The sequence below is a fragment of the Quercus robur genome, chromosome 8 (genome assembly GCF_932294415.1).
Source record: "Quercus robur chromosome 8, dhQueRobu3.1, whole genome shotgun sequence".
Taxonomy (NCBI): domain Eukaryota; kingdom Viridiplantae; phylum Streptophyta; class Magnoliopsida; order Fagales; family Fagaceae; genus Quercus; species Quercus robur.
The window spans coordinates 3,900,001-3,970,714 of NC_065541.1; the positions used below are offsets into that span (position 1 = coordinate 3,900,001).

Below are 70,714 nucleotides of genomic sequence, written 5' to 3' on the forward strand. Positions count from 1 at the left end.
CAGCAAAATACCTCCAAATACAGTGAGTTCTTTTGAAGAATTGAGCAAGTTGTTTGTTAATAATTTCATCAGAGGACAAAGACACAAACGTTCCTTGTCTAGCCTGTTAACCATAGAGCAATGAAAAAATGAAAGCCTGTAGTCCTTCATCACTCGTTTCAACAGGGAAGCCTTGACAGTGGACGAGGTGGATGACAAGCTACTGTTGGCGGCCTTCTATAATGGGGATAATTCTAACTTATTCATCCACAAGCTTTATGAGAAAGAGCCTCAGTCTATGGCTGAACAATGGATGAGGTAGATGACAAGCTACTGTTGGTGGCCTTCTATAATGGGGTTAATTCTGACTTATTCATCCACAAGCTTTATGAGAAAGAGCCTCAGTCTATGGTTGAACTTGTCTATTCTGCCCAAAAATTTATGAATGCAGCAGACGTAATCATAGCTAAGAAGAGGAAGAGAGCTGAGAGAATGGACGTAAACCCCACGCGCCATTCTGAGTAAGGTTCTCGTCAAAAGAAGGGAAGAACAGAAGAGAAGAGAGACTAAGACAATAAGAAGCCAGGCTCTTCAGCATGGAATCAATAATACACCCCCTTGAACATGCCACTTGCGCAGGTTCTTATGCAAATCAAGGACGATCCTTCCTTGAAGTGGCTGGAGAAAATGAAGAGAGATCTTAACAAGCACAATAGGAAAAGTATTGTCGATTCCACAGAGACCATGGGCACGACACGGACCAATTTTTTGATTTAAAACAGCAGATTGAGAATCTTATCAAAGAAGGAAAGTTGAGAAATTTCCTTGGATGAGAGCACAAGGATGAAAAGTTGAAAGGGAAAGTAGAAGAGTCGTCGCGACCCCCACTCGGAGAGATAAAGGTTATTATAGGAGGAAGTTCAACAGGTCAGTCGTCCAAGTCAAGAAAGACGTACCTGAAAGTAGTGCAAAATGTTTAGCTCTTTGGACAATCACCAAGGGCGAGGACCACAAACGAGCAAGCAATTACATTCACGGACGACGATGCTGAAAGAGTTCACCACCCTTATGACAATGCCATCATTATTACTCTGCTTATTGTCGACTATACAACCAGAAGGGTGTTGGTGGACAACGGAAGTTCAGTAGACATTTTATATTATCCTACCTTTTAGCAAATGAGGCTTGGACGAGACCAACTTTATCTAGTAAACCCACCCTTGGTAGGCTTCAGAGGAATGAAGGTGCAGCCTATGGGCACTGTCACATTACCTGTAGTAGGGGGAGTATATCCACAATAGGTAGCCAGGGACATGAATTTCCTAGTAGTAGATTGTTCGTCCTCCTATAATACTATAATTGGAAGGCCAACTTTAAATAATTGGAAAGTAATCACGTCTACTTACCACCTGTCAATCAAATTTCCAACGAACCATAGGGTAGGACAAATGCAGGGAGATCAGCTGGCAGCAAGGGAGTGCTACCTGGCCATGTTGGCCATGGATGAGCAAGTTCAGATAATGAATATTGAAGAAAGGAGAGTTGTGGCAGAGCCCACTGAAGCCTTGGAAGACATTTCCTTGGACGAAAACAACCTTGAAAGGTGTACCAGGGTTGGAGCGGATTTGGAAGAGAAGACTAAGAAGTATCTCGTCCGTTTCTTGAAAAAGAGCATTAATGTGTTTGCTTGGAGTCATAAGGATATGCCGGGAATAGACCCTAGCGTCATTACCCATTGTCTGAACGTATATCCTTCCTCCAAGCCTATACGGCAGAAGAAAAGGGTATTTGCCCCTGAGAGAGACAGTGCTATCAAAGAAGAGGTCCAGAAGTTGACCACAACGAAGTTTATCTGGGAAGTTTATTATCCAGATTGGTTAGCTAATGTAGTAATGGTCAAGTAGGCAAACGACAAGCAGAGAATGTGTGTGGACTTCACTGATCTAAACAAGGTCTACCCTAAGGATAGCTACCCGTTGCCACGCATTGACCAATTGGTAGATTCTACTGTAGGTCACAGTTTACTTAGTTTTATGGATGCTTTCTCCGAATACAATTAGATAAGGATGGATGAGGGAAATCAAGATAAGACATCCTTTGTCACCAGTCAAGGCTTATTCTATTATAAGGTGATGCCCTTCGGTTTAAAGAACGCTGGGGCAACATATCAGAGGTTGGTTAACCATATGTTTTGTCCGCAGATTGGGTAGCTTCCAATTTGTTCATTGCCTTCTTGAGCGAATGGTCCATCATGACATTGATGACATGAGCTTGAAAGTAATGCCTTAACTTCCTGGAAGCTGTTATTAATATGAAAGCCAACTTCTCTATCAGCGGATATCATCCTTCTGCTCCCCTCAGTGCTCTACTTATCTAGTATATAGGCCTTTTCACCTTGTCTTCTTCCCCTCACCAATGCGGAACTTACGGCATGCGGGGTGACTGCCAACCAAGGCATATTATAAAGGCTCAAGCCCTGGCTGATTTTATTGCAGAGTTTACACTGAATTATGATGACTTAGATGGAATAGAAGATAATAAGAAGTGGGTCGTCCACGTGGATGGTTCATCTACACAATATGTAGAAGGAATAGGGGTAGTTTCACAATCCCCAGAAGGAGATAAACTGAAGCACAAAATCCGTTTGCAATATCAAACCACCAACAATGAAGCTAAATATGAAGCCCTTCTTAAAGGACAGGAGTTGGCTAGATCTATGGAAGCAAGAACAATACTTGTCCTAGGAGATTCTCAATTGGTCATGGGCCAAATAAATGGGACATATGAGGCTAAGAAGGAACGAATGAGAAAGTACCTTAATAGGGCGATAAGGCTTGTGAAGAGATTTAAAGAAGCTGATTTTGTTCAAATCCCAAGGGAAGAGAACGTAGAGGCAAACACCTTAATTAGCGAAAGAAGCCTCAGCAAATGAAGCTATGGATGAGTTTGATGAAATTCAATATATACCAAGCATAGATCTCCCAGAGGTGCAACAAGTAAAGAGCAAAGGGAATTGGATGACCCCATTAGTGTCATACCTGAAAGATGGAAGGCTTCCAGAAGGGAAAGATGAGGCTAAAAAGCTCAGGGTCAGATCAGCCAAATACGTCCTTATGGATGAAGTTTTATATAAAAGAGGTTTTTCTTAGCCTTATCTTAGGTGTTTAGCTCTAGACGAGGCGAACTATGTACTAAGGGAGGTTCATGAAGAAGCATGTGGCAATCACTCAGGAGCCAGGTCACTCGTCCATAAGGTCGTATGTGCAGGATACTACTAGCTGACTATCCAAGTTGATGCTAAGGTATATGTCAAGATTTGCGATTAATGCCAACGATTTAATAACCTCCCTAAACAGCCATCAAAGTATCTCACCCCAATGATGGCCCCATAGCCCTTTGCACAATGGGAACTGGACATTTTGGTTCTCTTTCCACTAGGTACAAGGCAGATGAAGTTTTTAGTGGTTGGCATTGATTATTTCACCAAGTTGGTGGAAGCAGAACCCTTAGCAAATATCACACAACAAAATGTCAAGAACTTTGTCTAGAAAAACATTATGTGCAGATTTGGAGTGCCTAAAGTATTGATATCCGACAACGGATAACAATTTGATAATGCACTTTTCAAAGACTTCTGCGAACACTTTAGAATTCAAAATCATTATACTCCTCACCCACCCACCCGCAAGCAAATGGTCAGGCCCAAGTTGAAAACCAATCCTTGTTGAAGATTATCAAGACTCGGCTTGGGGGGCAAAAGGAGTATGGCCAAATGAGCTACCAAGTGTTCCGTGGGCATACAAGACGACGGTGAGAACCCCTACGGGGGAAACCCCTTTCAAGCTAGCCTATGGAAGTGAAGCAATCATACCTACAGAAGTGCAATCATAGGATGATGATGTATCAAGATAAGGATAATGAGAAGCAACTCCATTTAAGCCTTGATCTAATAGACGAGGTAAGGACGGATGTAGGGCAAAGGACAGCGAGGTACAAAAACCTCATGGCTAGGCAACATGATGCAATGGTAAAACCAAGGCGTTTCAACATTGGAGATCTTGTATTGAAAAGGGTTTCTTTGGCAACCAAGAACCCAGCTCATGGGAAATTGGGACCTAATTAGGAAAGACCCTACAAAGTTATCAACTGTAAAAGGCAAGGATCCTACTACTTGGAGACCTTGGACGGAAGGAAATTGGAGCATCCTTGGAATGTTGAACACCTGAGACGATATTATCAGTAAAATGCAAGCTTGGATGAGTATTATCCCAGACAAACTAAAAGTTTGTTTTACTTATTTACATATTTTTAAGCATTATTATGTTGTGGGCTATTGATGAAGTTATGGATTTTTTTGTATTTGTTAAATTCCATAAAAGGCATTAGCTTCTAAGCATATATGCCCCATCTATGAACAATATCTATGTTATGTACATAATGTTGTGTGGATTGCTAATTTCCATATTGTTTTTGTTCAAATCAACCCACAAGAAGGCTAAGGCCAAATACGAATAAATTCTTTGGACGCAGGGATGTAAAGTCTGTAAGCTCTCCTTAATGAGGATAGAGCAAAGAAAAATTAACCTAAGGTATATTCGTCTAAACAATGGACGAGCTAAAACCTGACTCGTGCAACAAATGGATGAGAAAAAATATGGCAACTTACCCAGAAACGAGAAGGAAATCTTCAAGTCCATAGACTAGAGGGAGTGCCACATCAAGTCTAAGGCTAATAAAAGAAAGGCCATTCATGGACGAGTTATACTTGGAAAGGTGAAAAATGGTGAACATAATTAAACCCTCGTCATGGACGAGCCCAAGTTGAAGACTTATATAAAAAGACATTCATCCATACAATATGTTTGATAGCAAATGAAAATGGCGAGGCTAAACATTCATCCATTAACTAAAGGGTGGACGACTTATGCCCAAAAACCCTTGCAAAGTAAAGTCTAACAAATTGTCTGAAAGCTCGTCCTAAAACTATGGACGAAGTAAATGTACTTGAGTTACATTAAAAGGTCCAAAACAACGAACCAAATAAAAAAGAAAAAGAAAAATGCAAATATTAAAGTCTCGTCAAGCAGGAGGGGCGTCAGCATTAAGGTCGTACTGAGGTGGCTGGATACTAGCATCATCCTCTACATTGATGTCTTCTGAACTCGTCTAGAGGAGGGAGCTTGTAGCAGCACCACTAAGGTTGAGTTTGATAGAACTGAAGTCAATCTTGGGGAAGTTCTTCATGGCATCCATCTTGAAATCATCAAATCCATCTACATTGTTGCGGTCCAACATGTCAGTAAATTGCTTGGACGCATTAAACTCTACAACTGCGTCTCCCTTTGCTTTTTCAAGAAGGGTACTCAACTCGTCATTCCTCTTTTGGAGGTGATCAAGACGAGTATCCTTCTCTATGGCATCAATCTTCAAATCCTTAACGTGGTTTTGCAACTCCTTAGCCTCTTCCTTGGCCGCCACCTCGGCCCAACTCTTGCACTCATCCCTCACCTCCTGGACCCTCGTCTACAGTAAGATCCTCATTTTGTCCAACTCTATGGCCTACCTGGATGCCATAATGAATTTTGACATTTCCTACAGAAAAGCAAATGACAAAAATGATGGTTAGATGAGAAAAGTATACAGTAACAAAGACGAAGCAAAAATGAAATTATATACCTTAAAAAGATCATGAACATTAGAGTGTTCGAAGTCCTTTAAGGACATGTCATAACATATAGCTATGTCCTCGTCAGACATAACCTTCTCAAAACGTTCCCAGGCTAAGTCTTCATTTTCAATGAGATTCATGGGGAATCCTTTAAGAAGGCTGGGACAAGGCAGGCACAGTAGTCTTGGACGAAGGAGTCTTGGACGGAGTGACCTCAACTGGGATAGAGGAGTCCACATCAAAAACTTGGAGGGGCGGCTGAGGTGTGGGAGGATCAGGCTAGACGACTCCTGCCTTGGATGACCCATGCTAAGCCTTTTTCCCTTGACGACTGGGAAGATTTCCCAAGTCTAGGTTCTTTGACAAAGACTTCCTTTTGTCCCCGGCAGAAGGACGAGCTTGGGACTGGGTCTCAGGACGGCTCCCCTCGTCCACAGCTTCCTTCCCCTTGTTTTCTTTCATAGTTGCCATCCCTGAAAAGTGATTAAATAAAAATTAAAAGGGAACCTGAAAAGTATAACTTATATAGTATTTAAGTGTAAACTTACATCTACAAACTATAACCGCATGTGTAATAGCCTCGTCGGACGGTTCAGGACCAAGTCCCTACTTGACAAGATGTCTAAGGGTAACCAAGGAATGGAAATTCCTATCAACGTGCAGATGAGCCCTATGGACACGGTCACAGTGGAACTTTCTCAAAGAAGGATGTTCGGCAGCTGTAAAACAATAAACAGATAAAGGTTAGACGTATATAAATAAAAATAAAAATAAAATAATGATGATAATTGAAGGGGCAAAAATTAGCTCAATGGACTTTCACGACATTGGGCCTGACGGATCTGAGCCCATGGGCCGGCAGTGGTAGAGCCCAGTAGCCTAGAACAGTTCCATACTCTTGGCGCGCACGTATGGTCTCCAAGGGAACTAGAAACCTAGTGCAAGGAACATTCCGGAAAATACGTGCGCTGATCCCCTCTACAAGGAAATGTCTTGTCCATCACGTTTGGGATTACTCAAGGGGATTCCCATAAGGAAAAGACTTCTAGTCCAAGGAAGAGAAGCCGACTTTCTTCTACTATAAAAGCTACAATACTCTCGCGAATCAAGGTACGCATAATTTACCCTCTCTAGCACTCTAGAGTTGAGAACAGTTCTAATTTGACCGTCGGAGGGTATTTGGTCGACACCACATCGGTGCCCACAACGAGATCACTTTTTCTTCTTGCAGGTTGTTAGCGGGAGCGAGCGTGGATTGTGTTGCTCACTGGTGATATCACGGCATCATCAGTTGGCGCCGTCTGTGGGAAACACGAAAAGTTTAAGCCAGATCATCGCCTCCCGGACATAAGAGTCGCATGGTACTCACTCGCTCGATGGCTACCACCAACAACGCTCAAGAAGATGAACCACCAAGATCTACTGCATTAGAAAGGCAGGTCCAGACACTCATGACAGCAGTAGAACGACTCACAAAGCAGAACCACGATCTGGAGGAGCAGCTACGACAAAGGGATGTAGGACCCAACCTTCAGGAGCAAAACCAGGAAGGTAACAGTGCCGAGCGAATGGAGCAGGAGAAGCCTGAAGGTAGCAATGCCCCAAGCCGACCAGAGCGGCAAAACGTGAGCCTTCCGTCTCTCATGGATTTTGCCCCCCCGCCTATCGTTGCCGAGATGCAAGCGATGAAGGAGCAGATGGAGGTCATGATGAACGCCCTCAAGGGGCGAGTATCTTCTGATCTCGACGATTTGGTGAACAGGACCGACTCACCATTCACCGCGTCTGTCAACTCATTCCCCCTACCACAAAAGTTCCGGATGCCGCAGATCGAAAGTTACGATGGGGTCAAGGATCCACTTGATCATCTAGAGACCTTCAAGACCCTGATGCACCTTCAAGGCGTACCAGACGAGATCATGTGCAGGGCGTTCCCGACCACGCTGAAGGGGCCTGAGAGGGTTTGGTTCAGTAGGTTGACACCAAACTCCATCAATACTTTCAAGGAGTTGAGCGCCCTGTTCACCTCACACTTTATAGGCGGACATCGATACAAAAAATCCACCGCTTGCTTAATGAACATCAAGCAGCGAGAAGACGAGACGCTGCGGGCCTATATAACTCGTTTCAACAAAGAAGCCCTTTCGATTGATGAAGCTGACGATAAAATACTCGTAGCCGCGTTCACTAGCGGGCTACGGAAGGGTAAGTTCTTGTTTTCCCTATACAAGAATGACCCAAAAACCATGACGGACGTCCTCTATAGGGCTACAAAGTACATGAATGCAGAAGATGCGCTGCTGGCCCGCGAGGAAAGGCCTAAGAAGAGGGAAAGGCAAGAAGTCACGAGACAAGACAGGGGGCGAAAGGTCGCTAAAACCGGAGATCAACGTGATGAAAAGCGCTCCAGACCACCCACAGGAAGGTTCACCAATTTCACCCCGTTAACCGCCCCAATCGACCAAGTATTGATGCAAATCAAAGATGAAGGAGCATTGACTTTCCCTGGAAAGTTGAAGGGAGACCCCAACAAAAGACCAAGAGACAAGTATTGCCGCTTTCACCAGGACCACGGTCACGACACAGCTAACTGCTACGACCTGAAGCAGCAGATTGAGGCCCTAATCAGGCAGGGAAAACTACAGAGGTTCGTCAGCAGGGAAAGAACTGATACGCCGGAAGAACAGGCTCCACGAAGGGAGAACGACTGCCTTAGACCACCCATAGAAGACATACGAATGATCGTAGGGGGCATAACTACAGCTGGATCTTCCAAGAAAGCCCGCAAGACCTACCTCAGGATGGTCCATAGCGTCCAACTCACAGGATCAGTACCAAAGATGCCGCGAATAGATAACCCCATCATAAAATTTTCAGAGGATGACGCTCGAAGACTTCACCATCCTCATGACGACGTGCTAGTAGTCAGCTTGCAGATTGGGGATTATAATATGCACCGGGTCCTCGTCGACAACGGCAGCTCAGCAGACATCCTGTACTATCCACCATTCCAACAGATGAGGATTGACAAGGAACGATTGTCCCCAACGAACGCCCCTCTCGTAGGATTTGGGGGTACGAAGGTCTTCCCTTTAGGCGTAATAACGCTAGCTGTGACGGCAGGTGACTATCCTTAGCAGATCACTAAGGAGATAACGTTCCTCGTAGTCGACTGCTCGTCCGCTTACAATGCCATCCTCAGGCGACCCACTCTCAACTCCTGGAAGGCGATAACCTCTACATACCACCTAATGATCAAATTCCCGACAGAGTATAGGGTAGGAGAACTGCGGGGGAATCAAGTAACAGCATGAGAATGCTACATCGCCATGTTAGAGATGGAGGATCAGCAGCAAACAATGTGCATCAGAAAACAGCGAGCATTAGCAGAGCCGGTTGAAAAGCTAGAAGAAGTAAGACTTGACGACACACGGCCTGAACGAACAACTAAGATTGGCACACTAGCCAGTTGGCCCGTACGCCAGACGATCACAACTTTCCTAAGAAATAACCAAGACGTATTCACCTGGAATCATGAAGACATGCCGGGAATTGACCCATCGGTCATGGTCCACAAGTTGAATGTGTCGCCCTCCTTCCCTCCGGTCCGGCAGAAGAAACGAGTCTTCGCCCGGGAACGGGATAGGGTCATAGCCGAGGAAGTTCGGAAGTTACTGGAGGCAGGTTTCATCCGAGAAGTATATTATCCCGACTGGCTAGCGAATGTCGTTATGTTAAGAAAGCCAACAGAAGCTAGAGGATGTGCGTAGATTTCATAGACCTCAACAAGGCTTGTCCCAAAGACAGCTACCCGCTCCCACGGATAGATACCCTTGTGGATTCGACTGCAAGACACTAGCTCCTCAGTTTCATGGACGCTTTCTCTGGCTATAACCAGATCAGGATGGACGAATCTGATCAGGAGAAGACCTCTTTCGTCACAAGCCAGGGATTATTCTGCTACAAGGTGATGCCCTTTGGACTCAAAAATGCTGGAGCAACATACCAAAGGCTAATGAACAAGATGTTTGCACATCAGATTGGCAGGAAAGTTCAGGTTTATGTTGACGACATGTTGGTTAAAAGCGTGCACGAAGAAGATCACCTAGACGACCTCAAAGAAACATTCGATACGCTTCGATCGTTCAATATGAAGCTGAATCCGAACAAGTGTGCGTTCGGAGTAACTGCAGGAAAATTCTTGGGTTACATGGTATCCCAAAGAGGAATAGAGGTCAACCCGGAGAAAGTACGGGCGATAATGGAATTGGAACCACCAAGGACGGTCAAGGAGGTCCAAAGTTTAAATGGGAAGATCGCGGCACTAAACAGGTTCGTCTCAAGGGCGACAGATAGGTGTTTGCCATTCTACCGAACTCTGAGAAAGTCATTTGAGTGGACGGATGAATGCCAAACGGCTTTCAACGACTTGAAGACGTATCTATCGTCTCCACCGCTGCTCAGTCCGTCCATACACGGAGAGGAACTCTACCTTTATTTGGCAGTCTCGAGTGCCGCTGTAAGCGCAACCTTGGTAAGGGAAGAGGACGGTATACAGAAACCCGTCTACTTTACCAGCCATGCGCTCCGAGGAGCAGAAGAGAGGTACCCTCAGTTGGAGAAGTTGGCTTTCACGTTAGTAATTGCTGCGCGGAGACTTAAGCCATACTTCCAGGTGCATACAATCATTGTCTTAACGGACAAGCCGCTGAGAAAAGCCATGCATAGCCCAGAAGTAGCAGGAAGGATGGCCTTGTGGGCGATGGAGCTAAGCGAATTCGACATCCAGTACCACCCGCGGACGGCCATAAAAGGACAGGCAGTAGCTGACTTCATCGCCGAGTTCACACTCGAGGAGGACCAGTTGGTAAAAGAGAAGGAACAGTGGAGTATCCACACAGACAAATCCTCAAATTGACGAGCCGGAGGAGCCGGAGTAGTGATAAAAACTCCGCAGGGGGACACGATACAGTGCATGATCAGACTGGATTTCCCAACAACAAACAACGAGGCAGAGTATGAAGCCCTGGTCGCGGGGCTAGACCCTGCGAAGGCCGCGGGTGCAAAAAGCATAATTGTCCACTGCGATTCACAAGTGGTCACAAGTCAGATCAATGGCAACTACGAGTGCAAGAACGATAGAATGAAGAGATATCTGGAAGAAGTGAGGTACCGAATCAACAGCCTCGAAGTCGAATTCATTCAGGTCCCAAGAGAAGAGAACGAATGGGCTGACCAACTAGCAAAAGTTGCATCAGCCGAATTCATGCTGGTTCCCGAACAGGTATTATCATTCGTCCAAATATCTTCATTTATCGATGACGGGACAAATATGCAGGTGGTGAACTCTGAACATAACTAGACCACGCCATTGATCTCCTACCTAAGGGACGGGGTGTTACTAGAGGAAAAGGGCGCTGCAAGGAAGCTGAAGGTCCAGGCGTCACGATTCGTGCTGATGAAGGATGTCCTATACAAAAGGGGTTTCTCTCGACCGTACCTAAGGTGATTGTGCCAAGAAGAAGCAGACTATGTGATGAAAGAAGTACACGAGGGTATCTACGGAAACCACTCAGGCGCACGATCACTGGTACACAAGCTGATTCAAGCAGGATACTACTGGCCTACAATGATGAAGGATGCGCAAGCTTATGTCCAATCTTGCGACAAATGCCAGAGGTTCAGTAATTTCATAAGGCAGCCGTCCGAAGAGCTGACACCTATGACGGCTCCGTGGCCATTCGCGCAATGGGGACTTGATATTATGGGTCCGTTTCCGACAGCTATCCGGCAACTGAAATTCTTGGTCGTTGGGATAGACTACTTCACTAAATGGGTCGAGGCAGAAGTTTTAGCCACCATCACGGAGAAAAACATCCGAAGCTTTGTCTGGAGAAATATCATATGCAGGTACGGGATACCCAGGGTACTGGTCTCTGACAACGGAAAGCAGTTCGACAACAGCATGTTCAGAGACTTCTGCGCGGAGCTAGGGATTAAGAATCACTACTCATCACCCGCACACCCACAGGCAAACGGGCAAGTTGAGGTCACGAACAGGTCCCTGCTCAAGATAATCAAGACCCGTCTCGAGGGGGTAAAGGGTACCTGGCCAGACAAACTACCAAGCATCCTATGGGCATACCAGACCACAGCAAGAACACCTACTGGAGAAACCCCATTTCGACTCGCATATGGAACCGAAGCTGTCATTCCCGCAGAAGTGGGGCTCGCGAGTTACCGGGTGGAGAGCTACGACGAGGATACGAACAAAGTGGGTATGCGCCTCCAGCTTGATCTACTGGACGAAGTTAGGGCAAGAGCAGAACAAAGGTTGGCACGCTATCAGGATCTCATGGCAAAACACTACAACAACAAAGTGAGGCACAGGGACTTCCAGGTCGGGGACCTCGTACTACGGAAAGTAATGGGTACCGCCAGAGATCCTTCGCAAGGAAAACTCGGCCCCAACTGGGAAGGACCCTACAGGATCGCGTCATGGCAAAGGAAGGGAACCTACCACCTCGAAACGATGGATGGACGAAAGCTACAGCACCCTTGGAACACGGAGCATCTTCGGAAATACTACCAGTAGAGGAAAATATGGGGATTCGACGATTTCCAAAATTTATTTTATTCTATTCTTTTAGCTACAATTTACTAGTTTTTCCTTTTTACTTTTGCTACAATCTTTTTGTGCCTTTTTAAGCCTAAGGGGGCAGGTACTTTTTCTACAAACGCATTTTCTTTAAAGAAGAATATTCAAACACGACTTTGATTTTTCACATGGATGTTTATTACGAATGTATATCATACAGGCAACAAAATCCACAAAGTGGACGGATCACCAAAACGGTGAAATTACGAGTCCACAAAATGGACGGATCACTAAAGTGATGGTTAAACTATCCATAAAGTGGACGGATCACCAAAGTAGTGAACATAATTACAAGTCCACAAAGTGGACGGATCACTAAGGTGATGAAAAACTGTCCTCAAAGTGGACGAATCACCAAAACGGTGAACATAATTACAAGTCCACAAAATGGACGGATCACTAAGGTGATGAAAAACTGTCCTCAAAGTGGACGAATTACTAATGTGATGAAAAAACTGTCCACAAAGTGGACGGATCACCAAAGCGGTGAACAAAATTACAAGTCCATATAGTGGACGGATCTCTAAGGTGATGAAAAACAGTCCAAAAGTGGACGGATCACTAAGTTCATTAAAAAACTGTCCAGAAAGTGGACGGATCACCAAAACGGTGAACAAAATTACAAGTCCAAAAGTGGACGGACTACCAAGATTTTGAGAAGTTGACAGATCATACCTGTCTTCAAGGTAGACGGATCAATCAACACTAAAAATAATAGAACTCCACACTGTGGACGGAGTGAACGTTCGCCAGAAGTACACTCGGATAGACGAGTATTTTCTTAAAATCTCTCTTTCATGAGGAGGACGGATTTTTAAACAAGTTCCGAGCAAAAATAGAAAGCATAAAAATAAAGTATAACATGAATAAGCGAATAAAAAGCCCAGGAGGCAAGTGTTTAATACAAAAAAAGAGGACGGATTGTTCTCAAAATAAATTACAAAAAGATAAGTAATATCAGTCTACTTTTTTGGGTCGGCAACTTGGGCATCCTTTGACGGGACCGATTCTCCGTCACCCTAAACCGCATCCTCGCCAAAAAGGTCGTCCGTATTCTCTGAAGCGGCGGGCAGAGTAGACGTCTGATCTTGATCATTGACGGTTATCATTGACACATCCAGGTCAGGGTAGGCTTTTTTAAGCTGACGGAGTGCATCGTCGAAGCCTTGAAGGAAAGATCCCCCCAACTCTTTCAACAAAGCCTCGGAGTCTCGGTACTCACTGACAGCATCCTCCTTGGCTTGACGAAGCGTTTCCTTCAAGTCCTTTATCTCCTCGTCTTTACCCTTCAAGGCCTTCCCAGCTTCCTCCGTCCTCTGCTCAAGCTCTTTCCTAGTCTTCTCTGATAGGTCGAACTTCTTCTCCATTGTCAACTTCCACTTATGAAGTTGACCGAGTTCGTCCTCCGTCTGCTCTGCTTTTGCCCGTACACGTTCCAGAGCCGCCTCATGGTTTAGGCACTGATCCATTAAGCCCTTCATCATAACCAAGGACTGGAATAAACAAGTTAAAAGGGTGTTAAATAGAAGGCTAAGAAAAGTGGACGGACACAAATTGACGGATAAAAGTTACCTGTGCAACAGCAAACAGACCCGTCTCCCCCATTGCCTCCGTCGAATGATTACCTAGGTCCTCGTAATCCTCCGTGGAAATTATCGACGAAAGTTTCTCCAGCGCAAATTCCGAGTCATCATGGAGAAGAGAAGGAGGCTTCTCCTGGCTGGTGGACAGGGCCTGCATTAATCCCTTGCCGGACCTATGTTTTGCTGGGGTGACGGTCTTCGCTCCCTCAGCCATCAAGCCCACAACGGGTTCCAGAGGAACCTTCTGCTGCTTATGTGGACGATCAGACTTGGACGGTTGCTTCCTCTTCGCCGACGACCCCAACCCCTTGGGAACCACAACCTCGCCCGTCTCCTTTTGCTTGACGGCCAGTGATTTTATCAGTGCCCTCCTCTTTGCGTCGTCCATTTCTGTAATACAGGACGGATGAAGCTATCTACATAAATTGAAAACTACTTTTGAAAAGTAAAAGTTGACGGACTTACGTCTGTGGACTCTTTCATCGTATATAATGGCTTCACGGGTAGGTTCGGGACCGTCACAATACCAATGTATTGTTTTCGAATTCACCAACTTTGCCCAAGTCCGCTCTTCTGGCTTCGTCTTCTGGAAAATTCTTTCTAGAAAGCCAAACTCTTCCACGCTGACTTGAGGGCGCCGTCTACCTGCAGATCAAGTAGACGGTTAGAGAAAACAGACAAAGCCGACGAATATAATATATTAAGTAAAATGTGACGGGTTCATACGAGATGAATGTAATACACCCCATGTTGTGTTGACGGGAATAAATTCCGTCTCCCCAGGATAGCTCATCCATCCGTCACCCTCTATGAAGAAATAGCGACTCTTCCAGTCTCTATTTGAGTCTGGTGTTTCAAAAATAACCTTCAGCAACGGGCTCCTACTGGCAAAACTGTAAATTCCCCTTGACTTATCAATCTCATCTGGACGGTAGCAATGAAGGAATTCACGCACCTTCAGCCTCCGTTCACCGTCAGTCATTGCACCATAGAGTATCTCCATGGCAATGAAGACCCTCCAGGCATTTGGGGATATCTGGTTGACGGAAAGACCCAGATACTTTAAAAGCTCTCTATGCAGTTTACTTAGAGGAAATCTAAGCCCCGCCTTCAGCATCTGTTCATACACTCCTACACCTTCCACCCCGTCGTAATAGCATTTCTCTGATACGTAGGGCAGACGGATTGGAATGTAGTCAGGAATCTGAAAGTTGACCCTAAATGTGTTGAAGTGTTTCTCCTTAATGACGGATGTAAATTTGTGCACTGTCCACTCTAGTAGCATGATGAACTTCCTAAGTCCATCAGCACAAACGACGGGTTCCGACGGTAGATCCTCGCTGTCGTCAGACGATTCTTCTACTTCGACCGTCTCCATGTCCTCATTTATTGAGGAGGAAGAGGCGAACGGACTTCTATCTTCGCCAGGACTCTCTTGGTCTTTATGACCGGACGGGTATACTTCCTCGTATTCCGTCCTGTCACGAACCATTGACTGGTTACTTGACACGCTAGACATTTCCTACAAATGACGGCAAAACCTAAGACTGACGGATCTAAGAGTATTGACAGTTGTATTGGTTTTTCTATATATAACTGCCAAATTCAAAAAACTCGCATATAATAATAGCAATACTCACCGTTCTTTGAAGTAACTGGGAGTTGACGGTTGTATGATCAACTGTTTTGTATGGGCGACAGAATGTTCTGACAAAGATGACGGTTGCACTCTGACTATGTGTTTTGTCTGTGAAATGAAGAAATGAGGATTGGGAGGTGTAATATATATACCTGAAATGCATGGAAGACGAAGCGATGCTTTGATCTGATAGAAAACCCAATCGAAATGCGACACATGGCACGCTCATAAATGCTTGGCTATCTGCCTTAAAAATAGTCGCAATCTGTCTCCTCCTAAGAAAACCGTCAACTTAAAAATCACATGGATCTGTCCTAAATTTTCTCTGTCCGTGAAATCCAAACGATATCTAACCGTCACCCTAAGGGTTCGTCTATATAAGGGTTGACGAACCCATAGGGTGAAGGGGGCAGCTGAAGGGTAAAAATTAGCTCAATGGACTTTCACGGCATTGGGCCTGACGGATCCGAGCCCATGGGCCGACAGTGGTAGAGCCCAGTAGCCTAGAACAGTTCCATACTCTTGGCGCGCACGTATGGTCTCCAAGGGAACTAGAAACCTAGAGCAAGGAACATTCCGGAAAATACGCGCGCTGATCCCCTCTACAAGGAAATGTCTTGTCCATCACGTTTGGGATTACTTAAGGGGATTCCCATAAGGAAAAGACTTCTACTATAAAAGCTACAATACTCTCGCGAATCAAGGTACGCATAATTTACCCTCTCTAGTACTCTAGAGTTGAGAACAGTTCTAATTTGACTGTCGGAGGGTATTTAGTCGACACCACACCAGTGCCCACGACGAGATCACTTTTCCTTCTTGCAGATTGTTAGCGGGAGCGAGCGTGGATTGTGTTGCTCACTGGTGATATTACGGCATCATCAATAATAGTAATAAAATAAAGGAAGAGAAAAAGGGGAGGGGCATACCTTCAGGACGAAGGTTCCCTAAGTCCCCAACATAGGGGGCAAAAGTATCCCTACCAACGTCCACAGAGTTCCCAGCCTAGAAAATGGAGACAAGAAAAACTTCATCCTCCAGTTTTTGTAAGACGAGGCTAAAGACCTTATTAGCCTACAGTTTATACCCCTGGTTGTAAATTGATAAAAACCTAGGGATTGGCTGATTTCTGAGGGTTTATAGCAAAAGAGGAACTCGTCCACAGTAAGAGGATAGTCCCCTCCAAATACTTTCCTCCACAATATTTGCATAGAGATAACTAATCTCCACACATTAGGATTAAATTGATACACTGCTAAACCTAATTTAGTAAGTAACTCCCTAGCAAAAGTGTTTAAAGGTAATCTTAACCCACCTAAAAAATAAGCTTCATAGACGCCTATCCCAAAACGGGGGTTACAGCACCATTCTCCATGGATGGCTAACCTGGGGTTAAGCTCTTCTGGAATTTGGTACCACTTCCTAAGATTGTTGAGTCTTTGTTCGTCGATTTTGGAGTTAACACCTACTACACAACTGTAAACAGTTTCCTCCTTGTCCAAAGGACTAGACTGAGGAGCACTCGTCGAGGTGCCAGCCTAAGACCCAAAGGCTGCCCTCTTCTTAAGTTGTTCTTGTAAAACATATATAGGAACTCCAAGGATGCCAGAAGTATACCCCTCGTCTATGGTATTCCCCCCACTACTACTACTAGTGGTACTACTAGAACCACTATAACTAGTGGTGTCATGATACTTGTCTATAGCCTTATCTATACTATTGCTAGACGAGGAAATGACATTTTCAGACATTCTGAGGAAAACTTAAAGGAAAACCTAAAGACAAGAAGGAAAGGAATACCTGGCTCTAGACGGAAGAGGACTATGGATGCAGAAAGACCTCTAGATGAAGCTCCAGACGAGAAGTGTCAAGAAGGAAAATTTCAGAAATGTAAAGGGTAACAGAGAAATTCTACTATTTATAGGCAGCAGACTTTGGCATCTAAAACGACACAACCAACCAAAAGCTGCCACACGGCATGCGTCTCAAAAAAATTAATCGACGTGACCAGCCACCAATAAGAATGTGACACATGGCACATCCAATCGTAAACATAAGCACATCCATCCAAGGAATGACATAGGACTCCTCGTTTCCTTGGATGACTCATGGACAAGGGGGCAACTAATGGTGTATTGTAATGCACCAACTCCAAAATCGTCCATTAAGGTCGTCCAAGGGAAGAAGGACAAACGGAACAAATGGACTACATTATAGTATACTCGTCCACGACGAGGTCGTCCATGAAAAGAAACACCTGGACGACCTTCCTAAGTTCTAGACATCTCTCCCCATATTTGCTTAAGACGAGCTTCTCATTTAGCACGGAGCACTAAGGTCAAGGTTCATTACCATAGCCAGTTTCCAATGGCGGTTATGGAAAACAAGCCTAAATAATGTAACTACCACGACAGTTATGGAAGTTACCTCCAAGTCTTCTGAGTTCCTCAATGATAGGGGCAATTACTAAACAAGTAACTGTCCGAAAGTGTGTTCTATATAAGCATTCATCCGTGAGAAGGTAGTTCATTCAAACACTTCCACAAAAAAATTGGAATCCCAGAAATACTAACTTTACCATTTCCCTGGTCACCTCTGATTTTGTGTTTGCTTTTTCAGGACTTTCAAGTGCTCTCTGATCATTGACGCCCGAAACATTCAGCCTAATGATCTCCTTGTTATCATTATAAGTGATTACCTTTTCTTTTTATTTATTTATTTTTTTAAGTGAATATATAAGTGATTTTTAGCTAACTTTCAATTTTTATTAACAATAAAAAAAAGCATTTAAATATTATTCTGTCTTTTATTTTGGTATGTAAAGATGCTGTCCCATTATGATAATTGTCGTGCACTCAAATTCTCTAATCATGTAGATCTCAAATTTTTTTACTAAAACTTCAAATACAAAATCGCTTTTAATTGAGTAAAATTAATTGGCCAAAGACATCGTCACCCGCTCTCATATTCAAATTTCCCAGGTTTTGTAGTAGTAAACTTGTCATTTGCAAAGGCTATGGTGATAGAGACCAGACTTGCAATGCGATTGGGCACCTCAAAAACACATGCTCCATTGCTTCTTTCTTCAAATTACTTGGGAAACTCTGTGGACGATAGTGGAAACCTTTTGATTTAAACTTCATAGATCGCTAGTATTTGCCATGCTAATTCCTATATCAATATCTCTAATGCTGCACACATTTACCTCAGGCTATAATCTTGTATTTAACATTACATAAGATAATGGATCGGAGTTGATGGAATGTGTGCGTTTCAAACGCTTGATATTTAAAGTGAATTCTAAATTTTTACTATTAGAAATTTGGTAGTAAAAATTGTAAAATAATAATAATAATAATAATAATAAGTGAGAAGTAAAATCAACAACTCTCATGCCACTAAGTGACTCTTTCTTGGAGTGACAAATGGCATCATTGTCTTTAACACCTAATTGAGGTGGGTGTGGCTCTTGGCCCACATTCGGCCAAGTGGCCAAATCTTGGCCAACCCTTTTATATGATTGACGACCAAGATGCTTCCAAGTGGTGCGATGCTTTTGGTTGAGTTTATTTGTGAATTTGCAAAGAGGAAAAATTGATGGTAGAAAGGAAGAGAGTATGGAGATAGAGAGTGAAGAGTGAGAATAGAGAAAGGCTATTATAAAAGGTTGTTCTAAAATACATGTGAAAGTGTGTCCAAAAAATAGAGGTAGATAGTCACTATAATATAATTTTAAGCGGTTATTCGACCTGAAAACCACTTCACACCTAACTTTGCTTTGGTTGACACGAATACACCTTTAAAGAAAATGCAGTGGTGTGATTTTATAACTCTACAAGATTATTCTTAAACTCATTTTAATTTTCAGTTATTATAGGGTCCGTTTGGACACTGTTTATTTTGCTAAAAACTTAAAATACGATAGCAAAATAATTTTTAAATGTGTAAATAGTACTATGAGACCAAACGAAAGTTTTGTTGAAAAAAAAAGTTTGTGGGTCCCGTGAACAGTACACGGGACCTACTGACAAACATATTCCAGTGAAAATTGATAGATACATTCCCATGTGAAATGCGCTTCTCAATTATATAAAAAAAAAAAAAAAAAAAAAAAAAAAAAAAAAGAAGGAAAACGCAAACACAGCACGACCAAAAACACAATCCAAATAGACAAACACATACATAGTGTCTATTTGGATTAAACTTATTATATTGGCAAAAATAAGAATTCATGCATACATCAAAATTATTTCCTAAAAGCAATTGGTCCACGGAAGTGGGGATTCGGCGGAACCTTCAAAAGAAAGTAATAAAAGGATAAAAGAGCGAAGGGGACAAAATAAAATTAATAAATTTTAATCACATTTTAGTTTGAAAATATCATATCATATACTATATAATAAAAGTTGGGCTTAGAAGCCGTGGTTGCGCCAAGTGGCTTCACAAAATTGCAAAAAAAAATTTTAGTTTTTTAGATTTTTCAATAAATTCATTCACTTAAGTTTTTAGATAAAAACTAAAATTTTTTAATCTTTATCAACTTCTTTAAATAAAGTAACTATATGTGTTCTTCTTCTTCTTCTTTTTTTAAATTTTATAAAGTAACAATTTTACTAGCTTACATTAGTTTTTTTTTTTTTTTTTTTGGGATAAACAGTTATCCTACATCATCTATTTCCTAATAATAAAGTAACAATTTTAAAAGTATTATTTTTTCTTCTCAAAATTTTTTTCTTTTGGAATAAATAACAAAAAAAAAAGCTAATATTTATTAACTTTAACATAAACTTAAAAAAATTCTAATAACAATCTAATAACATTTACTATTTTTTTGGGATAAAGTAAAAAAACAATAAAAAAAAAAAAAAAAAAAACTAATATGTAATTAACATAAACTTCTTAATTATGTAAACTCTTTTTTCTTTCTGTTCATATCAAGTTATCAACTTCTTCACAACTTAAATTATCTAATATAAAAGTGGGGGTATATATACGGTTTGGTATATTTTTCCCTTTTCCTACCATATAGATTCTTAATGTATCTTTACCTTACCTATGAAACTTGCATGCATGTATTTGCCTTCTTCTTTTAGTTTTTTTTCATCAAATTGAATATGTTTTGTGTGCGGGTTGCCTTTTGTTTAAGTTATTGTTGTTAACTTTGATCTAATTTATATGTTTATTATGGTCTTCAAAATCAATTATATATCTTCCATGAAAACTAACAGATTAATTTTAACAAAATCCTTATTCACTTTTTGAAAGATCTATTTTCCAATATGTGTAGATCCCACAGGTAGCCATGAAACCATGATTTGAGCATTCAAGACCATGATAATGAACATTACTCCACAAAGAATGGAGACAGAAAATTGATTAAATATAAAAAGGGTTATGTAAAAACAATGGATACTTAAGGTGATGTGAAATCTCCATGACTTCGCTGCCTCCCCCTTACTGTCAAAGTTAATTCAATTTTCATGTGAGTATCTTTACTTTAACTCTAATTCCAGATTTTTTTTTAATGTTTAGAAATTAATATTGTTCGTAATTATTGAATTCACAGTTTCTTTGTGTCTATATATTTATGTATGTGTTATTGTGAATTTTTCTTTCAATTTTTTTTTTTTATTTTATTTTATAAATTTGGGTAGTTTTAATTTGTAAATTTAGGATGACTGCTTGGGGCTAAAGTAAAAATATTAGGACAATTTAATTCATAATTCATGCAATAGTAGGGTGTTAGATGTTGATATTAATTTTATGCTTATTTACATTAATTAACATAAACATCTTAGCATGTGTTAGTATTGATATTTGTAGGGATAAGGGCTTGAAATTATATATTGGGCCTTGGGCCTAATCTGAAGATATGGCTGTGTCCGAGGAAGAGCAAATAATTGTGAGGGGTTCCAACTAAAATTTCACAAGTAAGGAACGAACAGAGGGTATTCCGAGGAGGAAAATCTTCCTCGGATATGATTAATACACCTCGAATCTATATTCCAATAATATGGATGATCTCCCAGGAGCCTCCAACGATAAGAACATTCATCATACACATATAAGATTGATGGGAACTCCGAAATATCTAATGAAAAACTGCTACCACTGCATTAAATGCACAATAGCTACTTTCCTAGCCGCATTTATGTGGAGAAGACCCCCTGAACAGTGTGGTCTTGCCTACCACAACTCACAGAGAGCCAAAAGAAATGCCTGATGGGACAGGCACTCAAGTAAGGGCTCAGATGACCAACAAGTGTAAGATCAAGATGGTCCGGAGGGAGCTATATAATGTAACAGACCCTTTATGAGAAGGGGATCAGAAAAATATAGAAAGAACACTGTAGCAACCAGAATGGCACTTGTAATCAGTTCCATTGGTCTATAAGAAAATTTGCTTCCTCGGATAATACATTCACATAACCTTACGTGTTTTGCTCTTGCATGATGGTCTTTCAAACCTATCCTAGCCGTTGTTAGATTCACTAGGGCCTAGTTCTTTGACCCACTCTCTAAAAATTTATTGTACTGGGCTCATTAACCCACAATCCCATACATATTGGGCTTGGGCTGTAAATCGTGCCCCTACAATATTAATTTGACACTTTGAGATGCAAGCGCTTCATTATAATTAAGTATAAATGTTATTATGCCGGTATGTTATAATTATTATTTGTTGTTCCTTACCCTACTTCACCTTATTTGTTATTTGAATAAGTAAAAGTTATGTCTTATTCTGACCAAGTATAACATTTCCCTTAAATTATTAATTAGTGTTTCTCAATAAAATTATTCATGTTATAAGTTTATGACCAAAACCATGCAAAGCCCAGCCCATTTACTACTAAAAACTTTTAGAATTTTAAAACTTTCCATAATCTTTAAAATATTTTTACTATTTTATTTGTTATTAAATTTAATTATATTATCAAATATATATATATATATATTTTTTTTTTTTTAATTTATATATAATTTTTTATTAAGCCGTGCATCTGTAGTTGCACCAAGTGGCTTTACCAAATTGAAGAAATTTTTTTAGATTTTTAGATTTTAAAAAGAAAACATTTAAAACCAATTAATATTAGATTAACATTAGATTTTTTTTTCATGTCAACTTCTAATTACAAAGACCAACAAAAACTAATTAGATAAATCTAATCTGAATCAAATATCACTCCCAAAACTAATTAGATAAAACAAGAATACAAAAACTTCTAATTAAAATGAATTACAAGGACCAAAAAAAATAATTATATGAATAAAACATATAAAAATAAAAATAAAAAAATAGAAAGGAGAACATGAATTTGATCACAATTGAAATCTTATCCACATCAAATGCCACTTCCAAATATTAATATTTTATTATTATATATTGACTCCTTTAATTTTCAAACTAAGGGTGCGTTTGTTTTGGGGGAAAATGATTTCAAGAAATCATTTTCCCCCAAACCCGCGTGTTTGGCAGCAACGGAAAATGAAATTTTCCAGAAAATCATTTCTTGTTGACCAACATTTACTCCTTTGACCCGAAAATGATTTTACACCCTCATTTTCACTTCAAATCATTTCCGGAAAAAGAGAAAGAGAGAGAGAGAAGAGAGAGCCCAGATCGAAGAGCACCGATCGTCGATCGCGCCGCTCGTCGGACAATTGCACCGCGCCGATCGTCCGACGAGCGCCCTCGTCGATCGACGAGCAGTGTGATTGTCTGACTAGCGTGCTCATTGATCGCGCCGCTCGTCGAACGATCGCACCGATCTCGTCTCCGATCTCTCCTCCGCTCGATCTCGCCTTCACCGCGCGATCTCATCTTCTCCTCTGCCGCACGATCTCAATTTGACCGGATTTGATGAATTTTTTTGCTGGGTTTTGTTTCTTTTGTGAATGAGTGTGGAATTGATTCATTATCCGCATGTTTACAGTTGAGGAAGTGTATGGAAAATTGGGTATGTAAAGCATTTTCTGTAAAAATGTTTGAATGAACGAAACACCGGAATTGATTTTCCGTAAAACGAATTTTATGGCAGCCAAACGCATGAAAACATTTTCCTTTCCAGGAAATAGCATTTCCAGAAAATGGAATATTTTTCGGAAATGCTTTTACACAAACCAAACACACCCTAAGTCTCTCTCTCTGTTAAAAAAAAAAAAAAAAAAAAAAAAAAAAAAAAAAAAATCTTTCACTCCCTCTCCTATAAGCCGTTTGGCATGGAAGACATCACTAGCACCACTGGCAAGTATTTTTTTACACTTTACACTTTACATGTACTTGATTTGTCTTTCAAAACGAAAATCCATTATGAGTTTACGACTATCAAGATCTGTAGATTCAGTCAACAAAAAGCAAAGAACCACTTTTCTTGTAAATAGATCATATAAGCAATGAACAATTGAAGGTAACCAATACAGTCATACATTTATTTTACATAGTAAATTTGTATTGAATTACAAATTTATCTGCTTCAATTGCGTACATTTATTTTCTGATAAATTTGTTTCAATAAACTAATCTTGAATTATGAATACTCCAATAAACCGAGATGCTAATGTTGTTGCAAATTTGCAAAGATGTGATATATATAATATGTACTAGCAAAAGAAAAACTCCATTCAAGAAATTGATCTCTAGGCAAGTCTTTTTCTTTTTTCTCTAAAAACTATTGTTATTATCATCTTTTTTCTTTTTTCTCTAAAAACCATTGTTATTAACAGTACATTGGCTTCAGTAGTTGCCATGCATAAATTTCTTCCTTATGGGTTAAATGGTTGAACAATGTTTAAATAAATAAAAAAAGAGGAGAAGCAAGGTTAAGACGAAGATCCATTATGAATGAACAACAAGAAGGACCTACAAATTCAGCCACCAAGAGGCAAAAAAACGCAATTTAAGATCAAATATTCGTGCAAAAAATCATATTTTTTTTGAGAAGAAAAAGAACCACTTTATTCATGTATGGAAAAATTATGAAGTTACATCAACATAAACTAGATAGGTAATGTCAGCTGGAACAGATTCCATCCAAACAGATAAAGGAAACGACATTCTAGCTCTCCTAGCTAAAGCATGTGCAACACCGTTGCCCTGCCGCCTAACATGAGAGAAAGAACAAGTTTGGAACACACCCCTTAAGGCTTTACAATCTTTAATAATATGACCGATACTAGACTGGTATGGGCAAAGGCCTACTAGTGCTTTAACCACAATCTCGGAGTCTCCCTCAAATATTGCATTTCTCAAACCCAACTCCTCCATGAATATCATCGCTCTCCTTGCTGCCATTGCCTCCAAGACTTCCACAGTCGGCGGCATCTCAATTTTCTCTGCTAGAGATCCCATGACTTGACCCCGATCATTCCGCACCACAACACCAATGCCTGCTTTCTCTTCATCCACAAAACAAGTCCCGTCATAATTCACCTTATACATTCCTTCATCTGGTGGTACCCAACGTTGTGATTGGGTCAGTTTTCTGTCGGACCTGCCAGCAGAATTTCCATGAAACTCAACTAGCAATGCCGCTGCCGCTTCAGTGATCTTCTCAGGGGGTTGGTGCTGCTCGTTGAAGTGCTTCTTGTTACGCCTAGACCATATCATCCAAGCAGTCACCATAAACAACTCCATGTTTACGTCCTGCTGCCTAGCCGAGAACACCAGGTTTGCAAACGAGCCCATACTCTGTTCTGGGTTTCTAAGTTTCTTGAACCCGTACCCCCAGCAGCCCAGCACCTAATCACAGTCCCAAAGAGCATGTTGGACCGTTTCCTTTGCTCTGTTACAGTTGCTGCATAACGGTGACGGCACCACCTTCTGCCAATGCAAATTTGCCAACGTTGGGAGTGATTCGGTGCATGCTCGCCAGCCAAAGTGTTTTATCTTGTTTGGGATTTTCAAACTCCACATCCACTTCCAAAATTTCCTTGAATCATCAGTGTTTGACCCCGACGCAGCATCCCTGTTTTCCAGCTCGTCTATTAGTTGATACCCCGTCTTTACCGAGTAGTTTCCATCCCGGCTTCGTGGCCAAACGGTGCAGTCTTCCTGTGGTGTTCTGCATAGTGGGATAGCCTTAATTCTTTGTGCCAAATATGGAGAAATTTTCTGGTCAATCAATTGGCCATTCCATTACATAGTTGTTTGGTCTATTAGTGAGCTAACCGTGGAATCATCCTTACATTCTAGCATGCGTGGTACTGCTTTGGTTGGAAGGTAGCCCGGAATCCATCTATCTTCAAACACCCTAATCTGTGATCCATCACCAACTCTCCATAACATCCCCTTCTCAATGACATGCCTTGCTTTAAGGATACTTTGCCAAGCATAGGAGCCTTTCTTGCTTTTTGCCTCCATTACCGACCCCATGGGAAAGTATTTTGTGCTGAAAACCTTAAATAGAAGTGAATTTCTATCCGTTTGTAGTCTCCAAATTTGTTTAGCAAGCATAGCCTCATTGAATCTCACCAAATCTTTGAACCCCATACCCCCCTCCTCATTCGGTTTGCATAACACCTCCCAACTCTTCCAATGAATTTTTCTTTGACTACCACGTTCACCCCACCAAAATTTTCTGATTTGCATTTCAATCTCCCTGCACAAACCCACCGGCAACTTGAAACAACTCATTGCAAATGTGGGGATAGCTTGCACCACCGCCTTGAGCAAAATCTCTCTCCCCGCTTGAGATAGAAGCTTTTCCTTCCAAACTTGAAGCTTTGCCCACACCCTCTCTTTGATATAAGTGAGACTTGCCCTTTTATTTCTACCAACCACAGCGGGCAATCCAAGGTATTTTTCATATTCCTTGATTTCTGGAACTCCTAGGAAGCTTATGATGTCTCTCTTCATTTCTTCAGGCATTGCTTTGCTAAAGAAAAGGGTTGTCTTCTCCCGATTTATTTGTTGACCTGATGCCCCTTCATAAAGAGATAGGATGTGTTGAATGGCTTGCAACTCCTCCATCCTTGCTCGGCAAAACAACAAAGTGTCATCTGCAAAAAATAGGTTAGTAATTTTTGGGCCATTTTTACATAAGGAGAAACCCCGAATAACATTATCCCTTGCAGCATGTTGGATCAATCTATTCAACCCCTCCGAGCACAGCAAAAAAAGGTATGGTGATAATGGGTTCCCTTGACGAATTCCCCTAGATGGAGAGATTTCGCCTTTGGGTTCCCCCATTAACTAAGATTGAATAAGACACCGTGCTGATACATTCATAGATGAGGTTCACCCAAGCATCACAAAAACCCATTTTTTTCATAATTTCAATAAAAAATCCCCACTCCACTCTATCATATGCCTTACTCATGTCTAACTTTAAGGTCATGAAATCTGCTTTCTTCGACTTCTGTGTTTTCATATGGTGTAACAACTCAAAGGCCACCAAAATATTATTTGAAATAGCCTTATTTGATTGGAATGCACTTTGTGACTCAGAGATCAGATGTGGCAGGACTTTTTTAAGTCTATTTGCAATAACGTTTGAAGCTAACTTATATATGAAATTGCAAAGGGATATGGGACAAAATTCAGAAACAACAGTAGGGCCTTTTACTTTGGGGATTAAAGTAATGAAAGTGTGATTAATAGATGGAGGAATAAAACCTGAGTTTAGGCAATTTAGGATAGCTGCTTAGACATCATCTCCAATAGAATTCCAGAACTTTTGATAAAACAAAGGGGGTAAGCCATCGGGTCCTGGTGCCTTTCGTGGTTCCATCTGTCGAAGTGCCTCATCAATTTCAGCCCTAACATATTCAGTAGCTAGCATGGAATTTTGTTCCTCTATGATGATAGAAGGAACTACCCTTAGAACTTCCTCCATGTGTGGTGTTGAGGCCGTCGTAAATAATTGGTGGTAGTAGTCAACCAAAATATCTGAAATCTCCTCTTCATTTGTGCATACCACCCCTGCTTCATTTTTCAACTCCTCAATCCTATTCCTCTTATATCTATGAGAAGCCCGATTGTGAAAAAAATTTGTGTTCTGGTCCCCCTCCTTAAGCCACAAAGCTCTTGATCTCCCTCCTTAAGCCACAAAGCTCTTGATCTTTGCTTCCACATCTTCTCCTCCTTGATTAATAACCCATTTATGTCCCACTTCAACTGATTAACTGCATCCATTGTCCCCCCTCTAATGGCCCTTTGTTCCGCTTGCCTCAATTGTTGTTTTTTTTCCTTCAAGGACCGAGTAATACTCCCAAAGGACACACGGCTCCACTGCTTCAGTTTTTCTTGACACTCCTTTATTTTTCCCTCTACTTGAACCACCGGGTTACCTGAAAAATGTCTTCTCCAGGCCAAATCCACAACTTCACTACAGCTTGTATCCTCAAGCCACATTTGCTCAAACCTCCATGGTCTTCGTTGTTTTATCTGAATTCCTTTTAGCCTAATAACCAAGGGCTTATGATCAGAGGACCCACATTCCAAATGTACCACCTTCGTTGCCGGAAACATATCTAGCCAATCCATTGTAGCAACTGCCCGATCAAGTCTTTCCCAAATAGTGTTACCCCTTCCTGACCCTCTATACCAAATGTACTTCCCTCCCACAAAACCCAAATCTTTAAATTCACATTCATCAAGCACATCCCTAAAAGCTTCCATTTGGCTTCTTGGTCTGAACCTGCCTCCCAACTTTTCATCTATTCTCATGATTTCATTAAAATCTCCCGCACACAACCAAGGGAGAGTGTACTTACTTCTTAATCTTCTCAACTTTGCCCAGGATTCATGACGGTTTTTTGTGTCTGGCTCTCCATAAAAGCCGGTAAACCTCCATTCATCTTCCTTCCCCTCATTCACCATTCCATCCATATGGTTAGGGGAGTAGGTATCAATAGAGAAATCACACTCCTTCCATAAGATAGCCACTCCACCTCCTCTGCCTACTCTCGAAACTTCAATCAAACCATCAAATTTGAGCCGTACCTTTATTTCCTCCAGCCTAGCTTTGTCAAGCCATGTTTCGGCTAGGAACACGACTAAGGGATCTTGTGCCCGGATCACATCTCCAAGCTCTTGCTCTGTCTGTGGGTTCCCAAGCCCACAACAGTTCCAACATAGGATATTCATGGCTCTTGGCGGGACTGATTTTCAGCCCTCGCCACTTCAATTGTTGGTTCTTGATCATCCCGAGAAACCTGTATTTTCTTCCTAGGTAACTTGGATTCAAGGAATTCATCACCTACCCGCTTCAAAGATTTCAAAGGACTAGCTACATGGGTAATACTTGCTTCTTTTCTCTCTATTCTTTTCCACGTGTGGCTGCTGCTTGCCAATGGCATTTGTGTTTTACCTAGCACGTGAGTCACTTGCACTCTAGGGTTTCCTACACCCTTGTGCACGTGGTTATCAAATTCATTAAATTGTTCACACGCCTCCACTCCACTTCTGGAAAGATTTTGCTCAGCTCCAATATTTTCGGTTTCATTCTCCAAGTCAACAACAAATTCCGCATTTACTGCACCTCCACTGCCTGAGTCCTTCTTCAATTCAAATTTCATTAACTCCAAATCAATTTCCTTTATTTTCTTCTCAAAATACTCCCCTTGATTCTCGGCACTCTTTACCATCTGTACCGGTTCCAGATTTTCATCCGTTGTACCCCTTTGTTTTGTAACGTCCATAACGTCTTCCTCTCTACTTATTGGATCATTAATTGCACCAGACCTGACTTCCACTGGACCGCCTCCCTCTGCCACCTTCTCCACTGCCGTGTTGTTGCTCTTCCTCCGGTTTCCTCTGTTCTCAATGTCCTTTTTTCTCGCTTCATAGTAACCCGGCACCACTACCAGCGAGTTGTTGAATACCAGTAATGAAGATGCTCGTATCCAGGACCCATACTCTTGATCCTGTTTGGTTAAAGTGCCACTACTCTGTATCCACCGATCACAATCTCTGTCAAAATGATCCAATCGTCCACACCAATAGCATACATTCGGGAGGCGCTCATATTTAAAAGATGCCCATCCCTTCGACCCATCTTCAAGTGTAAAGACTCGTCCCCTGCAGAGAGGGAGGGTTGTGTTAACTGTAACTCTAATCCGCATTACGTTGCCTCGGTCTACCTCCGCTAAAGTTGGCTCTATGCTGACTTTCCCTGCTGCTTCACAGAGCTTCTCAGCTACTTCGCGACTTAAATACTTGGTTGGAATGTCATGCACTTGCACCCACATTGTTACATGTTCAAAAACTAAATCCTGAACTGGAATGCTATAATCATACCGCTTGATCATCACCAAATGCTTATCAAAGCTCCACGGTTCCCCCTCCAAAATTTTCTCTACCTCTTCCTCATTATCAAAGATGAATAACATGGTATGGTTTCCCACGTTACGCACCTTAAACCCATTCTTTGATCGCCAAATTGGGTTAAAAGTCCGTATAACCGCTTCTGTGTTCAAAGATCGTTTGGTCAAAAATTTTGCAGCTATGGTGATGTTCTTCGATCTCTCAGTCACGGTCAATTTCACTTCACCACCTTCTCTATCATCTAATGACATGTTACCCCATTTCTTGACTAGTGTTTCCATTTTCCCTTACCACTCAGTGTTTCCCAATTCCCTGAAGAAAAACCCACAAGCCTCCAAGTAACAGTGTTACTGAAGGGACACACTTTCCTCTCTCAAAGGATACGACAATTCTACAGTATCAAGAGTTTAGAGGCAAGTCTACACTCGTGATAAACAATAAACATATGGTCATATATTTATTTTGTAATAATTTTTACTTTCAACTGCAAACTCATCTATTTCGATTGTGCACATTTATTTTCATAATAAATTTGTTGTGAAATACAAATGAAGGTAATAAACTTAGGATCTGTTTGGATACTGCTTATTTTGCTAAAAACTAAAAACACTGTAGTAAAATAATTTTTAAATATGTGAATAGTTCCATGGGACCTATTTTTAATGAAAAAATTGATAAATAAAGAGGTTTGTGGGTCTTGTAAATAGTCCATGAGACCCACTGAAAACAGCCATAGAAATGCGCTTTTCACAAAAAAAAAAAAAAAAAAAATGAAACGCAGATGTCTGCCGTAGTTGTGTATCCAAACACATACTTAGTCATGTGCATTTTTCATATCATTTTTCTTTGCAAGTACTTTTTAACCTCTCTTTTTTTCTTTTTTTTTTTCTTTTTTTTACTTTTCATAATTGTATCTTTATTTATTTACTCTATGACAATTCCTATAATCCTACTAGCATATGTAAATTTTAAAAGATAAAATTTTGTAAACTAAATCATTATCTTTTGAAAAAAGAATGATTTTAATCGTTTGCACTATTTCATTATGTTTGCTTTGCAAAAATCTATCAGTTATGCCTATCTTTATCTAAAAATAAGGTAATCAACCATTTTTTTTTTGTTCATATTTATCTTCAAGTATATTTACAACTTGATATTTGGTGCCTCCTCCCTCACTTTCAAAGAAAAAAAAATCAATTCTCATGTAAGTCTCTCTACTTTTATTTTTTAATGTTTAGTAATTTTGATTTCTTAATGTTTAATAATTTAGGTTTTTCTTAATTCTTAACTATTAAATATGTGGTGGTGATTACTTGAGCTTTAAAGCTTAATATATTATTCTATAGACTTCCTTTCTATTTTTTTTAGCCATATCTTTTTATATTAGTTACATAGTTAATTTTTTACTTATATATGATTTTTTTTTTTTTTAAAAAAAAAAACTTAATCTTACACATGCATTCATTATATAACTTAAAATAAAAGATTATTTCTCTTTACTTTATTTTAATTATCTATTTCATTATTTAATTTTAATTAATTTTTAAAAAAAAATCTTATTTTGTTTAGTTTACACATGATTCTTGATTAAGCCGTATATCGCACCGGCATAATACTAGTATATGATAACATTTTCTGTCCACTCAACAAACCAAATCTAATAGACCAATTTGGTTATTTCTCTAACTTGAGAGATTAAAAAATTTCAGATAAGAAAATGTATCAATTTAATAGGATAAATTACATCAAATTACACCTAATGCTTTCTCTTTCGCAGCCAAGGATCTTATTATGGATTTTTTTTTTTTTTTTTTTTTTTTTTTTTTTTATATAACTGAAAATCTAGCGAAAACAAGACTGTTTTTATTTGAGATTTAGGCGTCTGGAGGACCAAAGCCATTTTTCATTACTCAAATTAATTAACGACGCAGTAGCACTTTATAAAGGAGTAACATTCATAGTAACCATACAAACAGTGCATGAGATTTTCGATGAGCTAGCCTATTTATTGGGTAAAATCTTTCTATTAACCTTCTATTAGTGGAACATGCACCGGTTGCAATCAAGTAATGTGGAGGAACTATTAATTGGACTTGGAAAAATAGAGGTTCAAAGAGTAAACTTTACCAGAAAAGTATGGACTATTCCTCTTTTTTTTTTTTCTTTTTCTTTTTTTAATAAACAAAATTTCCACACTTACAACGATGCATTCTAAGTTTGAACCATTCATGCATGTGAATCCATGCGTTTTGGAATGAATATTTGAAATTCATGCTACTAAAGAAAACACGGATGTGCTTCCACTTTCACGGGGAGATTTAAAATTCTGGGCAGGAAATCAGTTCTTAATTCAAAAAGTCAGCCGTATGCTGGCACCTGGGCAAATGTGATGAAAATTTACATGTGCCTCCTACGAGCACATTGGTTCTCAGTCAGAAACCCTCCCAACCTGCTGTTGATGACCAATCCACCAGGTTCAAAGCACACGTAGAAAGGCCAAATCATAAGCTATGATACATTAAAGAAACCCTAAATGAGTTCTTTTTTATTAACATTGACTACATGACACAACACAAAGCTGGCTGGTAAGGACAATGAATTGGATATGCGCCATTATACATCAAGATAGTATTTAAAGAGGGTGGGAGAGAGGGGGAGGGGGGGGGGGGGGGGGGGGGGTGGTGGTGTTGGGGGGGTGTTAAGGGCAGTAAAAGTTCATGTAGTTTGGTGATCTGGTAAGCGTTTCAGGTCCATCTCAACTTGGTGGATCGTCCATTGCATATTTTCCAATTTCTGTTAGGAAATCATGACATATTAGAATTGCCACAGGAGCCAAGTAAATCACAGCATACAACATATTGATATTACCTTTACAATATCATGGTACTGCCTTGCAATTGTATCAAAGTGAGGATCTACACCTTGATACTCACGAAGACGTGTAACCTAGAAAAAAAAAGTTGAATCAATAAAGAGAGGGACAGGAGAGAGGGTCGAACCATTTAGGTACAGTTTTGCACCTTAGGTTCCCCAATTGAATTCAGCTACACAATTGCATTAATCAATGCAACAAAAACAATGTCATCTTTTTCTAGAACAATTAAATTCAACTATGTAATTCATAGGTCAATTCAACCACATGGCTGAATTTAATTGGGGGACTTATTGTACAGCACCTAATAAATTGCACCTAAGTTTGACCTAAAACAGATTATGATAAGGGGGATCAAATAGGAGGCATGCCATCATCAGACACTGGCTTAGCAAATCTTCAGAATGATACTTGGATTTGAAGTAAGAAAAGGAATGGAGGAACTTACTGCTTTATTATATGCAATTGAAGCTTCTTCTGTAGCCTCAAGAAGATACTTCCTAAAATAGACTCAAACTATTAACAATTTTCCCTCAGCCAAACTCGGCGCTTGCAATCAAGAAAGTATTTTTAAGTAGTACCTTATTTTATGAAGTGCTGGTATTGACTCCTGAGTATAAGTTTCAACCAGGAGAACATTCTCCAAAACCCTGAGAAGTGATGACAAAAAGTAACATCTATTAGAACAGGGACTTGGGCTGGCAAAAATTATTGTAATTATGAAGCAGTTTTTGTGCATATAAAGCAATCTGCTTATCCATAAGAGTAACATATATTATATGTACAGGAGAACAAATAAATACCATAATGACAAATATTGGCGACTGATGGTTGTGTTCAGTATATTAATCAAACCACCAAAGTATGCTGAAGGATCACAAGCAAGTCAGCAATAAATACCAAAAAAAAAAAAAAAGACTATAGATTCAATGGCTAACAGTCCACAGACCTTGGCAAGTGTTTAGAAGGAAAGCTGCAATGTGATCTACAGCTATACAGCTTGTTCCAAAAAGCTCTGCTAGGCAATCATATTGTATGTTCATATGCATCACAGTGTTATTTGAAATATAAAACAAGTAGGAAAAAAAATCCATCTCTTGTTATAAGTGATCATCAAAAGCATGTCAGCATGCATATTGTCTAGCATTAAAAGAGTTGCATTAAGAATGCCAGTACAGGGGATCTGAATTGCACCATCTTAGTTGTCAAGCAACACTAAGTTATCTCTTGTTTCATAAGTGATCATCAAAAAGCTTGTCAGCATACATATCATTTAGCATCAAAAAAGTTGCATTGAGAATGACAGCACAAGGGATCAGAACCACATCATCTTAGTAGTAAAGCAACACTAATGGCACAAAACATATTTGAAATTACAGCAACTGGCACCACAGACCTCAATTTTGCGCTCATGGTCTCACACCTTTTGCAAAGCCATGTTTTTTGCAGATCATCCTTTAAAAAAAGTGAAAATACTGTAAGTTCAAGGTCAATCCAAGAAGGATAAGAGAACCTTTTATATATATATATATATATATATATAAAATAAAATAAAATAAAAAACAGAATAAACTAATAGTGAGAGATACCAACAAAACCTAACTATTGAATATATTAACAAATTTGAAATACTTACATATTTATGTTGATGTTGTAACTTCAAATCTTTAACAAGCTTAATAAGAACTCCAAGAATCTGCTCTAAGACCTAGTTAGGGCCCAGAGAAAAAGGGTCAAAATCATCATAGACAAGTTTTCCTAGTAAAAGAGGTGCATGAAAAAAGTAAACATTATATAAATCTCTCATTCACATACATTATAGTATTCAGCACATTTTCTATCTGCAGCATAGAGATCCTCTCGCAAAGCTGCTTCTTCCCTTTCAATCTCCTCAATTATCAACTTTACCCCGATAATAGTGAAAGTAAGATAGCGCAGTAAACTAAGGCCTATATTTGCTAGGTATTCTCTGTCTTCCAAGTTCCAAACCATTTGCCTCTCTGACTATTTTTTTTGTTTGTCAAAGTTACTTTCTTGTCAAGCAAATTTGAGAGCAGCCAACAACACCCCCCCCCCCCCCCCAAAAAAAAAACAAAAAACACACACCCAGAGGTAAAAGTGACCCAATATTATCTTTAAAAGCCAATTTTAGCTACAAAGCTTCTGTAACTGTCTTGTTCATTAAAGAATCCAAAATTCAAGAAAGTAAACTGTTGGGAACCTCACATATATTCAGGCCACATTACATCTTCCTGAGAGTAGAAGCTATCCCCTAACAGATTTTTTTTTTTTTTTTTTTTTTTTTTTTTAACCAATAGAGCTAAATTTACATGTAAAACAATACACTAAAAATGGTTAGCAGAAAAAATCTCTTTAGTTAGAAGAGAATGCGGTAAAGAATTGTAAGAGAGTAGCACAAACCTTTCTGGAAGCCGTGAACTTGAAGTTTGATGCCCAGATGATGAGTCTGCATCAACACAGGCAGGGTAATGAGATGCACGTAATCATCACAAATGTAAATATACACACAACTGACACTGTGCATCAAGCTGTTAATACAGCAATTGTCCTTGTATAGACTATAATGGAAAGTCCTCAGTCAACAGTTTAATTAACAGATCACATCTGATTTTTCACATGGATATATAAACGCTACTTATCACCAAGAAATAGATCAGAGACATGCATGTCATGAGGATATGCATGGGCTATTTTGGACTTATGTGGAGGGGAGAGAGAGAGAGAGAGAGGCACTAATATAACCTACCAATGTCATCCACATCGGCTAACTTTTCACATTTAGCTTTTAAACGAGCCTCAATCTCACGAGAAAGACACATCTGATATTCTGTCATATCCTACAATTTCAAAGTCAAAGGAAGTTCTCAATTTCAATTTCCAAAGAAAAGGTTGACATAACAGAATAACATAAAGAGTCGATGTTCAGAGCTGAGAAATGAGAAAAGAAAAAAGAAAAACTGATTACACGCCTCTCCAAATGGGGTATCATACCACAGATAATGGTGTTCTTTGAAGTTGAGTTTGCCATAAATAAGCAGGTGTGATTCCAAGATAGCGATTAGGAACACTGCCAACTCCAGGTTCCACTGCATCACCAGCACAAAGAGCATTATTTGTCATACTAGCAGTGCTATTTGCAGTTGTGTAATTCATTGAATTTGAGCTTGAGCTGATTGTGAAACTGGTAGCTGTACTATCAAGGGAGCTTTGTGACATTATACTGAGTTTTTCAATGTCATCCTCATGGATTTCACCATCTTTGGAGATAAGAGGAAGCCTCAACTTTTGAGCTGCTTCTGCAATGACCATTCGATGCTCTAATGTCTCGTATACCTAAAATCAGATACACATCATGTTCATGTCAATTCCACACGTGGACATTCCATGTAAGCAGAATAACACCGTTGTCTTCTGTACACATTGGTATTACACACATCCACCATAATTAAAAGGACCATCATAAAAACACGATGAAAATAATGACATGAAAGAAAATCATTCATGAGAAACCAAAACCCACAGCCTCTCTCTTCTTGATTTGTTGATTGTCCTTCAAATGTAATGCAAGTACATAATAATAAATTATCGATTCTCCAAAAAGCTTGAGCTTTTATGAAATGGTGAATTTTATGCTTTAATCGAAATTTTAACACTTTCACTCACGTGCGAGCCTAGACTCCCATTTAACTATTAAATGGGAGGTAAACTAGAGATAGGGTTCAAACTTAGCCTTTTAGGAAATGATGAATTTAATCATTTAACTATAATTCTAACACAAATAAACCCATGAAGTTTTTCAATTACATACTTACGGATATCACAAACAAAATGACACAATTTTTATCTCCCAATACAGATAATCCATATCAGATTCACAGAATCCATATCCAATCCTAAAACGCTACTTCACAATACAACTTCAATTTCCTATCTACTGACAACATAACACACCAAATTTCAAAACAAAATGAACTGAACATTTTATATATATATATATATATATATATAGTATCTGCATTGCTCTCTAATAAGAGCTTTCTAAACTATAAAATCAAAACCTGAGGGGAGTTTATCAAGCCGAGCTGCGGGTATAAGCCCTGAACATCGCGAATTCCACCCAGATTACCCACCGAAACTGCCTACTGATAGTCCTCCACCATTGCCATCGCCTCGCAATAGATCGCCTACTCAAAAATCCACCACCAAACCAAAATTATTTCAAACACATTTAAACAACAACAACAACAACAACAACAACAAAAAAAAAAAAAAAAAAAAAAAAAAAAAAAAAAAAAAAAAAAAAAAATGAAAAAGAAAGGCAGTTAAAAACCTAACCGTTGCTTCCAAGTATCGCAATCTTTCCCTCGACATTCCCTCTCTCGCCTAACCAATTCATTCAAGTTTCAATATCAATTCAAAAACATGAATTTTCAAAAAAGGAAACGAAACGAAATGCGGGTTTGTGAGCATAATTTGAGTACAATTTTCTGAGCAACCAAACAAGAGAGAAGGAGAGAGAGAGTACGAGTTGGAGGTCGAAGAAGGCGGGGTTGGGAACGAGGGAACCATCGGGAGCCAAGCAATGGCGTTCCAGCTGATCGATCGCCTGTGCCACGTCAGCCGGCAGGTTTTGCCCTCCTCCTCCTCCTTTCACCATTGTAGTGTACGAAAAAGTTTCAGATCCCAGAAACGGTGTCGTATCTTTCACACTTTGATACAAGAAGAAAGAGTACAAGGCTCAGTGAAAATGGAACTATAACTACTACAGTGTTGCAAGCAATTAACGATTCAAAATTTTCAAAGCCTTAGACAAATTTACTAAAATAACCCCTTACATAACGGGTCAGGGCGTTTTGTATGAGGAAATAAATGTAATTCTATTTTTTCAATTTAAGCCACCTTAATTAATTAATTTCAATTATTGGATTTTCAAATTAAAAAAATCGGCTTCTTCTTCTCTTCTCTCTTCAAATTCGTAAAATTTCTCTCTCTCTGATTGGGGTTTTTTGTGGTTTTGATGGAAAAAGGAAAAGCTATAAAGACCGTTACAAATTCCTTGGAGAACCTAGATTTGAATTCCAATTCCAATCCTTCGAGGAAAATCACCACCTATTTCCAATCCTCTAGTATGTTCTCTCTCTCTCTCTTATTTCAAACTAATAATCATAGCTTCTTTCAATTTATATGTTCTGTTTGGTTGCTGAGAAAATCAAGGAAAGTAGAACGGCATTTTGATAGCTGTCCATTGGTTTGAAATAGAAAAGTTATTTTTTTTATTTTTTTTTTTTTGTGTATTTTAAAAATTGTTTTAGGATCAAATAGAATGAAAGTCAAGGCATGGACATTTAAATTGAATAATTTACTGAAATTTAATGATTTATGTTACTCTCTATAGCATGCTAAAACCGAAAATTTTTAGTTTTTGTTTGAACTTATTGAGTTTGTTCATAACAGGATTACTCGAGAAGAAAAAGACTCCGACTTTGGTTAGCTTGTGCCTTGGAGTTGTAGGGAAGCATTTGGAGGATGTAATTGAAGGCTTGGATGAGATTGCCATCAATTTTCCCGCAGATATGAAGGTTGCGTGACAAACTATTCTCAATTTTGTATTTCTAATATGTTTGTATTGAGTTTAGCATATATGTTCTATGTATGTATGTATGTATGCATAGGTTTGTGTAAGCAATAGGGCTTCAGTCTTTGGAGGGATGTTTTATGTAATGGGTATATGCAAACATCACTTTCAAGTACATGTAGTGTCTACATGTGAGTCCCACATTCATGTACAGATAATTTTTACTGTCTTTGGCTTATGGCTTTCTATTGTACTGGTAGTGCATGCAGAGAATTTGTGTTTTCGGATTGGGAGTGTAGGAAAATAAAATGTTCGTATGTGCTTTTGATATTCCCTTCAATCTTTGAGCAAAGACGTGTTTCTCAAGTTGCTCAATCATATGTGGTTTCCCTTCACTGTTATGAATTTATCAACACCTTAGGAGATATTTTAAGTGTGTATGAAAGATATGATTAAACAGTGTAATAATTTTAGACTTGAAATAATATTAGTTGTAATATAAGATTGTTGTCTGCAAAACCATGAATATTTAGTCCCACAAGAATCCAGAGTATGTTGTGGAGTGAAGAATGTGAAGGATGATAAGATGGAAATAATTGGGGACAATTCTAGGCAGATGGAGTAAATATTTATTATGTTTATATGCTTTTGCATGCCTTAAAATGTTGCCTGTACAGCATATGAGCTGGTCCTATCTTGGTAGGGCACGTGTCTTAAGTGCATAAGTGAAGATTTCATATTTCTAGCGAAAGACAATTCGAAAGGCAAAATAAATTATAGGATTGTAGATTGAAGTGGGTTACTTTTTAGGTTTCTAAGACTAGAAACTCTAGCGGAAGAAATTCATGCACTCATATATAGAGGCCTTGTTTCTTTATGCTTGTTTTCTTATTATATAACATAAAATTACTCACAATGTTGGCAGAGTTCCATGTGCTCTTCAGCCACTGGCAACCTTATTCTGTAGGACTTAATACCTGGAACTGTATTACATTAAGGAAACTTGAAATGAGAGAGAAGAATGAACATAGTAATGTGAAACTGACTCCTATGTATATGTTATTACAATAGAAAACTTTACACTTCAGGTTAAAACCAAGGCCTAAACTATATACTATTAAAGTTTTGAGTTTGTAAATTGTAAGATTTGTAGCAAGCCAAACTTAAAGATCTGTGAAGTTGTTGGCTATGAAAGGAAAGAGGCTGAGTAAGTCACACTTGACTCCATTAAATGAAAGTCATAATTGATAAGGTTAAAGATTCCTTCTAAGATTCTGGTAGCTCAACTAGCACCTCATGATATTTTTGACGGAGACGTTTGGGCTTCAAATCTCCTCTCCCCAACTGTTATAACTATCAAATTATTAAAATAAGTTTAAAGATTTCCTAATTTGTGTGTGCTACATTAAGTCTTGTCACCACGATGAATTCGCTTGGTGAACCTCTTTTTTTATTGGTACATTACACACGCACCCAATGGGTCTTGAACCCTCGACCTCACTTTCCATCCCATTATTATGGGAGGAGGAAGTGCCAGTTGAGCTATAGCTCATTGGCCAATTCACTCAGTAAACATATTGAACTAGGCTGGGTTTTTGTTGTTGACAATTGTTGCATCCTCAAGGTTTTCAATGTTGCATATGTACAAGTTTGACACCCATCTAGCCAAAGAAAAAAGCTTGGCATCCAAGTCTAATGCTTAAAATCTTACTGTTCATTTATAATATCTTCTGATATCATTGAAAAACAGATGGCAATGGCAGCAATTGCCAGGAGGAGGAGGCTGCTAAATGATGATGTTATCATCTCTTTGGCCGATACTTCCTGGGAAATTCTTGACATTTCTGGTTCAGATGTCTCTGATTTTGGCTTAGGAAAAGTGGTTGAAATATGCAAATCTCTCCGAGCTGTGGATATAAGGTACAAAAATTTGAATTTTCTCAATATAAATTCGTATCTTTCACATTGCACGGACCATCAGATATATAGCATGAATAATGGTTGAAATTGGTTGAAATATGCAAAGGGAATGACTTTATTTATGCACTTTAGAGTTGATCCTTGTTAACTTAGTATTTTTTCACTTTACATTAGACCATTAGAGATATGACAAACTGATGTGGACAAATAGACTACAAATGGAACGTATTTTATGTGTGAAGTAGATGACTTTATTCTCAAAAATCTATCTTTATCAATAATATCATGAGTTGTATATTCTTTGTTAACAATCTCAGTGATAAATTATACGCTTGACAAATTAATCACAGTGGCTAACCAGTAGAGATTTGTGGGCTTTGAGAAAGCGTAGGTCTCACCAATATCTATGTACTCCATCTAGACTTCCACTTGATCAAATTAATGAATTGTTAGATTTTGTTTTCTTCATTCTCATATACGTTTAGTGTTTATTTCACCTTCTTGAGTCATAATGGGCTCAGTGCATAGTATGCCATTAAATATCTATTCAGTTTGGGAGGCTTTAGTTTAATTGACCTGGTTTTTCTTTTTTGCAGTCGGTGTGATAAAATTACCACCACTGGTTTTTCTGAACTTGTGCAGAATTGCCATTCACTAGAGACACTAAGATGCGGGTACACTCTTGTTCTTTAACTTTTTAAGCTTTTAGAAGTTTCAGTTTGGCTAATTCTAAAGTCTGAGCTTCGTTGCAGAGCTTTGATTATTTGTGTTGTTTTAGGATGCAACTAAATTAACTGCACTTCCTTTTCTTTTCATTTCATAACAACTGAGAGTAGAAGGTACTAATTTTAGTTGATCTTGGTACCTGTTCTAAGGTGCATTGATGCTCAAATCTGGTAACAAGATCTTCTATAGTTTTTTCAAGAAAAAAACTGAGCTATTTTATATGTGGACTATATTGGATGAAAAATGCTTTGTTAGTATGTTGGTGCATCATGAAACTTTAAAATAATAGAATATAGGAAAAGCACTTGTTTTAAGTTCCTTAAGGATGTGAGAGAACTTACACTTTTAAGATTTGGTTGATGACTCCTACAATATGGAATTAGCTTCATGAAATAAAGATCTGTGATTAATTTTGTAATCATAAAACTTTTGATTTGAAATCTTCTATTTATTTCATCTGGCCGACTTGAGTTGGCCTAAGTTATGGAATTTTGACTAGGGGTACAAACCTAATAACAGGTAATGAACTGAAGTTAATATTGCAGAGGTTCCCCAAGGAGTGACTACACTACACGAAGATGCTTGAGCATATTTAAACCAAAGCTGAATGATGTGAATGGTGATTCATGGGAGGAACTTGATACCATGGAAATTTCAAATGGTGCAGAGTCATTATGCTGGCTTGTGTGGGTATGACTTACTCCATTATGATTCTTTTCTTTGTCCACTGTTTACCAGTTTTTTTTCCCTTCCAAAATTATTCATATACTCTCTTTTTTTCCTGCAGGAAAAGATTGATAGAGATTCTTTGGAGATTTTGTCCACCGAATGTCCCCGCATTACAGTAAATCCCAAGTCATCACCCTTTGGTTTCAGAGGAGCTGCAGTTCCCAGGGAAGCATTACAAGGTATTACATTGGACGATCATGTTGTCAAGGATATTGATCCCAAAACATGGGCAGTGTGTGGGTTCAACCCAAAGACTGTCTCTACATCTCTTTCAAGCCCCACCAAATTGTCAGTTGCTGAAAAATTTAGACTTGCCTTTGTGGAAAGAGACACTCGGTTAGCCCCAAAGCGAGCAAAGAATGCAAGGCAACATCAGCGCCGTGCTGAGAGGGAGTGGATGATGACAAGTACAAGGGCCAAGGCAGCAGCTCTGGCCTCACAAGCCAGCAAGTCTCTAAAGAGTTGGAATTAATGTCCTAATGCACAAAATGTTATATTATGTTTTATTACTCTGTGATGTGCCAGCTTTTCCATTTCTGTTGCTTTTGATTGTACAATGACATTGATTTTGATGAAAAAGTGCGGGTTTGGAGATGGAAGTAGTTCGGAACAAACGTGTATGCTGGCCATTCATGCCTTTTGAGGAAGAGGGTTTAATCCTCCTGCTGTATTTGGTTTTGTCATCAACACACCATGTCAGCTGTATGATGAACTAAAATCTTGCATTTATACCATTAATATGATAAATAGCTCCCCACAACATCAACTTTCAAAGTTATGTCACCACTGGCACTGAATATCTTGCAGCGTCAAGCGCTAGTAAATGAATTGATTGACACTGAGGCGTATTTTGGGACTACCAATCAATACTACTCTTTCGAATGATGCTCTGATATTGACAACAGCTCCAATTGGGAAGTTCTCAATTAGAAGTGCTTACAAGATCGCTATAAAGTTTCGGGATCAAAGTGACAGTGGCAGCTGCTCTAATGATAGTGATACTAAGAAATTTTGGAAAAGACTTTGGGGATTAAATATTCCTAGCAAGGTGGAACATTTTGCTTGGAGAGCCTACAAGAATTCTCTCCCTACACTAGCTAACCTCCAACGTCGGGGTATTGTTGAGAGTGCCATGTGGGAGTGGGTGTGAGTCTACGGGTCATGTCTTTTAGGGTTGTCCATATGCTACATAAATTTGGCCTTTAACTTATGTCCTCAGGTTGGTGAAGGGAGTTCAAATTCGTGAGTTCATGGACTTGTTAATGGTCCCTAATTTTTTATTGTTAGTGCAGTGAAGAGATTATTTTATTGTATTTTTTATATTATTTTAATCTATTGTATTCTAAAATAGAATCTTTGATTTTGGGTGTATTATACAATAAGGTACTAAAAGCTAAATTTTTTAACTCTTTCGTTGTGAATGCTCTGAGGAATAAAAAATGAAAAAAGAAAAGTCAATTACTTCACTAAATATTTTTAATTAAAATCTTTAAAAGAAGTACAAAAACGAGTGACAAAAAACTAAATTTAGAAGACAATATATAAATAATATAATAATTCATTATTTTCATTAGTTATTTCTAGATATCAATGGTTTTACTAGACTGAAACTTTTTAAAGTTTCCTCAGCATAATGTTTGTAACTATAGCATTATAATTAAATGATTTTATGTTTGTAATTTTTTTTGAGATAATTTCAACCTAAAGTGTCCGCTCTTAATGATAGTTTTTTATCATTGTCATCAGATCAAGATGCTAATCGGTTTTTTGTGTATGCAGAGATTGAACCCCAAATCTCTTATTCAATCATAAAAAACTTTACCAAATGAACTAACTGAAACCCACGAAAATGGCTTTGTTATTAGTTATTCTCGTACACCTTAAAATAGAGGAAAATGTAAAAAGACAAAATAGTATAAAAATTTAAAATACCAATACAAAATATGAGATATTGAGACAAAAATATAAAGCAATTTTCTTTGGCTCAACTTTATTTTAAATTCAAATTTTGCTTTGTGTTTTTTTTTTTTTTTTTGGTCCTAATCACTAGCTAACATGCACATGAGTTCTAGTGTTCTACGCAATAACAATTTCACTTACAAGAATTACTTGCCATGTGAAATTTTTAATTGAACGTACGTATGTTATTTACAACTTATAAATGAATCAAAGCTTAAATTTAGCATTAAGTGAGTTTGTTCATCATGAATATTCTTTATTTGAAATGAGTTAATTTCATGATTTAGATTGAATATTGTAAATTTGAAATATTTATTCAATTTAAAAAAAAGGAAAATGTATTATTAAAATTTAAAATACCAATACAAAATATGAGATATTGAGACCCAATTTTTTTTTCTTTTTTCTTTTGGGTAAATGATAATATCATTGAGAGGAAAACCACACAAGCAAATAAAACAACCCTTTTAATTTTTTAAAAACATAAGAACAAATATTCTTTAATGAATTCATTACATTCCAAAAGAAATTTTAAATGGTTCTTCCGTCCATTGGTATTTTGAAAGCAAAAAGAACAAGGGGGTGAAAAAAAAAAAAAAAAAAAAAAAAAAAAAACTGATTTTTTATTCATCAAAAAAATATTTGAAAATCATTATTTTTTTTAGTATTTATTTTTTAAAAATCATTTTGGGTTTATATGGCATAACGGCTAGTAAGTCTAATCATTTTGGTCTAGTGTTTTCAATTTTTCATTCTCTCTCACCTTCCTTTCTGGCCTTTTCTCTCTGAAAAAATTCTCTCAATTTTTTCTCAAATAACGCAACCCATTTTGATCTTCAACCCATCTTCAAAAGCAGAAAATTTTCCCAACTGCTGCCTTGCTCTCTCCTTATTCGACACTTCCCAGTCCACAACAGACCTGATCTGGCTTTCCTCACCACAAAAACAGACCGATTCAATTCAAGAAAACGGGTTCAAAGATTTTCCCCAGAAAACAGGTTTGTTTTTTTGGCTTTAACTTTTGGAATTGCTTATAAATATGCATATACATTGTTGCTTGTTTGATTAGGTAGAAATTTTTGGCCTATATAATTGTAAAGTGTGAATCTTGAAAGCTGTTTCAGAACTTGGGTGGTTCTGTCTGTTTCTTTGAGTTACAATTTAGGTTTTGGGTTCATGGGTAATGTGGTTGTTTCATTTCAAGTCCTTGAAATTAAACAAGGCACACCTATTCCTGACAGGGTTTGTTTTTTCGGCTTTAACATTTGGAATTGCTTATAAATATACATATACATTGTTGCTTGTTAGATTAGGTAGAATTTTTTTGGCCTATATAATTGCAAAGTGTGAATCTTGAAAGCTGTTTCAGAACTTGGGTGGTTCTGTTTGTTTCTTTGAGTTACAATATAGGTTTTGGGTTCATTGGTAATGTGGTTGTTTCATTTCAAGTCCTTGAAATTAGGGTTTTTAATTGGAGAATGTATGATTTCTTTATTTGGGTGGGAAGTATGTGAAGAGATTTTTTGAATGTATGATTTCTTTATTTGGGTGGGAAGTATTTGAAGAGAGTTTTTGAATTGGCCAAACTTACTAGCTATTTGATGAATGGGTGCGTGAGGAGTGGGGATTTGGATGGTGTTTTTGGGCTTTTCGATGAGTTGAAGGAGAAGCTTGGTGGGTTTGTGGAGAATGGGGTTGTGCATGGGGCTTTGGTCAAAGGGTATTTCATGAAAGGGATGGAGAAGGAGGCTATGCAGTTTTATGAGGAGGCTGTTGGGAAGGATTCAAAGGTGAAGATGAGTGCAGTTGAGTTTAATTCGTCGTTGGATGCTTTGAATAAAAATGGGAAGTTCGAGTTGGGGTTGAGGTTGTTCGATAAGATGATTGAGGAGAATAGGCCCCCGTGGTGTTTGACGGTGAATTTGGGGAGTTTTAATGTGATGGTGGATGGGTATTGCGTGCAGGGGAGGTTTAAGGATGCAATTGAGGTTTTTAGGTAGATGGGAGAGTATAGGTGTAGTCTGGATACTTTGTCGTTCAATAATTTGATCGAGCAGTTGTGTGATAATGGGATGTTGGGTGAAGCCGAGGAGGTATATGGGGAGATGAGTGAGAAGGGGGTGAACCTGGATGAGTTTACGTTTGTGTTATTGATGGATGCTTGTTTTAAGGCAGATAGGGCGGATGATGCAGCCGGGTATCATAGAAAAAAGGTTGAGTCAGGGCTGAGGCCGAGCTTGGGGGTTTATAATAAGTTGGTTGATGGGTTGGTTAAAGTAGGGAAGGTTCGTTTTTTGATCTGATGGTGAAGAAGCTCAAGATGGATGTTGCGAGTTATGAGTTTATAATGAAGGCGTTGAGTGAGGTTGGGAAGTTGGATGAGGTGCTTAATGTGGTTGATACGATGTTGGATGATGATGGGGTTGAATTAACTGAGGAGTTGCAGGAGTTTGTAAAAGGGGAGTTGAGGAAAGAAGGAAGGGAAGAGGATTTGGGGAAGCTTATAGACGAAAAGGAAAGGTAGAAGGCTGAAGCTAAGGCTAAGGAGGCTGAAGCAGCAGAAGCTGCCATGAGAAGTGCAAGAGCTGCCGTTGCTTCTTTGCAAACTTTTGTATGGAGAGGCAAAAAAATGATATCATCTTTTGGTTTTTTAGTTTTCTCTGTGACATGCTATATTTTAACTTTCTGTTCAGAAAAAAAAAAAAAAAAAAAAAAAAAAAAAAAAAGGAATTTATCTGCCTACCTTTTTTGTTGGGCAAAGTTGCTATACAAGCATTATCCTTTGATTAAATGACTTAAATTTCATTGATTTGTAGTTGGATTTATATTGATTAACCTTGATTAATAGTTTTGTATATTTTAGACAGTTTTTTTTATTTATAAATTTGTCTTTTTGCTGTTTGAACAGATTCTAAAATGAGTAAAGCAAAATATGTACCTGACCCTATTCTTGAAGACATCGTTCGCAACTGTGGGCTAGCTAGTCGATTGAAATTTTCTGCTGCTTCAAAGGGGTGGGGATTAATTGTTGAGAAAATTCGTAAAGACTCACCGGTGACAACAGATTTGGGCTTTGTGGTGGCGGCATATGCTGGTAGCATTAAACAAAGATTTACCATTTGGAAGGTTGAAAAGGAGGGTACAGAGTGTGTCAAGGTATTATCTGATACTACACGTTTGTCCTTCGTTGGCTGCTCCGGGGGATGTATTCTGTTCAGGGAGAATTTTTATGACCGAAAGAAGGAGTTTCAGGTTACTGATCCTCTGGAAGGATTTCAATGGAAGGTCCCATTTCATCCCAAAGCTGGTCCTCATCCAAAATTTGCAGTAACAGGACACAAACAGTTTCTGCTATTGTTCCACTTGTTCAAGCACACAAACATAGTCGAGTCAACTACCAGATTCGTGCTATTCAACTCAGGATGCCATGAGTGGGAAGAGAGGGTAGTTTATATAAGAAATTCTTATTTGATGAAAGAAAAAGAATTTAAGCGGGATGACTGCAACAAGGATGGGGTTTTTTGGCAACAGAAATTTTACTCCTTTTGGAGTTCTCTTCTAATGGAGTATGATGTTGATAATGATGTGTTGACGCTTTTCAGAATACCTGAGGAAATGCATTTGTTAGAATCAAAGTCAAGGTTACTTTTATACAGATGGTTGGATTCTGAATTGCATCTTTGGCGTTTCCAGGGGCAGGACAGCCAATCTATTTTGAAGAAATTGTGTGCAATAACAGAAATTTCTAGAGGCAAGCCTTTATTTTTTGACGAAGATGTAGGGATCATCTATATGAGAGGTCAAGATACGGTATTGTTTTCTTATAGTTTGGAGAATCACGAAGAGGTGAAATTGTTGGAAATAAGAAGCAATAATGCTGAAGTTAAAATGTATAAATTCTGAGAGGAAGTGAAGTGATGTTGAGGCTTCTGGAGGTTACACGGATTTTTTTGATGTAGGTGTATTTGCTGGTATGTTGACATTTTTTTAGAATTTCTTTTTTTTTTTTTTTTTGAAAACAAATTTGACATTGGCTGCTCCAAATATCTCTCTCTTTACAGAAGGACAAAAAAGGGCATTCTCATCCCAAATGTATAGGGGTTTTCAATAGTAAATAGGGATTTTTTTTTTTGATATATTTGTGGAGGCTCCAAATCTCTCTCTTTACAGATAAGGATTGGCATACTTATTCATCGCATTCTCTTTTACATTTGTTAGTCTTTCTTCTTCTTCTTTTTTATGACATGTATACTGTGTGTATGTGATTTCTGTTTGTTCTTTTGAAGATTCTGTGGATTCCTTTTCTTTGCAATTTACACGTCTATCCAATAGGATTAATTTGAACACACAAATTTCACCCTTCATTTTGCCTTTTGTTTGTACTAGTGACAAACCCTTCTGTGCCGTTAATTATTCTAACCCTTCTGTGCATGTGCCAATATCACCCTGAAGCAATCAATAACACATCACTGCTGAGTACCAATGTAGGCAATAACTCAACTGAAGTACTGAATGCCATGACACAGCCGTAACAGGTACAGACACTTCTGATTCTTCCCAGCAGAATGGAACAGTGACTGTACCTGATTCAGCTCATGCTCATAATTTAACAGTGGATGTTTCGACTACTGGAGACGGCGTGAGTGTGCAAAGCTTGAAAATTGAAGAGACCAATAGCTCTACGACAGTTTCTGAAAGCAATCAATCTGATGGTAATTCAAAAGAAGCAGAACAGATAGTTATAGTTCTGGAAGAAAAGAAAAAAAAAAAAAAAAAAAAAAAAACCCATTAGTGTAATTAATCCCTTTAGCTTATAGATAGTTGAATTTGTGCATTACGTGTGTGTTTGTATGAGAGAGAGATCAAACCCGACACCATGGTCCTGGAGCTTGAGGTGTTGAAGTGAGGATATCAATGTAACTCTCACTGAGAGCTCCAATTTATATTTCAAATCCACTCTAATATTTTGTTTAGTGTCCCTCTATTTAGAACTGGTTTAAAATTAATTTTAACTCATGTAAAACTACCTTTAACATAAAACGACCTACAGTACCTGCTGCAAAATCATTCTTCTAATAGTTTTTCAGATTCATAACACTAGTCACTTGATTTTGATGAATAAACTACCCGGACTGATTAAATTCCTCTATTTTTTTCCCCGGACTACCAAATGGTTGATGATGTATTTGTTTACTTCTAATGTACATGAAATTCTATGTATTTGTGAGAGTTTTCCCTTCTTTATGTAAAAGAGAGCGTGTGTGTATTTCATGACATAACATTCTTTATTAAGCATGTTATAATTCTTATTCTTGCCACAACAACAAGATGCAAACAAACAATAAAACTCTGGTTGATTGAATTTTGAAAGAGAGTTTCATCAATTATTGTATCACTCTCATCTATATCTATATATATATATATATATATATATATATATAATAATAGGTAAAGCTGAGAAAAACTCAAATTAGAATTCCAAATTAGAGCTCCAATTTTGCGCCGTGTGCCCTAAATTATTTATTTTTAAAGAGTTTTATTTCTTAATTTTAGAATAAAATGTGGGATCACATCATAGATATTTACCCAAGTGAGTTATTAAGTACAAAAACTAAAGAGTCTAAAATAAATGAACCATAAAAAAAAAGCTTCACAATAATTTAAAAAAAAACACAGACAATTTACATTTTATAGCTAATAATATTCTTACAAATTTGTTTTAAAGAGTTAACAAAATATAAAAATGACTATCAATAGTATTTAAATTATATATATATGAATTATATTATGCATCTTATTGTATATTTTTAAGTTTATTCATGCATATGTATGGGGTTGCAAGCTAGTTGACATAAATAACACATCCTAGCATAGAAAAAGGCAAGTACAAAAAATTAATCCAAAGCACTTAAAAACAGATGTTGAAAACAAGGGTCAAAATTTTGTGGTTGGATCCTATATAAAATGAGCTATGCTAGTGCCACATAAAGTGGCACAACTCGTGCCACAACTTGCCCTCATGGCAAGTTGTGAGTGGTAGAGAGGTAACCCCACATGGACTCGTCATCACCTCTCTACCACTCACAACTTGTCACGTGGGCGAGTTGTGGCATAAGTTGTGCCACTTTATTCATATAAAATCCGTGAGCATTGTGGACGGATAAAAGATCATTCATAATAAAAGTCTAATTTCCTTAAAATAAAATAATAAGAGTCTAATGCGTACTGCAATTAATTTTCGCAAGTTGTTGCTTCACAACAAACAAATATGCTGATGTTGACTTGCACTAGCACTTCTACAAAATAAAAGGCATTAAAACAAAATAGTACCTTCTCTTTAAATTGCACTTGTTCTTCTTCTTCTTAAGTAGACAAAGCAACAACTTCAACTTGACCATATATGTATGATAATTATCCTCCACTTAAAAAAGTACTTGTTTAAAAAGCTTGCAAAAGAGCACGAGTTCTTACAATTCAAAGTACTTTTAATGGAGTCTCCTTGTATGGTTGGGGCTTAGGAACAGAGTCCCATAGGTGTATTTTGCTTTACAAGTAATCGCATTTATGGATAAAGATGATGAAGGGAGATTGTGCCATTGTTTTGGGGTAAAGGAATAGCAATATATATATATATATATATATATAAACAATGATCTAATGTATTCCCTCTGGCCTTTTTTGTCCTTTCCTCCACTACAATGGGACACAAATAAATTGACCTAATTCTTTTTTTATACTCTCTAAGCATTCTCATTGGTTAATGTAATCCATTAAAATGCAAAATGTTTTCATAAAAAATGTTTTCATAAATTTTCACCACTTAGTACTTGCTACAATGGTTAAGTATACATAACCATTATAACATTGTGTCAAAGTTATTTTTATTTTCTCTTTTCTTCTATTTGACACTCTCCCTCTCTTCTCTCACCTACTGAAGTATTAAAGTAAATTTATTTTAATGTGTGCATTGCAAAATAAAGAATAACATGTAAAGAGTGTTGTAAAAGTGGTTATATAAAACAAAAACAATGGGCTCACCATCACCTCTCTACCACTCACAACTCGGTACGTGGGCAAGTTGTGGCACAAGTTGAAATCTATGAACACATAAGTCAAAACAAAATCCGTGAGCACATTGTGGACGGATAGAGGATCATTCATTATAAGAGTCTAATTTCCTTAAAATAAAATAAGAATAAAAAGTTGAAAGCCACCAGTGATGATAATGTATGTTAAATAATTATTGGATAAATTTTTTAAATTTTATGTAGTGAAATTTCTATACCTACTTCAATAATAACTATTTAAATTTCTAGACCAGGGGGCACTTTTTGAAAATTATTTATTTACCCATATGCTCTAATTATATTTACAATTAGCTCCTAAAAAAATGTCATTCTCAAAAAAAAAAAAAAATGACAACAAACAAACAAACAAACAGCTCCTAAAAAAATTTCACTTGTTCCCTTCAAATTTTTTTAAATTCTCTTGTTTGTATAATCATATTTATATATATGTTTAAATTTTTTTTATTATAAATTTATAATCCTCCCCAAATATATTTCAAATGATAATAGATATATTAGGCTATATTTCAAATGATAGTAAAGTGAATTTTTTTTTGGGGGTAAAATGTAATAATATCTCTTCAAATATAATTCATTTTTTAAAAAATTTTATAAATTAATATACGAATTTAGGAGATTTTATCTTATATAAATAAATAATTAAATGGAAAAAAAAAACATGATAACAATTGAAGAAGAGAAGAGATAAACAAAGACTTATTAAAACATAAAGAGGAGAGAGAATGAGGGGATGATGATTATAAGGCCATGTACAATAAATCTTACATTTTGTATTTTATATATATATATATATATATATATTTTATACAAAACAGAATTTCTACTCTAACCTAATCTAAGTGTATCTGTGTGTGAAACTCCCTTCTAGAGACATAAACTCCGGCCCTTGTCCCCCACTCCCCACAAGCTCTTATACTTGTGAAGTGACCAATGCACCAAGGGTGTGCGGTGGTAAATGGGATTCAAAACAAAGAGAGTGTAGAAAATTTAAAAAAGAAGATAAGATGAGTGAAATAGAAAAATGAATGACCCATGCCAAAAAATAATTTCTAATGGCTGAACAAACTTCTGTGTGAAGTACTAGTGTGAAATGTGAATGCGATGTGTGCCATGTTATTAAAGATCATTCCTCCAAACGCAGCCTTGACAACTTCTTTTATTTTATTTTATTTTTTGGATGAATATTGACAAGTAATCATTATTCTTCCCTTTACTTGTGAAAGAGTGTGAGAGGGGAAAAATTCTTCCTAATTATTAATTTGTCAAGTGTCTTATATTTCAATTAGTTAACATTTTTTTATTGCATCTAATGAAGATACCTAAAACTCAAATTCCTCTTTTTTTTTTTTTTTTCAACTATCGAATTATATTTAAAGAAAAAAGTTGTACTTTTAATTCCATGCATACAATTTTTTTTTTTAATGAGAGAGTTTTAATCTATAACGTCCACTCTTGATAATACCTCTTTGTTATTAAACTAAAACACTAATTGGTTTTTAGTGTAAACGGGAATTAAACCCCAACTCTTTATTATTAAACATAAACAAGAATATTTGAAAAATAGCTCAACGCCAAGATGATAAAAAGCTTAACACCTCTCACAATATGAAAAAGGAAAAAAAAATGAAAAGGACGCCTTGTGTTTGTTTGCAGGTGAAATGTAGTCAAACTTATAAAATATTTTCCATTAACTGTAAAATTCTTTAAATCTTTCAAATAATTATCCCAAAGATAATTATCCTAAAAACTTAATTTTCAATTCAATTTTAATATTACCATATTATTCTTTTTATTCCCATGCAACTAGACTTATTTTAATTAAAATAAACTACCAATCACAAATGCTCTGAGTAGCAAGGGAGTCAATACCATACTGGAGACCGTTTCGTTTAGTTAATAGAATGAAATATTTCGTTACCATTTAATACCGGTGTACCATTTCGAGTTTACCACTATTTTATATAATATATATTATGTTAAGAATTAAAAAATTTCAGACTCATATATTTCACCAATTATGTCAAATCTCAAACTTAAAATATCACTCCCAAAAATAATAATATCGATAATAAACATTTTTTAAGAATATATTAATATAATACGTCATTTCTGTACATTTCTTTATATTGAAAACTAGAAAAAGAAAAAAAAAATTGCTTCTCAAAAAAAAGGATAACTAAAATGTTCAATTGATGTGATGCAATTAATGCATCACATAACGTGGGGCTCAAAACTGAAAAAGAAGTAATGGTAGCCCATCTTTTATTTAAAAAAAATATAAGGGTATGTTTAGTAATTGTTTTTTTCTCTTATTTTTTGTTTTCAAAACAATTTTTTATTTTTGAGACTAAAAAACTTGTTTGGCAAACCAAAATGGATAAAAAACAAAAATTGTTCTCAAAACTCAATTTGTGAAAGAAATTGAAAACATGCAAAATGTTATTTTCAGTTTCTAGTTTTCAAAATCAATGAAAATACGCATTTGATTTAATGAATCTGTCTCATTCAATGAATTAGCATTAGAGTTCAAATCCTAGTAACAATATTATTTTCTATTTTTCTATTTTTTTCTTCCAAAAACTAATTTTTTTTTTTAATTTCAACTAACCAAACATGTTTTTTATTTCAAAAATACAAAAAAAAAAAATTGTTTTTTCTTTATATTCCCAAAAACAAGTTTTTGAAAATAGAAAATAAAAACTGTTACTAAACATAATCAAGTTTTCAACATTTCCAAGGCTAGTCACATGTAAAAGGGCTTAGGAAATTTCAAATAAAATACAAAACAAAGAAAGAGAAACCACATAGCAATGTTCATTGTTCAGCAAAAAAGAGAAGAAACCAAAGTAGTGGAGACACACAACAAACAAGAAGAAGAAAAACGCCTAAATATTGTACTTAAGTTATATATATATAAACTAACTGCCATTAACTAATCTTGACAGCTAATTAACTAATCTTGACAATATATATGTACTCTCATTTAGAAAAAAGAAATGTTCCATCATGCAATTTTAGCTTGATTTTACCTTTCCCCAAAATCTCACAGGTTTCATCATTACCCATGTTGATTGAACCAAGTTCCGACTCTTCTAGGTTGTAAAACCATTCCTTCTTCGGACACATATGGAAGGTGCAAGCTGAATCCAAAACCCACTCATTTGAATGGCAAACAAATGATGAAATAGTCAATAGAAAATCAAAATCCTCATCACTATCATGTGCTACATTTGCATTAGAATCCTTCTTGTCCTTGTTTTGCAACAGAGGACAATCTTTTTTCCAATGCCCCTTTTTGCGACAATAGGCACACTTATCTTTCTCGTGTTTCTTATCATTAGACATGCCCTTAACAATCAAAGCCTCAGTCATTGTGTCCCTTTGAGCTTGCTTATCTTTCTTACGATACCCATTATTAGTCAAAGCATTGGACACATCATCAAACTCAATCTGATCTTTTCCATACAGCAGTGTAGTAATTAGATGATCATAAGTATCAGGCAATGAATTTGGCAACAAGAAAGCTTTATTCTCACTGCTAATATCAACTTCCAAGTTTTGCAAATCAGCAAGTATTTTATTGTAATCATTCAAGTGCTCAAACATAGAAATACCTGTATGATATTGGAAATGAAAGAGCGTTTTCTTCAAGTAGAGACGATTCTCCACACTCTTGGTCATATACTTGTCCTCCAATTTCTTCCAAAACTCTTTAGCCTCTATCTCCCTCGTAACAAAATACTTTTGATTCTTGGCCAAACACAAATGAATGGTGCCACATGCTTATCTATTAATCTTTTCCCAATCCTTGTCTGACATCCCTTTAGCTTTGTCTTCCAAAGTAATATCCAACTCTTGTTGGACCAAGACATCTATAAATTCGTATTGCCACATGCCAAAGTTATTCATTCCATCAAATTTCTCTACTTCAAATTTGGCATTAGAAACCTTCATCCTAACAGCCAAAGGTTTTGCAGAAGACTCTGCCAAAGCTTTTCCTGACGAATCTACCGAAAATTTTGTAGAGGAATCATCTGACATCTTTCTCCCTAATAATCAGATCCACGAACTAATCATCAAAATCTCCAAAGAGAACAAATCCAAATGCCTAGGTAACGAACCTTGACTCTAATACCAATTTGTTGTAAAACAGCGGAAGCTTAAATTTACCACGATTGATTGTGAGAATATTTTAGGCTTGAAAAATATCTCCAAACAATTAATAGGAACGAAAGAAATTAATCCAAAAGAAAATAGACACTAAACACCAAGATTTACATGGTTCAGCAATAGACCACATCCGCGGCGATGACAAACAAATTTCACTATATCAAATTGCAACCCACAAATATGAAATAACCAAACCAAGAAAGAGCCTCTTTTTCTCACACCTCATAATTCTCCTCAATTTGCCGCAACAACATTATGCTTATATAGGAGACTTGAGTCAGCTAGCAGATCCAAAACCAAGAAGGATTAGACTTCTTTTCTACACACAAAAGGAGAATCACTCCTCTACCAAATAGAACTCAAAACCAAGTAGTAGACAAAACTTCTAATAGAGCTTGATAAATTCAAACAACAGTAACCCAAATGGAATAAAATTCCTTTTTTATCCAAATCCAACAAGGAATCAAACTCCTAATTCGAGCCATATTCTACAAACACTTGCAATGATAAATTTCTCCATAACCCATTGAAAAAAGGAAAAATAATAATAAGAAAAATTCATACTTAACATTTTTAAATACACTTTAATTAAAAATTTAAAACAATAAATTTTAATTTTGAAATGGAGGATAATCTTTGAAATCTATCATTAAACAAAGGGCAAGTTAGCACACGACATTTGCCACTTATAGTTGCGGTAAAGAAATTGTGTAATAGATTATGGTAATATGATTTTTTTCCAAGTAATATAGAAGGACAATAAAAATGTCGTTTCACTGTTAAATCATCATTCCATGATGTGAGTTAGAGCTTGAAGGAGGATGAAAAATAGATCAAGAGGGGGGAAAAACTACATAAATAAAGGGAGAAGTGGAGATAGGAAGTGAGATGAAGAAACAACCAGAAAAAGTAAGCTCGCTCCATGCTTCAAGTATACCTTCTGGAGTTCTGGAAGATTCTTTCATTTATAATTTTTTTTTTTATTATATACAAATGGGCATATCTGAGAACTCAGAACTAACCAAAGGCAACTTGGATAAATAAAAAAATCAAATAAAAAGCCTTCAGACATTTTTTTCTTAAATATGTATTTTTTAATTTGGATCAACTAATCATTATCATAAACATTACTCAATAAGAATTATTTAATAAAATAAATAATTTATTTCTCATAATCATCATCATCATTAAATAAATTATATTAATTATAATAATATTAATAATATGGGATAATTACAAATTACTCACCTGTGGTTTAGCCGGAATTTAACTTACCCACCCGTGCTATCATTTTTGACACTTTATACCCACCTAAGGTTACTTCCATTTAGTCTCTGTTACCCACCTCTCTTTAAAAAAAAGGGGGTAAATAAGTCTTTTATACCCATTTTATGTCTCTATCCTCCCAAAACAAGAAAAACAAAAAACAAAAAAAACAAAAAACAAAAGAAAAACAAGATTAAAATATGGTATTACTTTCTCACAATTCACAAACATGAAGAACATACACCCAGAAAACTAATACAAATCAAATCAAGCAATACCATCAAAGTACCAACCACAGATCTATTAAAATACAATCCCAAAACCCAAGTCAAAATACAAACATCAACACACCCACACACATCTAAACCCACGGATCCATCAGTAACCATGCCTCAAATCCCATTTTTCAAACCCCAACAACCAAAAGAAACCCAATCCCTAAATCAAATAAACGAAGAAGAAGAAAAATATAGCACAACATTTGATCCTACATTTTATACCAGATTGGCTTCAAAATTAAGCCCACAGAAAAGAGTCACAAATTGCTAGCAACACATTGAAAATTAACATGCAGAGAGAGAAAAATCACAGCTTCAACTTCTCTGTTGGAAGAAAAAAAAAACTTAGAGAACTTTAATGGAACTTAAGAACAAAGGAATTCAAACCCAGGCATATATTTGAAACCCCAATTTCAAATCCAGACATATATTTCAGGGACTTCTCAAACCCAGAAAAATTAAACTCAAATCAACCACTCCACAGATCTCATCCTCTCTCTGTCTTCCCCCTTTCTCTCTTTTGTCCATCCCTCCAATATATCATTGAAATCTCCATAAACAGTGGAAAAATCCAACCATCAAATTCCAATTTACCCTCAATACAAATATTATTAGAGTGTGTTAGCATTGGGAGGTAGAGGAACCCGTGGGCAAAGAAGACGCCGCGATGGAGGAACCCGTGGGCATTGCGGGAGGTGAGAAGCTCGACGCGATTGATGAGGGAAGGGTCAAGCCTTTGACAGCCAAACTTATCGATGAGCTTGTCATTATCGATCTTGCCTCCGTCTTTGTCCAACACTATGCTCCTATCTTCGCCGCTTTTCTATCCATCTCCTAAGACCCATGGCGAGCTGCTACCCACGGCCCCACTAACCCAGGTCCACCCACAGCACCACGACCCAACGCTGATCTGAAGCCCACCCAATAGAGAGAAACACAAACGAATTAAGACCGAAAGTGTTCCCAAACATGAACAGGTTGTTAACGCTCAAAACCCAAAATCTATAGTTCTCCTTCTTCCTTGGTTTCCTTGCACGATGAAAACCTAGATGATTCTCGGACTAATAAATCAAGTGGGTGCCATTGTAGCATCTAAGATCTCAGGTGGGTGAGCAAGCGTGAGAGAGTGCGTGGGAGAGGAGTGTTTGATCTGATTTCTTTGATTTTTTGATGAAACTTGTTAAAGTAATAGAAAAATTAGAGGTGGTTTACGAAGCATAAACAAAATGAACCACGGGTGGGTAAAGTGTAAAAAATGAAACCACGAGTGGATAAGTTAACTTCGGGCTAAACCACAGGTGGGTAATCTGTAATTATCCCTAATAATATTGTCCACATTTATTTTTCCACTTCGGTCCTAATCGGCATTTTGTCCTATTCGGTCAAATTTGGTTCTGTTTGGTCTACGTTGGTCCTATTGGGTGCATTTGGTCCATATTGGTCCTATTCTATCCACTTCAATCCTATTCAGTCCACATTGGTCATATTCAGTCTCTTCAGTCCACTTTGATTCTATTCGGGGAGGCATGATCGTGGGTTGCCCTCCCATGAGCCATTGAAGATGAGATACGTTATAATGTGCTGCCCAAGCAAACTACTGACCAATGAGGATACCTGGTGCAGCACCATTTTAGGAATGGTCCGATACCACCCTAGGGCAGTGCTTATAATAATAATAATTATTAATTATTAATTATATCATACTTTAATAATCCATTAATGATGATTATGACGTTTTTTTAGTAATGATTATTATTTTTGTTTTTGTTTATAATTATTTTGTCAACGTTCCAAAATCATAGTGACCTAATTGTAATATTAATATATATCCTTAAAAAGACTACCATTAAATTGACTCTGCTCGTATATATAGAGGTCCTGTGTTGAAGCCTGTGTTGAATGGGGTATTTAAGATTTGATATTAACTTGTCAATCAATACAAATTGTATTTTTTTATTTTTTATTTTTATGAAAGTTTCTTCTAAAAGATTTTTCAATGTCACTTATTTTAAAGTTCTATAATTATTGTTACTATAGATTGCAAAAGTATAAATGTTCTTTCTTTTCTTTTCTTTTTTATATAGTTACATAATGAAAAAGGAGAGAGAAGATTTGAATCTTAGTTTTCCTTATACAGGAGAGTAGATAATATCATTTGAGTTACAAGACTCTTGGTTGTACAAATGTTATTTCTAGTTTATCAAACTCATGATTCTTGTTCTTCTCAAGTCTTTTTCAAACGGGTTTAACTTTGAATACTAAAATTTACCTTTTGATTGCGAATTAAAAAAAAAATGTAAATTAGTTAGTTGTTGAAATTAAAAAAATATACCAAAACATAGTATCCATCACCTAAAGAAAAAAGGGTTGACATACATTAAATCAAAATTCACGTGAGTAAAAAAAAAAATTGAAACAAAGCCCACACCTCAAAGTGGTCTGCCACTACCTAGTACCTATGAAAAGAGAAATATAGGAACAAAGCAAAAATACATAATTATCCTGTTTTAGTGTAATTACTTTTTTTTTTTTTTTAACAAGATTAACCTTATATTTCGTTATAGTATATGCCTCAATACTTTTAAAAAAAAAAAAAAAAAAAAGACCATATGCCTCGATACTTATCGCAAAGGCAAATTCACTTTTTAATGGGATCGATTATAATTAACAAGGAGCATACATTAACTCTTGAATTAAAAAAAAAAAAAAAAAACTCTTGAACATTACTTTGTGGAATTAAATAAAACTTACATGTACTAAATACAAGAACAGAATCTTCTCCCAAAAAAATGGGCATTTAAAATGTACAAAGTACAAAGGCTGGCACATACGGCCACTTTTAGTGATCTAGCACCATCTAGGTTCAATCCAACAACAGTCCAATTTTTCTCTGGAGCTATAAAAATCCACAACATCCTCACTCTGAAAGGATTGATACTTACTTGTCTCCAGTGAATAGAAGACAATGCTTTGCCCACAAAATCTAGGAAAGTAAATCTTGTTTTCCATTCCTGGTGTTTGTGCTTTCGCTGAAAAGGATGATTTGGAACTAAGAAAAAGCATATAATCTCCCAAACTTTCAACCCTGATCCATGTCATTTTTGATTCATTCAGCTTGAAAACTCGAACCCATTTTCCAAAAGGACCCACAAATACTGATAAGAGCTCACCATCACATTCTACAAGAAAATTTTGGATGTAACCAGTGCATGGTGGTTTAGGCTTGGTAAGGACATCAAAAGTAACAGCAAAAGTACCCTCTTGCTCTTCATCATTTAGCTTCAGAATTGCTAGATTTCCTTTCTGACCCAGACAATAAAATGCTCCTCTGTAGAAAACTGGGCTATTGTCATCAATCAGAAAGTCGGTTTCTATAAATTTTTCAGTCCAAACCTCATCCCCCAACATACAAAACCCCACCTTCTTCTTTAGAATCACAACTAATACACATTCTGAAGTGCATGGAGGGGATGAAATGCCAATGGAAATGCATGCCTCAATTGAAGAATCCGAGAATGGTAGTGGGAGAATCACTTGTGTAAATGGATTGAAAAGGAACGGTGACTCATCGTCTACTATCAATAGCAGCCAACCATTTTTTGTGCCACAAAGGACATTGCTTGCTTTCAATGGTTGTGGCAAGCTGATGAAATATTTGTCACCACACCTTGGGTCAATGAAAGCACAAGCACCATCTTTCTCTAGAAAAGTCAGCCATGGAGACAAAGAAAGGTTTTCAAACCTTTGTGAGGCCAGTCTCCATTGGATCGATGGATCCACAGAATGAAACCATTTACAGGTAGCATGAAAGTGCAAATAATCAACAAAACTTAGACTCCGGAAAATCAGTTCAAACAAGTCGGGAGGAAGGTAAGGTAAATGTACTTCTTCAATATCAGGCTCAGAGGATTGCAGTGTTGGTAGATTTAGAAAAGGTGAAGAGACTGAAATTTCCTTGTCTTCTATGTTGTATGAGTACAAAATTTTATGTCCGTCATTAGCCAAAGTGAAATATACACGATTCCCTTCAATCTCTGGCGTATATGCTGTAGGACAACAAAACGCCTAGCCATATTCCAAACTCACAAAAAATGCCAAATCCTTTGCATGTTAAATATTAGCATTGATACACCATGTTGAATATGCTAGTATAGATGCGGAAGCGAAAGCATAAAGTATAGAATACAGTAACACACGAGAGTTACGTGGTTCAACCTAACGGCCTACATCCACAGAGGAAACCCTAAAGGGCTACATCAATAATATATTATAGTGTAGTACAAATCCTGTGTTACAATGAATCATAACATGTGTATATATAGTAGACTAAACCCTAGACTAATAGACTTTTAGTACAAGTAGGAGACTTGGCTTGAACACAAAGTAAAATTAGGCTTGGGCTTATACTAATGGGCTAATATATCTCTAACACCCCTTCTCAAACTCAAGATGGAAGCTTGATGAAATCTTGAGATTTGATAAGGTTGAGAAGATCCCTTGAATGAAGTTTGGCTCTGTGACGGTAGTTTGAGGAAGGCAATGGTCTTACAGTGTTGATGCGACTTCTAACGGTAGCTTGACTATACCGGAGAGTTTTGACGGCAGTAGTAGGAAGCCAAAGAAGATGAACATAGCGAAGAAAAACACCGAGGAAGACAAAGATTGCTCTTAAATATACCGTAAGGACAAAAAACCATGGCCACAGGAAGGTGGCTCTGATACCATGTTAAATATTAGCATTGATACACCATGTTGAATATGCTAGTATAGATGCGGAAGCGAAAGCATAAAGTATAGAATACAGTAACACACGAGAGTTACGTGGTTCAACCTAACGGCCTACATCCACGGAGGAAACCCTAAAGGGCTACATCAATAATATATTATAGTGTAGTACAAATCCTGTGTTACAATGAATCATAACATGTGTGAACGCAGCGAAGAAAAACACCGAGGAAGACAAAGATTGCTCTTAAATATACTGTAAGGACAGAAAACCATAGCCACAGGAAGGTGGCTCTGATATGGCGAAACTCAAAAGGGGTATCGGTGTTATGACCCTGTCTCTCATCGTCTTCGTGTTTCCCGCAATGTTGTCTTTTGGGAACATCGCCTCTTTGTCGAGCTCTCTCACTTTCGTGCCTCCCTATCTTCCTCCTCTGTTTTAGATCTTTTTCCAGATGAGGCACATATTCCTTCTGTAGCTGCTCCTGATCCTCCTGTAGTTGCTCCTGATTCTCTTGTAGACTTCTCTGTCCAACCACCAGATATCACTGATCCCTTTCCTAGTTCACCCTTTAATGAACAAGTGGAAGATGAACAGGTTGAAGACGAGCTACCCAACCCCAACCCTGAGCTTGGGTCCCCTGCTCCTGCTCCGCCTGAAGATCTTGCACAAGACATTCCACCTCGTCACTCAACTCGAGTAAGATCTATTCCTACACATTTACTTGACTATCATTGTTACACTGCTCTTGCTACATTACATGAGCCTCACACCTATCGTGAGGCTTCCACTGACCCTTTATGGCAGATTGCAATGAAAGAGGAACTTGATGCATTATCTAAAAACCATACTTGGGATTTGGTGACACTCCCTCCCGGGAAATCTGTGGTTGGTTGTAAGTGAATCTACAAGATTAAGACTCGCTTTGATGGGTCTATTGAGCGCTACAAAGCTCGTCTTGTTGCAAAAGGTTTTACACAGGAGTATGGGATTGATTATGAAGAGACCTTTGCTCCGGTTGCTCGTATCTCATCTGTCCGTGCCCTCTTAGCTGTTGCTGCTGCCCGTAAATGGGATCTTTTTCAGATGGATGTCAAAAATGCATTCGTTAATGGGGATTTACATGAAGAAGTTTATATGCAACCTCCTCCTGGTCTCTCTGTTAACTCAAATAAGGTTTGTTACCTTCGACGTGCACTTTATGGCCTTAAACAAGCTCCACGAGCTTAGTTTGCCAAATTTAGCTCTACCATCTCTCATTTGGGTTACATGGCCAGTCATTATGATTCTGTCTTATTTCTTCGTCGCACTGACAAAGGCACTATTTTACTTCTCCTGTATGTGGATGATATGATCATAACTGGTGATGACCTCAGTGGCATTTAAGAACTCAAGAATTTTCTCAGTCAGCAATTTGAGATGAAAGATCTTGGACATCTCAGCTACTTCTTGGGTCTTGAAATCACTCATTCTACTGATGGACTTTATCTTACTCAAGCTAAATATGCTTCTGAACTCTTGTCTTGAGCTGGACTCACTGATAGCAAGACTGTTGACACTCCAGTTGAGCTTAATGCTTATCTGACTCCCTCAGGGGGGAAACCATTGTCTAATCCCTCTCTTTACAGACGATTGGTTGGCAGCCTAGTTTATCTCACAGTTACTCGTCCAGACATCTCCTATGCTGTTCATCAGGTGAGCCAGTATCTGTCTGCTCCACGATCAACTCACTATGCTGCTGTTCTGCGCATTCTTCGATACTTGAAGGGCACCCTCTTTCATGGCCTTTTCTACTCAGTTCAGTCTTCTCTTGTACTCCGTGCATTCTCTGATGCTGATTGGGCAGGAGATCCTACTGATCGCAGGTCTACTACAGGTTACTGTTTTCTCCTTGGTTCTTCTTTGATTTCTTGGCGAAGTAAGAAACAAACTTTTGTGGCCCGCTCCAGTACTGAACCAGAGTATCGTGCTCTTGCTGATACCACATCTGAGCTCCTTTGGTTACGATGGCTCCTTAAGGATTTGGGTGTGTCCACCTCCTCTGCTACTCACCTTTATTGTGACAACCAGAGTGCCATTCATATTGCTCATAATGATGTCTTTCATGAACGGACTAAACACATCGAGATTGATTGTCATTTTATCTGTTATCATCTTGTCCATGGTGCTCTTAAGCTTTTCTCCGTCTCTTCCAAAGATCAACTTGCAGATATCTTCACCAAGTCACTTCCTAAGGGACGCACTCGTGATTTGGTTGACAACCTCAAGTTGGTCTCACATCCACCTTGAGTTTGAGGGGGGCTGTTAATGTATATTATGTTATGGGCTTTAGGCCCAATTAGATTACTTGTATAGCACACTTGTACTTGTACTACATTCTACTTGTACTGCACACATATGCCTCCTATATAAAGGCAGTGATGTATATGCTTTTATTTATGAAATACAATACAATTATTCTGTATTTCTAACATTGCACTTTCTACCTTTGAACACTCCTCCTCCTTCTTCTTCGAAAAATCGAATCTATGGATATCAATTCCTACAATGTGCTTGTGATTGTAATGCTTTACTTCAATTGAGAAAAGTTTGCCACAAGATTCCATCAAGTAATATTCAGCAGAAAAAACTATCCTTGATCGAGACATGGGTAGCCAGGGTTCCAAAATCTCTATCCAAAATTCAAGGCTGCTATCTTGTTGAAAGTCATGAAATTTTACAAGATATTTGCACGCGGATGTCGCTGCATACAAGTAGCCATTGCACCAAACAGGGCATTCAAGTTGCCGTCTCAAATTTTTGGGCCACAAACTGCTCCAACGGCCTCGGCTTATCTCCCGGAAACCCCACTTTAGCTCCCAATAATAGTCTAAACTGGTCCATTCTTCATCGCCAAGGTGACAGTACATGATCAAATGAAGTCGCTTTGCAAATAGTATGACCAAGCAACCAGCAGGTTCGGTTGGACTAGACGACAAGAGGCAATAGCCAATAGATTCTTGTCTCTTCAATGGTGGCAGTGTTATTTTCTCTAGGCTAATGGGGTTTAAGAGAAAGAGGCTGCGCCAATTTGCTTCATCACTACGTGTACTTCTACCATATGAATAAGAATATACACACCACCCAAAACATGAAGCCAAATACTCTTTGGTAACTCTTTGTTCAAAAAACTTGGCAACTCTGTTGATACTTTTTGGATTCGATATAGTGCAAAAGATTTGAGCTTTATTAGACCCAACCAATGATCTGTTATGTTTCGCTCCCTTTAATGGTGCCTTTTTCTCCATTATGATGTGGCGTTGTGTTTGCTTCACCCCACCCTATATATATTGAAAAGGTTTGTGTTGAGTCGGTGGCTTGCTTGGGCAATTGATGTATGACACAATCCTAGTTAAACCAGGACTCTAGGAGATTGTTTTGTCCTTCTTGGTTTTGGTTTCGTGCACTGCAATATAGGAATCCAATTCCTACGTGGTTTTGACTTACGGGTAACAACACTTCGGTTGGATTATACAGCGCTGAGGATGAACGAATTGTCCAATGTCCATTGGGTAGAATTTTTTTTCTAAACATTGCACCTCTTCGGCAATTATGTAACTAGTATTCCTTTTCCTAATTGGTAAACGTTGCTTCCAATTTTTGCACATGGAATTATTTTGTTATTTTCCATAACCTAGACAATAATTAATTGAATGCACTTGAGGTAGATGCCACCACAGTTTTACATGGTTGATAGTTCCGTCCCTTTAGCACTTGAAAGAAAGTCACATAATTCCTAGCTATTTGGCCCAAAAATAGTAGGCATGATAAGTAATATAAGGTATGGTCATGTGCTAAAACTATGATGTACCTAAGACAGTAGAGTTTAGATGATGAGAGATAGTAGAGTTTGAACTTTGAATCAAATTAGTGTCATAATTGTGAATTGTTCTCGAACATTCGAATTTAAAATATATTTACCCCATACAAAGACCCACACCATTGGATTAGTGTATATGTAATAGGGACATCTATTTTTCCTTTATTTCTTCTTATGTCATGCCCTCCTAATAATACAATCTATTCGATCTTCACATCTTGTAGTTCTGATTTGCTTGAGAAGAACAAGCCTTGGCCTAGTGTACTCTTTAGATACTGCAAGACCTTATTAGCTGCTTGCAAATGTGGTTCTCTAGGATGTGCCATGAATTGGCTTAATCTATTCACAGCAAAAGTAATGTCGGGCCTAGTTATGGTCAGGTATAACAATCTTCCTATCAACCTTCTGTAGAAACTTGGATCTTGCAACTCCTTCCCTTCATAGTTACTAAGTTTGAGATTATGATCCATAAGTATTCTTGTTGTTTTAGACCTAATGAAAGGCATCAGAAACAAATGAGAACCTTATCTTTTATTGAACCTGTTTTACTTCTCAAGTAGACAAAGCAGCAACTTCAACCTGACATAAATGTCTAAGATAAGCTAATCTTGGAGAAGGGCATATGTAATGTAACATTACAAAATACACTTATGAGAGAGTCCCATAGATGTATTTTGCTTCACAAGTTATCACATCTAGGGTCAAAGATGATGCAGGGACAAAAAAAATATGAGAGCTAGATTGTGACATTGCTTTGGGGAAAAAGAAATGATCTAAAGTATTTCCTCCGACGATTGATCGGTCTATAGCAATCTGTAAACAATAATCTAAAGATTGTGGGAGACAAAAAATGGACCTACTGCTCTTTGTCTTTTATACGTTCTTAAAGTTATCCAGCAAAGGACCATTCATTTTCTTTTCTCCTCTGCCTTTCAATTCTATTTCTTGAGAAATTGTGTGGATATTCTCATATTCAACAATGTGCCAACATTAGTGGGAAGGATTTGACATTGTCGGTAGCTATATGCAAAACCAATTGGCAATTGGGAGTCAACGTACTTTTGCTATAGACTTTTAAAATAGAGTTCACATGCCATATTATTCAAACCAATCTTACAATAATAGATTTCATAAAGTTCCTTTACTATTTCAAATGGTGATTCTTTTATCATATTACAACCTTGAAGCTCAGTATCTTCCCTTTCTAATGTGCCCCTCTTCCTTTTGGAATCATCGATTCCATGTGTTGTCAGGGCCATATGTGCTCCTTTTTCTTAGCAATTATTGCTAGCTATGTTGCCACGAGGGCCACACCATTTATAAATTTTCCTAAACTTCTAAAATTCAATTAAATTTCAAAGTGAAGTCTAATTTTATGTGTGTCCCATCCAATTTTCTTAACTTTGGTAAAACTATTTACTAAACCACAAAAATCAAGGAGTCCAATTTATTTTTCTTAAGTTTTTTATGCTCAATGAGTTATAAGTGAGAAAACTATAGAATTAAAATTAATAAACCAAAATAAAATAAAATAACTTGTTAAAAAAAAGAAGTGGAATGGGAAAAGTCTAGGGGTGGGGGGGGGGGGGGGGGTTGGGGGATTACTTTACAGTAAATGTACAGATTTAAAAGAAATCAACTTAAGATTATTGATGACCACTTGAATACAAGAGTCTTATCTATTTCCCTTATTTCACAACACGTTATTAGCATGAGTCTTTACCCAATTTCAAAAGGAAGTTGTACTTCTATTATTCTTCAAATATCAAAGGTTATTTGTGTTGTCTTCTCAACTTACCGTAAGTTTTTCTTCCTAAAAATTAGTGATTATCCTATTTCTTTGTTATCCTGTTTTATACTTATATTTTTAGTAATTATTTTAACCAATTAAAATTTTATGAGATTCATGTTCTATATATATTTTGTTAAAGATGGTTAGTATGTTGTTATACGTATCAATCACCTTTGAATATTATGTATGTGTAGCATTCTTTCTTTACAATTTTGTATAATAGAAATGTTTGTTTGTTTAATTACTTAAGTATTTTTTTTTTTTTTTGCTTCATTACTTATGTAATTAAATATTTGAAATAGATGCCAAACCATACAAAACTTGAATTTGATACCTTGACATCTTTGAGAATTTCTTATATTATTATTATTATTGTTGTTATTGTTGTTATTATAGTTAGACAAACTAAAATTGAGAATCTATCAAAAAAAAAAAAAAAAAACTAAAATTGAGAATTTCACGATTAAAATTTTAAATATATTTTTTATTTATTTCAAATAAATTTATATTTATTTTATTAGTAAATAATGTATTTTATATTTTCAAAATATGTAAATATTATATACAAATTTTGCAAATGTGGTTCTCTAGGATGTGCCATGAATTGGCGTAATCTATTCACAGCAAAAGTAATGTCGGGCCTAGTTATGGTCAGGTATAACAATCTTCCTATCAACCTTCTGTAGAAACTTGGATCTTGCAACTCCTTCCCTTCATACTTACTAAGTTTGAGATTATGATCCATAAGTATTCTTGCTGTTTTAGACCCAATGAAAGGCATCAGAAACAAATGAGAACCTTATCTTTTATTGAACCTGTTTTTCTTCTCAAGTAGACAAAGCAGCAACTTCAACCTGACATAAATGTCTAAGATAAGCTAATCTTGGAAAGGGCATATGTAATGTAACATTACAAAATACACTTAATGGAGTTTCTAACTATGCTAGGGGCTTAGGAACAGAGAGTCCCATAGATGTATTTTGCTTCACAAGTTATCACATCTATGGGCAAAGATGATGCAGGGACAAAAAAAAAAAATATGAGAGCTAGATTGTGACATTGCTTTGGGGAAAAAGAAATGATCTAAAGTATTTCCTCCAACGGTTGATCGGTCTATAGCAATCTGTAAAGAATAATCTAAAGATTGTGGGAGACAAAAAATGGACCTACTGCTCTTTGTCTTTATACGTTCTTAAAGTTATCCAGCAAAGGACCATTCATTTTCTTTTCTCCCCTGCCTTTCAATTCTATTTCTTGAGAAATTGTGTGGATATTCTCGTATTCAACAATGTGCCAATATTAGTGGGAAGGATTTGACATTGTCGGTAGCTATATGCAAAACCAATTGGCAATTGGGAGTCAGCGTACTTTTGCTATAGACTTTTAAAATAGAGTTCACATGCCATATTATTCAAACCAATCTTACAATAATAGATTTCATAAAGTTCCTTTACTATTTCAAATGGTGATTCGTTTATCATATTATAACCTTGAAGCTCAGTATCTTCCCTTTCTAAAGTGCCCCTCTTCCTTTTGGAATCATTGATTCCATGTGTTGTCAGGGCCATATGTGCTCCTTTTTCTTAGCAATTATTGCTAGCTATTTTGCCACGAGGGCCACACCATTTATAAATTTTCTTCAAAAGGAAGTTGTACTTCTATTATTCTTCAAACATCAAGGGTTATTTTTGTTGTCTTCTCAACTTACCGTAAGTTTTTCTTCCTAAAAATTAGTGATTATCCTATTTCTTTGTTATCCTGTTTTATACTTATATTTTTAGTAATTATTTTAACCAATTAAAATTTTATGAGATTCATGTTCTATATATATTTTGTTAAAGATGGTTAGTATGTTATACGTATCAATCACCTTTGAATATTATGTATGTGTAGCATTCTCTCTTTACAATTTTGTATAATAGAAATGTTTGTTTGTTTAATTACTTAAGTAATTTTTTTTTTTTTTTTGCTTCATTACTTATGTAATTAAATATTTGAAATAGATGCCAAACCATACAAAACTTGAATTTGATACCTTGACATCTTTGAGAATTTCTTATATTATTATTATTATTATTATTGTTGTTGTTATTTTATTTAGACAAACTAAAATTGAGAATCTATCAAAATAAAAAAAAATAAAAAAAAAACTAAAATTGAGAATTTCACGATTAAAATTTTAAATATATTTTTTATTTATTTCAAATAAATTTATATTTATTTTATTAGTAAATAATGTATTTTATATTTTCAAAATATGTAAATATTATATACAAATTTGGTAAAATTTTAATATACATATAATTATGCTTATTTGTAAATAGATCTCATGTATGTATATGCAAGCATGACTTACAAGCTAGTATTAGGGAATAGTGTGGGCTAATATTATCTATTTAAGGTCTGGACATAACTAGGCTAAATCCGGGACATTAATCATAGCCCAACCCAACTTTAAATTCAGCCCAATTAAATAAAAGAAAAGAAAAGAAGGAAAAAAAGAAAATCAATCATCACAGTCACCGCCCTTGAAATTGTAAATACTCTCATTCCCTGTTTGGTTCGCGAGAAAACAGAGAGAAAAACATTAACCCAGAAGGTAAAATCTCTCAATTTGCGGTCTTGTTCGTATCTCTGTGCCCATAGCCAATCCTGAGGCCAACGAAAGATACAATTTTACCCGAGGTAAATCTCTCTCTCTCTCTCTCTAAGTTTCTATTTCTATTTTTTAATGATTTCTTCTCTCTTTATGTGTTTTGTTTTAGTGAGAATCTTCATTGACTTTGAGACTAGTGAATACACACAAATTCGAAGTTTCACATTCTGAGTGTCACAAATTTTGCAACATTAACTTCGTATCTTTAGATCTCTTATCGTTTGAGACCTCTAAAACTTGAGCCCAGTTTTGAGTTCCATTCATTGGGTTTGGTTCCATGTATATTTTTCAAACGCAGCATTATCAATACGTTTTGAATTTAAAAGTTTTGTTCTTTGTGCTTGAAGATTATCATCTTTATTCATTGTTTATGTTTTGTTGGTAAGTAATGTATCGGGGTGTTTTGTAATAAAAAAGTAAAGCTGTATGTATGACTCTCTCTGAATTTGTTGTTTAATTTTTTTTGAAATGGGTTATTGATGTTGAGCTTATTTATCGGGTTAATTGTGTGATTGGTTTTTATTTTTGGGTCTGAGAGATTGTTTTTTATTCAATAATTATCTCAAAAAACTGCAAGGGGTTTCTCATATTATAGCATTGAAATAAAAAGACAACCTTTTCCATTGATATGTTCTGAGTGATCTTTTGGAAACACAGAGATTTGAGTGTTACGTTAGGTACATTGGCACTTCGCAGTTCAAACATAGGAGAATTCATACAAACTTGGATGAAAAAAATTGGACTAATTTAGCTAGGATGTGGTTTTATTTTGATAGTATATACATTGCCTAGTATAGCCGTGCAATCAACTGTGATTATCATCAGCAAATGGTACGAAAGTGTAAAATGCAAGACCCAATCCTTTTGCAGATTCCAAGTCATCGAAGAGCTGTGGAAATAATTGCTCCTTTGGCTTGAAAGGCAATTGCTTTATTTGAGAGTCAATATTGGGGAGGAAAAAAGGTTCTGCATGGTGGATTTGATAGAACGAGCCTGAGGAGGCTATAAAGGTATTCATGGAATTGCAAGAAGCCAAGAAATGGTTGGTTTGATTAAAAGGAATCCATGGCATATTGTGTAAAGAGACCAAGAAAATTGTAGTAGTAATATAGGAATATTAACAATTTAACATGTTACTATCGATGCCATTTCCTAATTATGAAGCCATGTAATAGACAGGTGTGTAAATTGGATATATTTAAAGATCAACCACGAGGGTTTAGAGGGATAACCTAGTGGTTCTAGCACTTCTTGTGGTGTCTGGGCAATGCCGTAGAACCAAAA

General features: G+C 37.2%; 4 protein-coding genes and 1 pseudogene across 4 annotated transcripts; 2 read left to right on the plus strand and 3 right to left on the minus strand.

Moving 5' to 3' along the window:
• Positions 1-7,023: 7,023 nt before the first annotated feature.
• On the plus strand, positions 7,024-8,784 carry LOC126695705 (uncharacterized). The gene has a single exon (XM_050392537.1). It carries the CDS (start codon positions 7,024-7,026, stop codon positions 8,782-8,784), a length of 1,761 nt encoding a protein of 586 aa, XP_050248494.1.
• Positions 8,785-24,501: 15,717 nt separating this feature from the next.
• Positions 24,502-25,161, minus strand: LOC126695706 (uncharacterized). Its single transcript, XM_050392538.1, has one exon. The coding sequence runs from the start codon at positions 25,159-25,161 to the stop codon at positions 24,502-24,504; it is 660 nt and encodes a 219-aa protein (XP_050248495.1).
• Positions 25,162-25,662: 501 nt separating this feature from the next.
• LOC126695707 (uncharacterized mitochondrial protein AtMg00310-like) lies at positions 25,663-26,496 on the minus strand. Its single transcript, XM_050392539.1, has one exon. It carries the CDS (start codon positions 26,494-26,496, stop codon positions 25,663-25,665), a length of 834 nt encoding a protein of 277 aa, XP_050248496.1.
• A 5,978-nt stretch (positions 26,497-32,474) lies between these two features.
• LOC126694245 (AUGMIN subunit 4-like) lies at positions 32,475-37,436 on the minus strand (annotated as a pseudogene).
• A 169-nt stretch (positions 37,437-37,605) lies between these two features.
• On the plus strand, positions 37,606-42,396 carry LOC126694246 (uncharacterized). The gene is made up of 6 exons (XM_050390330.1): positions 37,606-37,812; positions 38,141-38,265; positions 40,012-40,181; positions 40,778-40,855; positions 41,453-41,597; positions 41,695-42,396. The coding sequence occupies exons 1-6, from the start codon at positions 37,704-37,706 to the stop codon at positions 42,106-42,108; spliced, it is 1,041 nt and encodes a 346-aa protein (XP_050246287.1). The 5' UTR covers positions 37,606-37,703; the 3' UTR covers positions 42,109-42,396.
• The last annotated feature ends 28,318 nt before the right edge of the window (positions 42,397-70,714 follow it).

Excerpts from the sequence above, each read along its gene's own strand:
- LOC126695705 (XM_050392537.1), top strand. The coding sequence starts at position 7,024 with ATGGCTACCACCAACAACGCTCAAGAAGATGAACCACCAAGATCTACT.
- LOC126694246 (XM_050390330.1), top strand. The coding sequence starts at position 37,704 with ATGGAAAAAGGAAAAGCTATAAAGACCGTTACAAATTCCTTGGAGAAC. Across the intron at positions 38,266-40,011 it reads ATTTTCCCGCAGATATGAAG|ATGGCAATGGCAGCAATTGC; the intron begins GTTGCGTGACAA and ends ATTGAAAAACAG. Across the intron at positions 40,182-40,777 it reads CTCCGAGCTGTGGATATAAG|TCGGTGTGATAAAATTACCA; the intron begins GTACAAAAATTT and ends TCTTTTTTGCAG.
- LOC126695707 (XM_050392539.1), bottom strand. The coding sequence starts at position 26,496 with ATGGAGGAGTTGCAAGCCATTCAACACATCCTATCTCTTTATGAAGGG.
- LOC126695706 (XM_050392538.1), bottom strand. The coding sequence starts at position 25,161 with ATGGAGTTGTTTATGGTGACTGCTTGGATGATATGGTCTAGGCGTAAC.